Raw genomic sequence first — 56405 nt, 5'->3', positions numbered from 1 at the left:
GGACAGACCAACTCTGCAGTTATTGTGTCTTCTGACAGCCGCTGCTGTGCTCAGGTAATAGACTAAGCCAATAACCGGCTTTGTCAGAACAAATGGCCCCAGCAGAGACCAGCCCCACCACAACAATCTTGTCCCTGGAGTCCACAGTGCACTTGCAGGCTTCCTAAACATCTGAGGTAACTTCCACAGAGTCCAGGCCCATCTCGTGCCAGCAGTGAGTGGTCCTGCCCAGCCAGTATGACCTGTCCAAACGCTGCCAGCAGCTGCTCAGAGGTAGGAGTGAGGGCTTTCTCCCATGTTTCTTACCTGAGAGATTACCAGCCTACTGCTAGGAGCCCTGAGCCGGGGCTGTGCTGGAGAACGGGCTTTGCTGCCTCTGTGTCTCCCGGTTTGGGGTTGTCCTGGGTTGCTCTATGCAAAAGTCTAAATGTGTATTACCAAAAATGCTATTATTGTTGATTTTTGTAGTGCCACCACAGCAGACACACGAGTCTTGGCCTACTCGATGTCCCATCCTCCTGGGTGGATCTGCTTTAGCTGCTCAGTTCTGCAGGGCCTCAGCCCTGGGTGGTCTCTGGTCTGGCAAGAGGGGGGTGAAAGTGCAGGAGACAGACTGAGCTTTCCTCCAGCGTTGCTAGGAGTTGCAGTTTTTCTGCCTGTTTCCCTGGAAGACATCTGGAACTGAGCAAAGCTGCTGTCTGTGACATCTGACCCCACGAAAGGAGAAGGAAAAAGGTGGTTTCACCTCTCATCCAGCTGGAACAGTTCAGCTGGATGATCTTCTTCAATAGACTTTGCCTAAAAGGGGGAAAAATAAGGAAACCCCAAAAGCTCTGAGGTCAGACTGCAGGTCTTGGCTGTGTACCTTGCTCTTATGATTCATTAAGCAGTAGATGCCTCATAGTCCCATCAGTGGAAACGTGGGCGTTTGAAACGGCCATTTGTGGTGTGACGGGGGGCTCTGCGAAGGCCACTGGTGCATAAACGTTGGGTCAGTTGTGTGGAGTGGCAGTTCTGTACCTTGGTCCTCTGGGAATCCAGCCAAGGTGGCAAAAGTCACTGTGGGCTTTTCTGGGGATTTTGCATTTCCCCTGATGGGAGGGACTTGGTTGGGAAGCTGCCGCACCTTAGAGAGGTGTTTCAGAAGGATCTTGATGTTGCAGTGAACCAGCGTCTGCTGTGGTGAGCAGGCATCGGGGCAAGGACGGACTGAGAGTTCTGAAGTAATAAAGTTGCTGGAATAATAAATCAGTGCTGGAAGGAGTTTCCATGCCTTCTGAGCAGACCTAAGTGATGAAAGTCATCAGCAATCCAGTAATTTACCTTCAGCTTGCCCTGCTGTGGAGGAAGTTTGTTGCTGTTCTAACCGAATTTAGCAGCTGAAGTTTACTAAGCGAGTTGTTGAAGGGCTTTTGAAAGAAACCGTCGTTGCATCCCCTGATGAACTGACGAACAAAACCTGTGGGAAGAAGAGCAGCAGCTCTAATGCTCTGGGATCTGCGCATTGCCGTGTCTGCCGCCGGTGCCTGCGGGACGGCTCCCTCGCTGCTGGTGCTCCCTCCCTCCCTCCCTCCCTCCATGGCTGAGCCCCTGTGACAGGAGGTGCACGCTGTCTCTCTGCTCCCCAGGCATGTGCAGGGTGCGGGGCTGCCTCGGGCAAATTTTGCTGTGATGGACACAGGTTGTCATCGTTTAGCAGTCACGCTAATTCGGTTGGTTCCCCCACACCAGGCAGGCTTTACAGCAAAGCTGAAAGAAGTCTTCCTGAGAAAGGTTTAAGACCTTCAGGCTTTGGTAGCTAAACACAAAAGGCTACAAGAAACAAAACAAATAACATCAAATGCAAATACAGTCTAGATGTTCTGCTTTGCACCCTCTGCGTTCAATTGCTGTGCTGTATCCCAGGTGTTGGTGGCATGTCTCTGCGCTGAGGCACTGTTGCTTGCACCGACATATCGTTGTTTCCTTGCTGTAGAGGAGCAGCGCATGGTCTCCTTGGCTGCTGAAGGTGCTGAGCGCGAGGGCTTGGCTCTTGCGCTGATGCTCAGCAGAATGCTCACCCAGATACGTGGCCTTTCCCATACATCGCTGTGGGAGCAGGTTCACGGTCTCTGGGGAAAGTGAGCGTTCAAGAGACAAAGCATTTCTCCAACCTTCCCACTTCCATGGTTTCTGAAGCAGTTTTGAGAGCAATTAAGTAAGTTCCTAATTGTGAAATGCAATTACCAGCACAGAGGACACTAACTGTCTCCCTGTCCTTCGAAAAATTGTTATCCTCTTCTAACTGGTGAGCTGCATGATACAGCAGAGGAAGCACGTGGATAACGGCGTTGAAAATCTGCCAGCCCTGCCCCCTTGCACAAGAGCTGTGCTCGGTGCTGTGCTCGCCGTTGTGCAAGCAGCTGGTGGTGGCGGCAGCTCGGGCAGGTGCTCTGCTTCTCTCTCAAACACGCCGAGCTCGCGGGATCACAGAAAGGTGTGGGGTGGGGACACCTCCTGAGCTTCTGGTCCCCCCCTGTCCACAGCAGCGCTGCCTCCGAGGCTGGGGGAGGCTGCTCAGGGTCTTGTTGAAGTGAGCGCTGTCTCCAGGGGTGGAGATCTCACCCCTTTCCTGGGCCCTGTCCCAGCACCACACTGCTCTCACGGGTGTTTTTCGTATGTCTAGTGGGAATTTTCTGTGCAGCACCACGTGCCGATTGCCTCTCATCGTTTCACTGTGCACTTTGGAAAAGTCTCTGGCTCTGTCTGCTCTCTAACCCTCCCGTGAGACAGCTGAAGCCAACGCGAGGCTCCCTGCGCCTTCTCCCCTCCAGGCTGACCAAGCCCAGCTTTCTCGTATGTCCCGAGCGCTGGGTGGGTTCCCTCCCGTTTGTGACAACCCGCCTTGGGCCAAGGTTCTGCCGAGGAGCTGTGCTCCAGGTGCAGCCTCACCTGTGACTCACTGCAAGGTTTGCCATTTGCAGATTTTCTTTGAAGCACCAAAGGACCGAGACGACGCATCAAAAGGTACGTCTCCACCAGCCAGTAGCCCTGCTCCGGAGCCGGGGACGCCTGCAGAGTCGCTGCGAGAGGCACTGTACGACCACTGCGGTTCCTGGAGTGCCCGGCGCAGGGGAGAGGTCAGCTACAGACATTCATTGAACCTTCCCCGGGGGAACTCCAGCTCGCCGTCTGTGCTGCTAAACCAAGGAGTTTCTGTTACAGACGGAAAACCACAGCTGGCAATGTGCAGTGAGTTAGGAGCGAGCTGAGGAGCAGCGCTGGTGAGCAGCTCCTTTGCACTTCTGTACGCCAGCTTGTCCAAGCACATCCAGCAGCATCCCGCTGCCCGGCCTCATCGGCACAGCTGGAACAGGGCAAGGATTTGTCTGTCAGCTCGGTGTGCGCCCCACTCGGGACCAAGCAACAGTCTCTCTCTCACTCCCCCCACCCTCCGAGAGAACAGGGGGAGATGATGTAAGAAAAAAGGCTGGAGGTTTGAGATAAGGACGGGGAGAAATCCTTAAAGTTACCATTACAGGCAAAACAGACTCGACTTGGGGAAAACTATTCATTTATTTCTAAAACCAAAGCAGGAGAATGAGACAGGGAACAAGATAACCTCCCCCCCACCCCCCCTCCCCAGGCTTAACATTATCTCTACCACCTTCCCCCCCCCGAGCGGCACAGGGGGGAAAAGGGAATGGGGGTCGCGGTCAGTCCATCACACGTTGTTTTACGCCGCTGCTTCATCGTTGGGGGAAGAACTCCTCACATTCCTCCCCTGCTCCTTCGTGGGGTCCCTCCCACAGGCCACAGTCCTTCGTGAAACTGCTCCGGCGTGGGTCATCTCTTCCATGGGGTGTAGCCCCTCCAGAACGGCTGCCCCAGCGGGGCCTCCACGGGCCACAGCCTCCTTCAGGCATCCACCTCCCCTGGTGTGGGGTTCTCCCCGGGCTGCAGGGGGATCTCTGCTCCTCCGTGGGCCTCCATGGGCTGCAGGGGCACAGCCGGCTCCACCACGGTCATCACCACGGGCTGCAGGGGAATCTTGGCCAGGAGCTGCATTACTGCTCCCCCTCCTTCTGCACTGCCCTTGGCGTCTGCAGCCGTTCCTCGCAACAGGCTGGCAGATGTCTCTCAGGATCCTTTCACATCTCCTTCACATCCCATTCCCTCTCCACTTCTTGCAGCTGGGCGGGAGGCCAGAGGGTGAGGGGTGCAAGGCCCACAAGGCTCGTGCCTCCCCCTCTCTGCCCCTGCTCAGCTGCTTCACATCTTCTCCCTTTTTTTTTTCCTGTTTTCCCCTACTTAAATACGTTATCGCAGAGGCGTTATCAGGGAACATTCTGCTACCAGTCGGCTCAGCCCTGGCCAGCAATGGGTCTGCCCTAGGCCCGGCCGAGTCCACTGAACAAAGGGGAAACAACTTCTAGAAGCTTCTCACAGAAGCCACCACCGTAGCCCCCCCTCACTAAATAAAACCAGGACATGCACTCAGGCAGGGAGAGGGGCTTTGGCCGGGGGAAGAGGTGGTTCTTTGCCAGATGAGCTCCCCGTACAACGGCAGTCTGTGCAAGGGCGAGGCCCTGCCTGAGCAGCCCTGTGCTGCACATCAGCAGCTGGAGGCTGGCGAAGCCTCTTCAAACTGTCATCCGCGTGCCTCCTCCTGCTGCTCCTGCCTACACAGGGCAGTGCACAAGGAGCAGCGCTCCTGGACCCTTCCAGACCACAGCAGGGACCCAGGGCAGAGCGGGCTGGGGAGGTGATATGGGGAGTGCTGCGCAGAGCAGACACTCTTCAGAGCTGCTGCCTCCGTAGGTGGACATGAAGATGCCTTTTTTGACCTTTTAGAGGTCCCTGCAAGATGTCCCCAGCAGGAGTCAAGACTCTCAGACCATGGCGAAGTGCTGCCTTACATCTCCCCTCAAAACCTGGGGTAGCTCTGCTTGAGCTGTGAGTCCAGGTGGGCGCACGGGAGCCTCCCTGCGAGGGGGCTGGGGTGGGCGGTGGGCAATGTGCTGCCTTGGCCTCCTGCACCCGTGGGGGATTTCCCCAGCCCTGTGGGTCAGCCCCGCTGGGGTGCCTGCCGTGGATAACGCCCCGCTGCAGATAACGCCCCGCTGCAGATAACACCCCGCTGCAGATAAAAACCACAGGCGCAGGGGGGCTGTGGTGAGGACAGCAGAAGATCGCAGGTGAGAGTCTGGTCGGTCGCTTTTGCTTCCGTGGAGCACTTCCTTCTGTGCCGTGGGTGGGGGACTGAGGGGCTGGGACTGTGTTTGGAGCATCCAGCTGGGATCTGCGCTTCCCAATGCTTGTGGGATGGCTTCCCCCGCCCTGCTCCGCTCAAAGCACAGCCAGAGCACAGCGAGGATGTGGCTGGACCACGCTGCTGCTGTCTCCGGGGGCTCCTCCACAGGGAATGGGTTTAGCTCACCATTTTAGGGTGGACACTGGGCTGCCTTTGCCGTCAGCTCCATGGTGGGTGCTAAGCGATGTGCAGGTGGCACAGCCCCCAGCTCTAGGCTGATTCTGATAGAGCTGATTGCTTTGGAGCAGCCTTGGGAGGTGAGCAGGTCAGCTTTGGGCAAAACCACCCCAAATGTCTGCGTAGAGGCTGCCCTGCCTGATCTCTTCCCCTCCAGCTCTTCCAGCCCCATGCCTCAGCTCTCCCTGCACGCTCCGTGGCACTGCCCGGGCTCCCGGCAAGCTGCAGTGCTGGCGGTGTGTTTTGCCCTCCGCTCCATTTGTGTTGCACTCATACTCCCAAAGCAGTGCGTTCCCACCGGAGCCCACGCTCCCCGGGACAGGAGGCAGCTCCCTTTCCCCGTGCCGTGGCAAGGACCTCCCAGGCAGCACAATGGCTCAGGGAGCATTGCGTTGGGAAGGGGATGCCTCATGAGCTCCCTTGATGCGTGCCATCAGCGGTGCGGGCACTGACCTTTCCCATGCACGGTGAGATCCACGGCTTCTTGGTTTTTCTTCACTTCTCACATTTCTTTGCAGGGATGAAGGCAGAAACCTTCCTTGGGTTGCTGGTGTTCCTCAACCTGCTCCTGGCATCTGTATCTTCTTCTTCCGGTACTGTCCTTTCTCAGGTTTTGCAAATCAGGAGCTTTTCTGAGTAGGCAAAGTAAAGTCTAAATTATTCTTCCTGTAAGCAGCAAAGTCCTGAAGAGGTGTCAGAAGGAGCACAGTCAGTTTGTGTCTACTGTGGCAGCAATCCTGGCTGTTTCATGTTTTTTAGCAGTCAACTTCCTATATGATTTCTTAAAATCACGTTGAAGGAGAGGTCAGTTCTCAGAACCACTCCATCGCCGCGGCACAACCGTCTCCCTGCCACCACACAGCGCAAAGCGGCGAGCGCAGCCTCTCCCCGGAGAGCTGGGCAGCCCTTGCTGCATTAGTGTTATTTTTTTAATGGAGGCTGAAACCTTAACTCCCCTCCCCAGGGGGCTGGTTCCTGCTCTCAGAGTGAGGAATGAGATACTGTCGCTTGATCTCACTTCAGCTGCTGCGGTGCTTGGTGAACTGGAGCTACTAGGGGCTGCGGAGTTTGGGGATGGGGCAGTCACGCGGCTCTTTTCCAGGCCTGAATCACTGCTCCAAAAATTACAGAGACCTCTGCCTTTTAATTTACAATGTAAAATCCTTATGGAAAGCACATGCCTGACTTTTCATTTGTCTCAAATTGTGGTCCAGGCAATAACTTTTATCATGAAGATTGTCAAAGAAGTGAACTCTGGGTTTATCAGGGAAGATATTTTAAAGAATCTGGGCAGAGCTCCGAGGTGTTTGTCCCCATTGTGCTGATTTCTGACGTTTTGCTCTTCCCTAGAACACTCTCACCCAGAAAAGCCCCCCTGGGGCTGTCCCCTCCTGTTCTGTGACCAGCAGCCAGCAATGGGAACGCAATTCATTTTTGGGAGTTTCCCGAGCAGGACAGGGAGCAGTGAGGGTGGCTGGAGGTTGCAGGACAGACTGGGGAAAGCAGTGGGAAATCGGGCTGTGTATCCTTCTGCCTTGAGGTGCAGGGGGGCATATTTGAACTTGGGCCAGTTGGTGCCATGGGGAAGGACCCAAACTCTCCGTAGGTGTATTGCCAACGTGGCTATAACTAACCTGGGAGAAAAAGTGGGGGAGTAAAGACAGTGATGAGATCAAAACAGCCGATGAGAGCTCTTAGTGCTTGTGATGGCAGCCAGCGGTATCCGTGCGGGCTCTCTGAAGGCAGCTGTGTCTGGGGGCGTAGAGATAAGATGAATCACATTAATTGGGGTTGCAAAATAGCTTGAAAGAATTGCAACTGCTCTCCTGTGAAACAGCGGGAGGGATGACACCTACATCTCTCATGGTGGCTATCTGAAGCCTCCACTGATGGGGATCTCCAGGAGATCTCTCTCTCCGGGGAGACCTTAGAGTGGCCTCCCAGTGCCTAAAGGGGGCTGATAGGAAAAATGGGGAGAAACCTTTCAGCAGGGCCTGTTGTGACGGGACGAGGGGTAATGGTTTTAAAATAGAGGGAGGCAGATTCAGATTAGACATCAGGAAAAAATGATATATGCTGAGGGTGGTGGAACAGTGCCCAGGGTGCCCAGAGGGGTGGTGGATGCCCCATCCCTGGAAACATTCCAGGCCAGGTTGGATGGGACTGTGAGCAACCTGATCTGGTTGGAGATGTCCCTGCTCCTTGCAGGGGGGTTGGACTGGGTGGCCTTTGAAGGTCCCTTCCCACCCAAACCACTCTGTGATTCTGTGATTCTATATCCTTTCTATGCCTGGGAGTGACTCCCTCAGCCTCCCCTGAGGAATATGTACTGATGTACTGACATCGCTCTCTGGAGTGAGCAGCAGCCATGCTGTGCCAACATCCCTGGGTGCTGGAGGCACAAAGAGAGCCCCAGGATGCAGCACAGGATGCTCCCGGGTGGGCAGCAGCGTGCTCACCTCTGCCCTTTCCTTTCCCTTGTGCAGATTTTCTGGAGGAGCTGTCGGACGCATCCCTCCTGAGCAGCGCGGCAGAGGCCAAGCAGCTCGTGGACGCAGCCTACAAGCGCACGCGCGACCGGTGAGAGTTGGCTGCTGGCAGAGGTTGCGTGCCCCGCCTGGGCGCTGCTGTGGGCTGCAGCCCTTCCCTGTGGCATCACCAGCCTTTCCTCCTCACTCTGGCAGAGCAGGCGAGGGTGTGAGGCCCTCCGGGAGCACAGTGGGCTGTAATCCAGCATTTTCATTCTGGTTTTACACCAGTCTGTTGGGTTATAACTTTGTCCTCATCCGTGCCTACCGTTCCTCCCAGCTCAGCAGTCCTCAGCTCCATTTCATCCCTGGGGGACATTCCAAGGAGAACCGGAGCCAGCAGAGGCTCCTGCTGATTTCTAGTGGTTCCTTCCTATGGAGTGAGCAAACTGTTGCAGGGTGCAGTGAGGATGTCTTGTGAGATCTGAGAGGAGAGCCCAGCTTTTGCCGTAATGGTTTGGGAGTGTACAGCTTCCTACAAGCCCGTAACCATCCTCTGAAACCCCTCGTTGGCCTAGGGACCCCTTCATCTAAGAGCTCTTCGGGGCTGCAGCAGCAACAGGGTAACTTGGAGACATTTGGGACCTCTGTACAGCGACCGGCACCGGCTGATATTGATGAGCTGGAGAACAGCTGAGTGAGGTTTGGCTGCCTCAAGGTTGTGAAGACAGATTTCTGGCAGGTGAAGGTGGGAAATTTAAGAGGAGCAGCCCTGGTCTCTTCCAGATACCATGCAGGGAGGTTGATGACTCAGTTCAGACCAGTAACAGGCCAGCAGAGCTGGGGTGCCCGGCGCTCAGGTGTGGACCTGCAGGACTCTTGACTTTGTCCCATTTCAGTTCTGCAGATTTTGTCTTATTCTCCCTTGCAGCATAAAGGAGCAGCTGCAGAACGATGCCTTGACCCCAGTAGAGCTTCTGGGATATTTCAAACAGCCGGTGGCAGGGACTCGGGCTGCTGTTCGGGCTGCAGATTACATGGAAACCACCCTGAACCTCCTCAAGGAGAAGCTGCAAAGGGCTGTGAGGGGGGACTTCAATGTCACAGGTAGGGAGCTAAGCTGAGTTATTTTTCTGCACTTTTTTTTTTCCATCTTAAAAATTATTTGGAGGTTTATCAGTTAATGAAAGCACTTTGTGCACTTCCCTGGTTCTTTCTGCAGTATGGCAGTTAACGTGCCAATGGGTCAAAGCTCATAGGACTTTGCTAGATAATATTCTGTTGCTTAAGCAAGGAATGAGCAAACACGGAGAACATGGCTCACAATAGCTCAGCCTGGAGGTAAGAAGTTTTTCTGCCAGACTTCAGCTAGCAGTAGTCAAAAGTCAGGTTGTTCTGCATCGGGAACAGAACAGAAGGAGAACAGAGCAATGTGAAGGAACACAGTGTGTGTCTTGATGGAGCGATGTCCTCCATGAGGTGGCAGTCCTGGCCTCCTGGCAAGAGCAGTTTGCCAAGAGGAGAAGGGAAATTAGGGGCAGTAAGAGAAACAGTTCAGGGAGGGCTCCTGCCACCTAAAGATGAACTCCTGGGGATCCCCAGCATTACAACGAAGCACTGCCAGGCCAAGACATGCATCATGGGATGCTCCAGCATCGCTCCGGCTTGGGGTGAGCAGGAAGAAGGAGGCAGCTGAGTGTGCTCAGCTCCATCTCCATCCAGGAGCGATGTTCCAGCACCGCTCCAGAGACATGCCAGAGCCCCCGGCTGCCACCTCTCATCGCCCTGCCTGGGAGGCAGCGGTGGCTTCTTACACCACCCTGTGACCCAAGCTGTTGGTGGCAGCAGTGGCTGGGAAGCCTCCAAGGGGCTCAGGACGTGGTCTGCTAGCAGCAGCAGCCAAGAAGGCTTTGCTGGTTGAACATGGGCACCCATCTCCCATGCACAAGGAAATTTGCACGGTGGAAGTGCAAAGACAGCGTCCCCTTGTGCTGCCCAGCCACCTGATGATTTCTTCTCCAGGCAGTTCTGAACAGTGGTGACATGCACTGGTGGCTGGTTCCTGAGGCGACGGGGCGGGGGGGCACCAAAAAACTTGTAACACACCACTAGGATGACTGTAGCTGTTAGCGATTTATGGTGGAGATAAAAAGAAAGGGAAGAGGAAGGAAAAAGAATCGCTAATGCTAGAAAATCATTCTGCTGCGGCAGTGCTAAATGTGTAATTGTAAATGTGATGTGACCACACCTTAGCTGGGCTTCACGCTTTCCAAACCAGAAAGCAAATGAAAACCAAACCCAGAACAAAGCAATCTGCAGCTCTAGAGAACACTCTCAGCACATCTGTGGGCAGGAAGATGTTAAACGAGAGCCCCCTGTGCTCTTTCAGGTGATATTGTGATAAGAAACCATTTCAAGGGTAGAAGAAGGAAAACTTTTTTTTTTCCTGACCCCGGGAGGCACTGCAAACACAGCAGGACCAGTACGTTCCCGCGTGTTTATTCTCTGTTGTTACCTGGCAGACGTGCTCACACCGGCTCAGCTGGGGATGATTTTCAAGGTGAGCGGATGTGACCTGCAGGATCAGAACATAAATTGTGAGGCCTCTCTCCGCTACCGAACCATCACTGGCGAGTGCAACAACAGGTGAGGGGGCTGTGTCAGTGGAAGGGTGGGGGGACGGCTCCTCCATCGGTGGAATCAGACTCACATCCCCAGGGATGATCCATGTAGGACGCCTTCTCTGGGGTTTTACACCCCAGTGTTGTTTCCTAGATGTGTGGGGATTTTAATTACAGTCTTGCTTCGAGGGCTCTTGGTGTTGCACATGGACTAGCTCTTTGGCCAAAATGCAGATAGCTCCGTGTTGGGGACAGACCCTCCAGCCCAGAGTCTCTGTCATCAGGCTGCATCCTTCTGCTTTCTCCTGGCTTTGGCTCTGCCCCTTCACAGGGTCTCGAAGTGTTTCCTGCCCCAAAGCCATACAGGGGCATGATCTTGTAGTCTCTGTGCCCCACGTTGTGCCTAAGAGGAAATCTGGGCACACGGGCTGGCAGAGAGCACCTTGTGCACGTCCCGGGCATGGACAAATGGAGGGGCATGACTCTAACATGGGATATAAAAACTATTTCTCGGTGTCTCCAGAGCTTTCCTAGTGTAATGAAAGGGAAGCTGTGCTAAGCAGTGGCGTGTTTTAAAAGGGACAGTATAGGAGCATTCCCCATCCCTCCCCTATTTCCAAGAGCCTGGTAGGCAGAGCATCTCCTGGGAGCACCTCAGGCACGGGGAGGGGTTCAGACAGGGCTGCCTGCCTGGGGATGCTTTAGCCTTCAGGTGTCTCTTCAAGAAGCAGGGGGAGAGCTACCTGCCTCCTTCCATTTTCAGAAAGTGGTGGCTTCATCCAGGAGTGGGATCTGAGCTCTGGGGTAAAGATGGGCCCGTCACACCTGAACCAGACCCTGAAGCCCTGGAGAAGGGGGGCTCAGCTGTGCCCTCTGCTCTGTGTCCTTCTGTTCCTTGGCCCTAGGCAGTGTGACACCCACAGTGTGTGATGGGCAACCAGAGAACACATCTTATACATGCCCTCCAAAATGAAATATGTGATTAGTCTAATTAAGTCTTTAACAGTCTCATCAAACTAGGATAACCATCTCATCCAATTACAGCATAGTAATGCTCACAATCCAAATCACCCCGTTTCTATTAAAGGTCACTGGTAAGACCGTAAAATGAACAGGAATAAGTCTCTTCCCCCTTTTTCTCTGCTGTTTAGCTCTCATCTTTGTTTTCCATGCATGGTCTGAAGTGGAGGGCCCTTCTTCAGGCTGGGTGACACAAGGAGTCACCAGTAACCTCACTTCTTGCCTAGGAGAAGTGAGACTTGGTGTCTATTGTGATTATTGTCGTTATTATTAAACGTGAGGTTACTGCTAGCGCTTGGCAACACCAAACCCACGGGGCTGCAGCAGCTCCCCGACCGTTGTGCTTCACTGAGTGATCCCATACCAAGGTTCTTGTCTCTCTCCACATCCATGAGCTCTTGGCCCTGCCAGGATCCTGACGCCAGTAATAATTTGCTGTTCTTCCGTTCACTCTGACAGGAGAAACCCATCGCTAGGAGCTTCAAACAGAGCCCTGGTCAGATGGTTGCCAGCAGAGTATGAGGATGGATTCTCAGTCCCCCATGGGTGGACGGAAGGAAAGCGTTTCTCTGGGTTCCCCTTTCCACTGGTAACGTTTGTAACAGTCGCCCAAAAATGCAGTATCAGGGCTTAGGGATTGCGAGTGCTTGGATAGGTCACAGGCATCAAAGTGCTGGTGATGATCAGGAGGACTGGGATAAAGAAAGAATTACACAATGTGTTCTTTTAAATTAACTGCATTTAGGCCAAAGTAATTTACTCACATGTTTTGATTTGGTTTGTGGAAGCTGATTGTCTCCTGAAAAGCAATACGCCAGAGGATAAAATGAACAAGTGAATCCCCAGAATAAAAAATATCCAATGAGAAGTTCTGTCTGTGGGTCCGTGAGTGGGGTGATCTGTGAGGGTTCATGTGGCTCTTGTGGCACCCGGAGCGGAAGCACTGTGAGGTGGCTCCTGATCACCTGGGCTTGGTGCAAGAACAGCACTAATGAGGAGCTCTGACACTTTCTGGGTTGAGTGCCTTATGCTCGTGTTTTCGTTGTACTTCCTAACTCTGCTCCACAGCACAGTGTCAGGGCTTGAGCGAGTTTTGACTGCTTTTTCTGTAGTAATAGGTGAAGGAAGAGCTGGTGGAAGGATTTGTGATGGGTGGAGAAGGGATGAGAAGAGACAAGAGATTTGGGAGAGTATCCCACTGGAAGGGATTTACTGGGAAAACCTTCAGAAATTCCTGAAGATTTTTTTTTTCACTCTTCTATTTCAAAGCAGTCTTTTAAAATATTTTGCCTCCCTCTCCCAGACTATTCAGTATAGCTCGTGCTTAGCTGCTTCCATATGTCCATCAAGGGATGCTCTTGGCGTAGAGGCTCAGAAGCCTGGCTAAAGCGTGCTCAACAAAGAGAGCCCTCAGTAATGCCTTCCACCTCAGACGGAGATCTGGGGCTTTCTTCTGTGAAGTAGGAGGAGTTAATGCTTTGTGAATGTTTCCTGCCAACCCCACACACCGATGCACCCATTCGTACACGCGATTTCCTAATGCACGTGTTCCGCCTTCATCCCCCGCAGGTTCGAAAAGTGTCAAACGAGATTGTCCGCTTCCCACCCGAGCAGCTCAGGATGGACCAGCAGAGAGCCCTCATGTTCATGCAGTGGGGCCAGTTCATTGACCACGACCTGGATTTCAGTCCAGACACCCCGGCCAGAGTCACCTTCAGTGGCAAGGTGGACTGTAGGACCAGCTGTGCCAAGGAGCACCCTTGCTTTCCCATCAAGGTACAGCCGGCCACCTTCTTGCAGGGAAGGGGAGGAGAGGGTATCTACACTCCAACCAGGAGATGCTGGTGTTTCTCCCGGTCCTTGGCTGCAGAGGGACACCCTCCTAGAGCAGCCCAAGGAGGCCAGCCTGCTCGTGTGAGGTGGCAGCGCCGGGTCCCAGGACTGTACCCAGGTATCAGGTGCAGTCACAGCCCGTCTTTCCCCCATTTCCAACCATTTACCCACCTCCCTCAAGGATGTGGCTTTGGTTTGGAGGTGTGTGCAACAGCAACGCAGGTGATGCCTGGATTATACTAAAAGCATCAGAGACAGGAGCTGATGGGTGTCAATACCCCCGCAAATCCATGCCCATTTGATGGTTAAATGCTCAGCACGGGGCGAGGAAGTGATGAGCATCTCTCAATAGTGGCTAAGGCATTAGCACAACAGTCACAGCGTGGTCTCCGCTCTGCTAAATGCTCAGTGATGCACGTCCACACTGCAGCCCTGCTCGCAGGGCTTTGAAGATGTCCTGCAGCTCTGGCTCTCCCAGGTCCCCCTATTTCCTTTCAAGGAAAACTGTGAGGGGATGGAGCACTACTGAGTAGTTGCCCAACATGCATTTGAGAATGCAGGCGGGATCACAAGTTCTGGATGACAGCTGTGGATGTGGACACTAGACTTCAACACGAGATAGGAACCCCTGAGCTTTTAAGGTTCAATACGATATGTATCTATTTTGGGGAAAAGGTTTAGGTATCCATAAGACTTTATGGAAATTTAGGCATCTCCAGGCTTTCATGCATATTTGTGACTTGGCCAGGGTCAATCTGACCCTTCATGTCTGAGACTTCTGACTGGTCTCCACACTATCTAGCACGGGGACTGTCTTGAAATGGCTTCTGCCTGGCTCTTCTGTGGCTGTAGTATCACAGTCCCTGCAGCCCTGGAGTGGTGATGAACAGTTCTTCTATCTTTCTGCAGATCCCACCCAACGACCCACGGATTAAAAACACAAGAGACTGCCTTCCCTTCTTCCGCTCAGCTCCTGCTTGCACCAGCGGCAGAGCAATTCGAGACCAGATCAACGCGCTCACCTCCTTTCTTGATGGCAGCATGGTGTACGGCAGTGAGGTGCCTTTGGCCAACAAACTGAGGGATTGGACCAACCAGCTGGGCTTGATGGCTGTTAACCAAAATTTCACTGATAGGGGGAAGGCATTTATGCCCTTTAACAGCATGCAGAAAGACCCCTGTCTGACGGTCAGCAAGGGAGCTAAAATCCCTTGCTTTCTTGCCGGTAAGTTGGGTGCTGGTGCCCCTGAAATGCAGAGTGAACGACTGCACCAGCTCTGGCTCATTTCTTTAATTGCTTAGTTTTCTTATTTAAGTAGAAAATGGAGCATGGCAAAGCACCATGAAAGACGGAGGTAGGCTGTGGGTAGGAGAAAAGGTTTCTGCCCTCTCCAGGCCCTCTGGCTGTGTGCCTGGGGTGACGCTGTCCCGTCTGCACTCAGCAGCCTCGGAGCAGAGCCCAGCAAGCGCGTGGGGCTGACCTGGGGGCACTGCCATGTGGGGCTGCTGGACGGAGCAGAGCGAACACAGCAATAGCAGCCTGGCCTGAAGGCCATGGCTTGTCTGTATGACAGCTTGTCTGTAGATGTCATTTGGTGGTTGTCTCTCGTCCATGGGGACAGGTAGAGGGGTGTTGGTGCTGGGCTGGGTAACCTCCGCAAAACAAAAAAAAAAAGCCCGTGCTGCTGCACGTTGGTGCATCTGCTGCACTGTGAGAGCAGCCCAGATCCCAGCTGGACCGAGAACGCTGCAGACTGAGGTGACATTCGAAGATGTGTTCCTCACCACTGAGGGTAGGGGAGCGCATTGGCAGCATGCTGACTAGGACATCAGCGCAGGCCTTTCGCCCACTGAGACAGCCTTCTGCTTGCGCTTTTGGTATCCCCTTGACCACCTCTTCAACCTAAACTAACTCCATTTGTCCTGCTCACAGCCACCCCTCCAGCCAAAACACTGCACAGCCGCCACGACCTTCCCATCTGCTGCCGTTTGCTGTCTTCTCCTGTCTCCAGCACATGGGGCTGAAATACCTGACCTCCTGAGACCCTGGGCATTGCTCCCTTCTCCCTGGCTCCTGCCAGTGAGGACCAGGATGTTGCCACAAACCTGTGGGACCCCCGAGAGGGCTGTTTCTGATAATTCTTCTGAATTAGGCTCTCACTCCCTGGTCCTTTTTTTTTTTTTTTTTTTTTTTTGGCCAGCAGGACCTTCTGGCTAACTGCTGCTGGCCCTGGCCACGCTGGGCTGCTCAAGGCGCTGCCAGAGAAAGCTTGAGGGCTCACCAGATCTCATCTGCTGTGGAGCTGATTTCTGTTCCCTTGGCCTCCTACATATCTGACCCAAGCTCCTCTGGACAAGATAGAATCACAGAGTGGTTTGGTTTGGAAGGGACCTTTAAAGCCCATCCAGTCCAACCCCCCTGCAAGGAGCAGGGACATCTCCAACCAGATCAGGTTGCTCACAGGCCTGTCCAACCTGCCCTGGAATGTTACCCAGGATGGGGCGTCTACCATCTAACCATCCCCATGGTCCTTGGATACCATCGGGATTTGATGGTAGGACCAGTAGGAGAGCTCCACTTGGTGTCATCCTCCAGCAGCTCAGAAGATCTCTTGGTGTTTTATGTTCCCTTTGGCCTCTCATACCTGTCCATCTGTCCCATCCATTGCTCCGTCTTCACTGCTCCCCCAGTTCTCTCCCCGGTGGGGACCATGCGGGAGCCGTCATCCAACACAGGTGCCCAGCCAGGAGCAGAGTGGGCTGGGTGCTTCCCAGGGTGGGCTCCCAGCCTCCAGGACGCTGTAGCCCAGCGGCTGCCAGAGCAGTTGCTGATCCGTAGCTGGGTACATAGCTATCAATGATTTTATAGTGAACAGCCCAGGCTGGCTCGGAAGCTCCTTTGAAAATTCAGTGTCCTATTTGTGACTTTTCCGGTCCCTGAGAACTGGGGAAATTCTACATGTGCAGTTGCCTAACAGGATCCAGCAGTTTCCTACAGGAGCTCTGTTGGGAGCCCGGGGAGAATACTCTCTGCTCAAGGAAACCTCACAGTGCTGCTTTTGTTTCTTCTTCCAGGCTCTCTTACAGACAGCCTTTGACAGTACATGAAAAGGGCTCTGTGCTGAAGGCAAGAGCAAATCCCTCTATTTACTGTGGGACTAGGGGACTAAATACGACAGATTTACTTTTCTCTGAGTGCCTCTTCATGCTCTCATCACCTGCTTGCTCTTGGATTTCCTGCCCTAGATGTTTGAAGAAGGATTTAATATTTCACAGTGATGCCATTTGTGATTTATTCCTTCAAGTTGTGATTCATTTTGCTCTTACTTTCACTCACCAGAGGGCTTCATTGTGACTGCCATCTTGCTTTGGCTGTGGTTTCAGCTGCTCTGAAGGACACCTTGGCACCTACCGAGCTCCCCTGGCCATCCTGACTCCCCTCTGCCCGTTTTTGTTCCTCTCTTGTGCTGTGACCGTCTCTCTGCTAGGGGAGCCTGGAGAACACCTACTTGCATTTAGCTTCTTAAGTTAATGCTCCTAGTCCTTATTTGAAAAAAACCTTCCCCATGTCTCTGTGATGTCGAGCGCAACCCTGGTGGCATCTTGGCTTTTGCTGCCTCAGCAGAAACCTGGCTTTTCACAGGCGCTCCCCAACCCTCGGGCCCCTGACCCTCACAGGTTTTCCTTCTCCTCCTGTGTGTTTCTTGCCCATCTTCTTCACGATGCAGATATCAAGAGATCTCAGCATTTCTCTCCGCATGGTTCCCAGTGTGGCATTCGCCTCCTTCCAGCGGGAAGCAGCCAAGCGTAGGCAGGCTGCCAGCAGTACACGTCCGCTCACTTGTGATACTCCTAGGTGATTCTCGAGCAAACGAGATGCTGGAGCTGGTGTGCATGCACACGCTCTTTGTGCGGGAGCACAACCGCCTGGCTAGAGGGCTGAAGAGACTCAATCCCCACTGGAATGGAGAGAAGCTCTACCAGGAGGCACGAAAGATCCTGGGTGCCATGATCCAGGTACCAGCCACCATGTCATATGTCCTCACTCTGCTGCCGTGGCTTGCAGTCTCACCAAATTAATGTGATGGGTTTGTTAGTGTGGGTGTCCAAAGGGTGCAATATTTTGGGGGGCAAATGACTAAATTCTTTCCACCAGAAAGAATTTCTTTCCAGAGGGGTCTCACTGAATCTTTGATGTCCCTCTATGGTTAAATTTCCAAATTGCTTGATGGACTTTTAAGTGCTCATTTTTATTTGAGAAACATGGGGACAGAAAAGTCAGAGGAAAGTTTTTCCAAGCAGTGTTTGGTACAGGATAAAAATTATATTGGCGACTTGGATTAAAATCCTTCTGGGTCATGAGCCTCCTCCTCTCAAGAAGCTGCAGGTGCTGGTGGGTACAACCAGCCGTGGCATTCCTCTGTCCTTACCGCTCTGGGGCACAGAGCCCCTTGGGACTGTGCTGCACCACAGACTTGGCCCTGGATGAGATCTTAGGGTCACAGAAATATTTCTGTGCTTGGAAGGGACTTCTCAGGGTCTCTTGTCCAGCCTCCATTTTGGAGCAGGACCACCTTCAAAGCCAGATGTGGCTGGCTTCTGCAAGAGAAGACAACATGGGGTTTCCAAAAGCGATGCTTAGTCATACCTCGTTGGAAGCCTGTCTTTTGAGCTGATTCAATAACACAAAAACAAAAAAAGCAGGAATATCAAATGGTTTAAGTTTTTAAAACTGTCAGTTTAAATATTATAATATTGTTGAATAAATATGCTGGGTAAGCCAATGTGGAGAGACTAACAATTGCACTAAAAGCATTGTGTCCATCATCATGTTTAGATCAACGGTTTAATCTTCTTGCAATCTCCAGACAATTAAGACAGTTTACCTACTGACAAATAATTTTATTTTTAAATTATATCATGCATCTTCCTCAGTATCCTAGAGAGACATGAGACCAGGGTTGGAAACCCCTGCCGTGGGAGGACTGACACAGCTGCCCATGGGTGGTGATGCCATCTGTGCCAACAGTGTTGACTTTGTCATCTGAAGCATGTAGGGAGGGAGGAGGAAATGCAGTTCTACCCGGTGATGGGAATGGCCTCTACCTACAGCGCAAAGAGGGAATATCTGGGAGCACTTGGCAGGCTCTGACCTGCCAAGCTGTTGAGAGAGGCAGGAGCGTGTCTGAGGACACCTGAGTGCCAAGTCCTCGGTACCAATGGCAGAGGGTCCCGGTGCACAGGCAGAGGATGAGTGTGGGTCAGGCACGAGCTTCGTCTCTGCTTCCCAATGTTGCTGGAGCAGTTATGTCCACTTTGCATTTTCATGCAAATCAGTGCATGTTCACGCAAATCTCAGTGCTGCTACAGAGATCCCACCATGCATGGCTGGAGGAACCAGGAGCCCAGGCAGTGGCCTGTAGTGCCCGTGTCTGTGCCTGGATCTGCACTGCCTGTGGCATGGTACAGTGGCCCAGTGAGAAGAGGCTTTGAACCAAGGCCAAGGAGCTGAAGAAACAAAAATGTTCCTCGACAGTGTCAGAAAAGACCCTCACTGGGCTGCTGGAGTTGCTGAGTGAGGGTCTGATCAGGTGAAAGAAGCACAAGACCTGGGGAGTCTCTCTGCTCCACGTCTGTGCTAGCAGAATCTCTTACATAAATCATAGAATCACAGAACAGTTTGGGTTGGAAGTGACCTGTAAAGCCCACCCAGTCCAACCCCCCTGCAAGGAGTAGGGACATCTCCAACCAGATCAGGTTGCTCAGAGCCCCATCCAACCTGGCCTGGAATGTTTCCAGTGATGGGGTATCCACCACCTCTCTGGGCAGCCTGGGTCAGTGCTCCACCACCCTCAGTGTAAAAAAATTTCCTCTTTCTATCCAGTCTAAATCTACCTTCTTCTAGTTTAAAACCATTACCCTCTGTCCCATCAAAGAATTTCAGTGCGACAGCTTCTATAGTTTGAGATGTGAACAATAACTTGCTTCCCAAGAAACTGACAGCCAAGCAATCAATAATTCTCACTTTCCTTGTTTCCCCCTAGATTATAACCTACAGGGACTACCTGCCTCTTCTGTTGGGAACTAGTTTCCGGAGGCTGATTCCTCGCTACCGGGGCTACAATGAGTCTGTGGATCCTCGAATATCCAATGTCTTCACCCTGGCTTTTCGTTTTGCTCATGCTTCAGTTCCCCCAACTGTTGACCGCTTAAATGAAAATTACAAACCCATAGGTCCCAAAATTAAACTCAGAACTGCCTTCTTTGCTGTCTGGAGGATCGTGAAAGAAGGTAAAGCCTTTCTTGCACCTCTGCAGTGTAAGTTTATTTCATTCACCTTTTCTGCCCTCTCTGGACGAGCTCATGCTTCAGCCAAACTTAAAAGCAGATTGCATTAAGTGTATGAAATTGCTTTTTCTACCAGAGTTTTCCCAACAAAGCTGTTCTCTGCAGTCAGATGCGGCCCATCTTATGATGAAGCACGCAGTCTGATTGCTTAATTGCTGTAGTCTCTAAGAATGTTATTAAAAGTATTTTCTTTTTGATGCTTTAAGTGCAGGAAAATTGGTTCTCTTGTAGTAGCAGCTTATGATTAAAAGTAAGCTGCGTTCAGCTCTCCTGAGCCTCTTGCACACCCGCCTGCCACCGCGCACTGCTCACAAGTCCCTGTGTCACCGTTGCAGGTGGCATTGACCCCCTTCTCCTGAGCCTGATGGCTAACCAGGCCAAGCTGAGGACACAGCAGCAGATGTTGGTGGATGAGCTCCGGGATCACATGTTCGAGCAGGTTGAAAGGATTGGCTTTGATTTAGCCTCGCTTAACATGCAGCGTAGCAGAGATCACGGCCTCCCGGGTAAGTTGGCTGCTGGAACAGATCTTCCAGAGGAAAACAAGTGGAAATCAGGCACTGATTGTTATTGAACACTGGGAAACATCTCCAGCACGTGGTTGGCTGAAATTACTCTTTCCCAAAGCATTTCTTAATTTCTGTACAACCATAGGTAAGTGGGTAGGAAGCTGAGCAATGAAGTCAGCGCCCGGCTGGAGCTGGAGGAGGCACACAGCCAGGAGAACATGGGGCATTGCACAGACCAGAGTCAAGTGGTCAGTAACTGGCACATTACTGTTCAAGTGGCAAAACTGGGACAGCAAGATTGCAGAGTGGAGTTAGGGCCAGAAGTCCCCTGTGGCTTCTCTTCAAGTGTCTGTAGTGGTCCAGCCCAGCCACACGACTGGGAGAGCACATCACAATATGCGAGGAAAATCTCATCCTAATTTCTCTGTAGAGACTATATCCCAGAAAAAAAGCGTGGCAGAACCACTCACAGGGCTCTGCAAGATGCAAAAGCAGTGTAACAGCATTGCAAGATGGTCTTGAGAAACAGATGGTCAGTAGGACTTTACAGCGGCTCATGGGTGCATCATTGCCTAATGGTGTTCTTGGACCAATGTAAGTGCCTAGAGCTGCTGTGTCAGTGACGTCCTGGGGATGCAACAGGACTCACTTTGAAACTGTGATGAAAAGCGTGCTGAATTGACAGGTTTTAAGCTCAGACAGAGGCTTTGCAATACATCCAGGTGCATGGTCAGTGTCGTAGTTCAGCCCCCATCAGGACCAGACTACGCAGTCTCTCTCTCGCTCCCCCCACCTTCCGAGAGAACAGGGGGAGATAATATAAGGAAAAACGGCTCGAGGTTTGAGATAAGGACAGGGAGAAATCCTTAAAGTTACCGTCACGGGCAAAACAGACTCGACTTGGGGAAAACTATTCATTTATTACTACAAACAGCAGGATAATGAGACAGGGAACAAGATAACCTCCCTCCACCCCTCCCTCTTCCTGAGCTTAACATTATCTCTACTACCTTCCCCCCCCCGAGTGGCACAGGAGGGGGAAGAGGGAATGGGGATTGCGGTCAGTCCATCACACGTTGTTTCACGCCACTGCTTCATGGTTGGGGGAAGAAGTCCTCGCATTCCTCCCCTGCTCCGTTGTGGGGTCCCACCCGTACGCCACAGTCCTTCCTGAAACTGCTCTGGCGTGGGTCATCTCTTCCTCGGGTGCAGTCCCTCTAGAACAGCTGTCCCAGCGGGCCCTCCACGGGCCACAGCTGCCTTCAGGCATCCACCTCCCCCAGTATGGGGTCCTTCACGGGCTCCAAGTGGATCTCTGCTCCTCCGTGGACCTCCATGGGCTGCAGGGGGACAACCCGCTCCACCATGGTCATCACCACAGGCTGCAGGGGAATCTTGGCCAGGAGCCGCATTACTCCTCCCCCTCCTTCTGAACTGACCTTGGCGTCTGCAGCCGTTCCTCACAACAGGCTGGTAGGTGTCTCTCAGGATCTTTTTTACATCTTATTCACTTCTCATCTCCTTTCCACTTCTTGCAGCCGGGCTGGACTGAGTCGGGCCCAGTCAGCTGCCTGGCGAGAGGCCAGAGGGTGAGGCCTGCAAGGCCCATGAGGCCTGCGCCTCCCCCTCTGCGCCTCTGCCCCCGCTCAGCTTCTTCACATCTTCTCTTCTCTTCTCTTTTTTTTTTTTTCTGTTTTCCCCTTCTTAAATATGTTATCGCAGAGGCGTTATCACGGAACATTCTGCTACCAATCGGCTCAGCCTTGGCCAGCAGCAGGTCCGCCCTAGGCCCGGCCAAGTCCACTGAACAAAGGGGAGCGACTTCTAGCAGTTTCCTACAGAAGCTGCCACCTTAGGCCCCCCCTCACTAACAAAACCACGACAGTCAGGTCACAGGATTGCTCTGCCTTTGCCACAACAGAAAGCTGCAATTTTTCCATCCTTTGTTGAGGAACACTACTGTGCAGAACCTGATCTGAACCACAAATCTTGAATTTATAGCTTTGCTGCTCTGCTGCAGTGGAACTGACAAGTATTTCTGGTGTGAAATTGTGTTTAGAATCATAGAATCATAGCATGGTTTGGGTTGGAAGGGACCTTCAAGGGTCATCCAGTCCAACCCCCCTGCCAGGAGCAAGGACATCTCCAACCAGATCAGGTTGCTCAGAGCCCCGGCCAACCTGGCCTGGAATGTTCCCAGGGATGGGGCATCCACCACCTCTCTGGGCACCCTGGGCCAGTGCTCTGTTTAGCTCCCAGCCTTTGGGTCTCAGCCCACCTCCAAGTGCTACTGTACTCCTTGACGTTAGACAACCTGTTAAGGTGATGATGGTATAGCAAGATCAAAAAAGTTTCCTAATTGTTTTTCTGATAAAGCAAATTCTCAGTCTCCTGGAATTGTTTAGTGGTGGTGTCATCCAGGTGCCATAAGCTGATCTGAATTCTCCCCAGTTTTTAGACATTCCGCTCATAGCAGGGATGTATGCTGCATCGTCATCTTAAAACAGAGGGAGGTAGATTCAGATTAGACATCAGGAAAAAAAAAAATTACACTGAGGATGGTGGAACACTGGCCCATGTTGCTGTTGTACAGAAAGAGGTAGCATCAAAATCTTGTCCAGCTTCGCTTTCAATGAGGGCAACATCCACAAGTTTTGTGAGGACCTCTCTCCTGTGGCTCTGTCTAAAGGTATGGGAGCCTGTACGCTCCCTGAGCATATTTGAAAAGCCCTGGCATCGCTCCTCTGGCTCTCTGCTGCTGCTTCAGCAGGGCGTGGGTCTCCCGGAGTCCCTGGATCACATCACCAGGAGGTTGTTTCAGACACACTGTGGCTCTGGAGCCTTTGCACAGGCACCGGCATTGCCGCTGAGTGGGAGAGCAAAATGGCGCTGGAAAGTGATAGAGGAACTCCCACTGGCAGGGATCGCTTGTGGAGACACGGCCCTTCCGCAAACAGCGCTGAAATGCCAGGCAGGATGAACTGACTCTGGAGGGGTGGGAAGTCAAAGGCATTAACAGAAATAGAGAAAAACTTAGAAAATGGTTTTAAATATATTGGGACCCTATCTGTGCCTCAGCTTTGGGAAAACAGAGGAAAAAAATCTTTCAAGGAGGGGGAAAAACATTATTGATCTATCTGCTCTGATCCCCAACTCCTCACAGGTTACAGCTCCTGGAGACGATTCTGTGGGCTCTCACAGCCTTCTGGATTGAAGGCACTTGCTCAAGTGCTGAGGAATCGTGGTCTAGCCAAGAAGTTCATCCAGCTGTATGGGACACCAAAGAATATTGACATTTGGATTGGGGCACTCGCAGAGCCCTTTGTGAACGGAGGCAGAGTTGGGCCTCTCATGGCTTGTATCATTGGCACCCAGTTCAGGAACATTCGTGATGGGGACAGGTAAGAGAGGAACTGGCTGTACAAACCCCAAAGGACAGAAGGAGGCTGGAGTTTATGTGGATTTCTTTATGCAGATTTGGAAACTGTTCCAGCTGGTTTTGGGTTTGGTTTTTTTTTTTACTCTTCCAAATGTTATTTTCCATTTCTGGTGACGTTCTTACTCCCTGTCTTGATCTATCACGGTTGAGGTCCTAGGCTAAGGTCCCTTCCCAGCCAAGTGTTTTCACCCCCAGCCCATTCACTGCCCATCACTACTCCTGCAAATTGGATTGCCCTCCTCCGTGCTGATGGCTCACACCCAGTGTGAATGTCTGAGCTCATTTCCTCTGTCAGATAAATGGTGTGAAGGAGGCCCGTGTTACTCGGTGTTCAAAGAGTAGCTCACTCCAGCAAAGGGAAACATATAAATACCTTCACAAGAAAACCAGGTATAGCTCTAAAGGTGGGAAAATCAGGATCTAGAGGGATTGAGTTATCGATTAGAAAAAAAAAAAGCTGTTAGGTTTAATCAGCCTAAATGGCTTGCACTGGCAGGAGATGCTCAGCGTTTGTTGATGTGGTGGGTCATGCTTCGGGTAGATTTGAAAACTTGCCTGCAGACCAAGGGATTTTGCTGAAGGACTAACACACTTTCAGGCTTTGCAAGGAGTAAAACTCTTGGTTAAAACCCAGCTCAGCCGAATGCTTCCCTGGCGCTGGCAACATCCCTGGCCCCTTGGAGCAGGAACCATCCCTGACCACACCCTGACCATCCCTGGAGCAGTGGGACTGCTCTTTCTGGGCTGCTGTGCCCTGCAAAAGTCAATCGTATTCCCACCTTCCCATCTCCTGAGTTTGCAATACACAACTTTGCACCACCGCAGTGTCTCATGCGCTTCTCAGAGGTCTGAGGGATGATTTTTCGCTGTTTTTCTTTTCCATCCCAGTTCTGGTTTGGAACCCTGTGGTCTGACATGTGTCAGTGTTTGGGCTTCGCTTGCACCAGGGGATGGGTGGGTTGGGGTTTGCTTGGTAGGCAATTTCATTTGAGCATGTTGTGCTTTTGGCATACCCAAAGTCCTCCTCCTCCTTGAATGTGCTCAGGGGCAACAGGGGCAGAAGGAAGTGGGTTACGTGCCCCGTTTTAGGCTGCGTTTCTGAAGCAAGGCCACTGTACTGGCTAGCAACATCGCTGGCAAATGGGATCCTGACCAGTGTTTCTGGGAACCTTTTCTGCCTAGAAGGACTCACTGTGAGCTCAAAACCTATATGGGGAGCTTAAAGGCAAACAGTCTACTGCACATCTAGAAATCCTGTTCTTATGGCAGGATGTAGGAACCTCTTTTTTAAAAACAGAGAAATTATAGGGCTAGTTTCAGCACGGCAATCATGTGGATGTAACCGCAGTCTGTGTTCAGTATGTGCTGACTTTCCTGTTTGAAAGAGGGTGCTTGTGCTTCATTTCAGGGGACACAAGGCAAGGCTTTGATTCAATTACATCTTTATTATATGTCCATGGCAGAAAAGCAATTTAAGTGATCCAGCTGGTGAGTCAGGGCTCTTGATTTAAATAACAGAAATTTAAATTTGTTCTTGGCAAAAGTAATGTGTTAGTGGTGTTAATGGGAAATAATGTTGCAGGAGTCTTGAATGTGAAGAAGCCAGAAAGGAAAAATCTGTTGTGTTCTTCTTTCTCCCACAGGTTTTGGTGGGAGAACAGAGGGGTTTTCACTCCTCAGCAGCGCTCTTCACTGGCCAAAATCTCCTTGTCACGAATAATATGTGACAACACACACATCCCGAAAGTACCAAGACATATCTTCCAGTCCAACAAATATCCTCATGGCTTTGTGAGCTGCAGCCAGATCCCAGCGCTTGACCTCAGACCCTGGAAGTCAAAGGGGACGGAGGAAGTTACAGAGCAAGGTATGATTGTCAAACAGAGCTCCTGCTGCAAACACGTGAGATAACCAGAGCCCGAGGCTCTAGAACAGGGCTGCCTAGAACAGGTCTGACCACACATGCCAGGTACGTATCTAGCACGCGTATCCAGCTCCATTTTGTCAGGTCCACTGCAAGCAGTTCCTTCAGCTTTCCTGGCGTCAGCATTGCAAGACCAAGCTAAGTGCTCTGGGATTTTTCTGATGAACAGACTTTTCAGTTTAGCTTTTCGCTGTTGTTACCCTTGCTTTTCTGCATGGGAAGTGATGCCTGGGTCGAGGAGGCCGGTCTTTCTGTCTAGATGGTTGGTCGGTCTTTGGCACAGCTCTGAGCAGGCTGCCAGAACACCCTGGTCAGACCAAAAGCAGCTCTGAGCTTAAGTAGAGATTCCCACTTTATGGAAGAGGTTGTGGAGTTTGACTTGTGCTAGAAAAGTTTTTGCCTATATTTACGGTATTTCCCTCAGCTGCCTTCAGGATTTGTAAAGTTCTTGAGGTTTAATGCTTTTCTTCCAAAATGTGCTCTGAAATCCCTGGGAAGTGGATGTAGGCAAGAGTAGCTTTCCCCTGAGAAAGGTGGGCTGTTTCAGTGCCTTACGGCCGTTCCTTTTCCTAATAAAACATCACCTTTCCTTTGCTCTGACGGTCAGGCCCTGCCTTACAATATCCAGGCTCTGAGAAGGAACAAATCTCTGCAGCTCTGCAGCTAACAGCAAGCATTAAGAGTCCAAACAACTCCGTCTGCAGTCAGCTGCCGCTTTCCGTGAGGATGGTTCATTATCTTCTCCGCAGGGCTATGGGATTATCAGCTTGAACGTATGGCAGGGTACAGCCATAAATGCCATGTTCATGGTACCAGAAAAAGTGAGGCTTGCAGGATCTTTTAGTCAAGGAGGGCTCCCCAAAGGTCTTTAGAGCAATCGGGACCAGTGCCAGAGTTATTGGTCCCTCTCTTCCAGCTTAACCTGTGGAAATAAGTCACAGAAGATAACAGGGAACCATGGCACATCCTTTTCTCTTTTTTAACACGTTGCTTTTTATGTCCTGTAGAAGAAGCATCTGGTGACTTTTAATGCTGAACATAGAGGATTCCCCAGAAGTCCAAACTTGGGAAGATACTGAGATGGATTTTTTTTTTTTTTTTTTACTCTATGTGTGCTTTTATTGCCTGAAACATTTGGGCATGATTGCTGTCATTTGCTTTATTTAGTTTGCATGAAGCCTTTTCTAATGAGATGGAGTCCAGCAATAAAAGAACTTCATGAAAAGACATCCCAGATCTGTGCAAATCACTCAGCATCACAAAGCAGAGCAAAATGAGTCAGCCTGAGACTGACTCTGAATGAAACCAACTTCTGGCTTAGGCAGTTTCACATACACTGGGTTTCAGTTATCTTTACTGTCAAAAACATGTTTTGGACCATCCTTTCAAAGTTTTCAACCTACACAGAAAGAGATTGGGGCGTTGGAATGACTGCTTATTCTTCAGAGGAAGAAAAGCTTATATATGGGGAAATGGGTGCCATATTCCCTCCAGAGAACTGTGCCACCTGTGTGGACAGACACACGGTGGACAGCTGACATTTCTGTGTGATCATAACCCCAAGAAGTTCTCTCCAGCCAAACCCTTCCTGTGAGCATCTTATAATCAACTTTTCATATTCCAAACCAGGTGGAGGCATTCATCCCCGAGCCTGTGGCCATCCTGCCCAGGGAAGTGGCGGTCCTGGGGTTTGAGGGCTGCTGGAAGCACACTCAGGAGAAGGCACTGTCTCCCGCCTCTTTCCGTGGAGCAGACTTGGGAGGTACCTCTGCCACGAGAGGGGAAAACCAAGGCAGCTTTGGGAGATGGGAGTTAAAGATGTGTCTGCAGGGGTTGGTGTTTTCTTTGTTTTTTTCTTAGCCTTCCTTTCAAGAAAAGCAAGATTTTACTTTGTAGATCTTGAAAGTGTGAGGGGAACATGCCTGGGGACTCAGAAGCCAGAGGCAAACACCAGACGTGTTGCTTAATATCCTTGCCGTGCCCTGATAATCTCCTGGTTTTTAACACAACCTATATATTTTTCAGTTCAAATATGAGCTGGGAGCTGCAGCTCCTGATTTCTGAATATTGCCTGGTTTTGCCCTGTCAGCCATGTGTTAGAGGATGACGTCTTGCCTTCCTCTGCCCAGGGTCACCACCACCTTTCCCCACACCCGTGAGCCGGGGGCTCATGAATCAGCCCGGTCCCCACGCTCCGTCACTCACCCGGGGCCCCAGCAGCCCCACAGGTCTCCTGCAGGACCCCCAGCCCATGGGTGGGCAGCATGGGGCACTGGCCTGAGACGGCAGTGACTTACCAGCGTAACCCCCTGCGGCAGACCATGTGTGCAGATGCCGTAGCTGTGAGGTTTTATCAAGCGTCTTCCTTAGACCTCATCAGAGAGACACCTGCTCCACCCAGAAGCTTCATTCATGTGGTGCGGTTCACCACATCCACACCAGTCCCCTCCTTCCCTCCTGCTTGTGCCAAAGAGAGATGGAAACTTAACATGATTTTAACATGCTTGGTATTTATTGACTTAATGTGGTCTTGGGAGTGATCATCCCAGCTAGATGATTAATTTTTAACCCTAACGCTTTACGTACCAGCTGCTTTTGTGCTGATGCGTTTATCATTGAAGCACAGCCAAAGAATGTTTTGGACACGTTTGACATATCAGAATTGATGCCAAATGCAGATGAGTGCATGCTATGTATTACTGCCCAGCACACCCAAACACACACATGTTCACTGCAGGAGTTAAATAAAGGCATCTCTAGGCTTCAAGATGCAGCTGCCCTTCTCCAGTGTCTTCAAAGACCGAAATCTCATTGCTAATGAGCAACAGCCTGAACAGTTTATGCTCTTGTGCAAAACAAGGAAATAAGGAAAATTTTGATAAAGTTTACATGAGCTTGTGAATTTCTGAGCAGGTACAAAGGATAAGGAAATGCAAGCACGCCAACCTCCAGATTTGACATCCACTCAGGATGGGAAGTAAAAAATTTATTTTGATTGCACCTTTAGAGAGTCACAAAGCATCCAGCACCTAACCAAGTCTTGCACAGCTCTGAACATTTTTTTAGGACAACAGACAATAAAATGTCACTACCTTTCTGTCTGAAGTGTTACATTACTGAAAGCTTTTACAAATGAATGAAATAAAAATCACTGTACAGCAAGTAAAAGACTAGGCCCAGTCTTAAGCTCCTCTCTGGAAAACCACGTGTCTGGTTCAGTCGGCAGCGGTCGGCTGAGCGGGATCCAGGCAGCAGTTTCCCACGAGCAGCCCAGTGCCACCGTTAGGAGTTTCCAACGCCGGTCTGATGGCCAGGATTAGAAACTGTCAGTGAAGCAGAAAAAGCTACTGAGAGGCAGAACGTCCTTCCAGCACACAGTATTTCTCCATACTTTTTTTTTAACTCCATAGCTTAAAATAGTCACTGGTGAATGGGTGACTGAGAACCCGGTCGTCCCTGAACTCTTGCTCCTCTCAGACACCACAGTGCTTCAGCCTTCCCAAAAGGCACCTCCAGCAACCTCGCATCAGACAGCCCTTTGGATTAGTGGTTTTGGGGCAATTTCTTGGCACTTTAAAAGGTTAAACTTTTAGCAGTTGCTTTGTAACGCCCTGGGATTTCACTGTCTCTGGGTTGTGCAAACAGTTCAGCTTCCTCCCAGCCTGGTGATAAAACAGCCACAGGAAACCACTCAGCAATTTTAGTGACCAAAAGACTAAGTTAATAAAAAGTCAGGAAGACTATTGTTCAGAGAGAAGGTGAGCCTCAGCTGGACTCAGTTCATAAAGAATGGAGTGAAGTCACCATGATTTAGCCTCTATATCAATTGAAAATGTCTGTCTTAAATGGCAGTATTTGCCTCAAATACAGTTTATCAAACTCGAACAGGAACTGCACAGAGATGCTCTGTGGCCTGTGCCTTGCAGAAGGACAGAGCAGGTGAGCCCCAGGAACTGTGACCATCTGTAAATGGGCTGCCAGAAGGAAAACTTCAATCCAGTCCATTCCGCTCAGGTCATACCTGCCTTCTGTAAGTCTTTGTTCTCATTTTCAACTGGAAGAGCCCGTATCAGCAGGAGGACACAGCTAGTGTCCGCAGCTCTTATATGAAGACACTGTTTTACTGTCTCTCAGGATGTGGCACATCATAATCTCTAACTATGTGTCCTAAACTGCGGGTGTGTCAGGCCATACAGTGCCAAAAAACCTCCAGATATACCTTAAAATGCCTTAAAGCTTTAGGGAAGGCAAGGGCAGAGCAGGGGCTTGGAGAAGCCAAGTCAGAATTTGGAGCAGGTTGGCTAATTCTCATTGATTTTTTTTCATGGACACTCTTCCTGTGACATAAGACTCCATTTGTCCTGGAATAAGGCATTTAGAGAAGGGCCACAACAGGCTGGATTTTCAGAGATTTCCCTTCTACTTGAAGAGGAAGAGGCAGGCATTAAGGGACGATGAAGATGGTGGGAGGGACACCAGGCTATCAGCACCTCTGCCTCCAGCGGTGTCTGAGTGGGGCTGAATGGATGGTCAAGGTCTTTTGAGGGGCAGAGTCACTGTGATAACCTCAGTTATTTTTTTCTTTAGGTGTGGAAGAGACTGACTTTGTAGAGCATTTACTATTTTTGTCCGACCTCAAACAACTGCGTACCTTTTGTGCCACTCTCAGGCTCATCTTTCCAGGGTGAGAGGTCGAGCGTGTAGATCTCTTGGCAGTCAACGAAGTTCTCAGGGTAACTGTTAACCTTGAACACATCCCTGGGTATCTCTTTGACACGAGTATTGTCACAGATCACTGCCGACAGTGAGATTTTTCTCAGTGCATGCAACTGCTGCGGAGTGAAAACTCCCAGTCTCTCCCACCAGAATCTGCAATGATATTTTTCATAAGCAGCTTATAGTCTTCTCGGAGGCGGTTGGTACTGGTTACTTGCCAAGATGGGAATCTGAGCAAGGCGAGTCTCTGCTCTGATCCACCTTGGTTGACCAGGCAACAGGCACATCCTTTGGGAACAAGGTGTCTCCAGTGCAGGGAGCCTGCCTCTTCCACCCAGCATCACCAGGCTGCTGGGATGCAGTGACTGATCCTTCCCTTTGGTACCCTGAGAGTAAACGTCGCCTCAGGGAGAGACTGCTACAGATCACCCATGGCCTGGGCCTCAACTGCATGGGTCTGTGGGAATGGGTTGCAAAAAAAGAGCTCTTTGGCATCTGGGCTAAAATCAAAGTAAGCCTTGCTGGGAGCTCTCACTGGTGTGTTGGAGATGGGCTAAATTAGTGTGTTGCATAAAAATGTCAGCATTTTTTTCCCCATTAAAAATTCCAGTACCTGAAGGGGGCTTCTGAGAAAGACGGGCAGAAACCTTTTAGCAGGGCCTGTTGTGACAGGACAAAGGGTAACGGTTTTTAAAAGAGGGAGGTAGATTCAGATTAGATACTAGGAAGAAATGTTTTACACTGAGGGTGGTGGAGCACTGGCCCAGGTTGCCCAGAGAGGTGGTGGATGCCCCAACCCTGGAAACATTCCAGGCCAGGTTGGCCGGGGCTGTGAGCAACCTGATCTGGTTGGAGATGTCCCTGCTCCTTGCAAGGTGGTTGGACTAGGTGGGCTTTGAAGGTCCCTTCCCATCCAAACCATCCTATGATTCTATAATAAATGCCGAAGAGAGGTTTCCTGTCCAAGGTACCTACCTGTCCCCGTCACGCAGGTTCCTGAACTGGGTGCCAATGATGCAAGCCAGGAGGGGTCCAACTCTGCCCTGGGGAACAAAGGGTTCTGCGATTGCCCCAATCCAGAGGTCAATATTGTCTGGTGTCCCATACAACTCTATGAACTTCTTGGCCAGTTTGGCATTGCCTAGAACCTCAGAGAATTCATCTACATTTTGAGGCTGGGAGAGGCCACAGAAGCGCCTCCAGGCATTGTAACCTGCAAAAGCAGGAACAGCAGCTGATCAGGACCCGTGTCTCCTCACCATCTGCCTAGGTTCAGGAGCTAAAAAGACCCCTTGGCCCATGAGCAATGTCTGCTCCTTCTCATGGCATTAAGGGATCTGGAAGACGTTACTGTCTGGACAGTCACAACCAATGCCATGTTTTCAAAAGTCATTTTTGTATGCACACACTAAACTAACAATTTGGATTGTCTGCAGGGACTACAGGTTCATCGCACGCTGTTGGTTAGAGCTACCTAGTGCTGAGGGTGAATGCACCAGTCTTTCCAGTTTTGGAAGGGAAAATTTCCAGAATCAAAGTTCTAGGAAAGAGCAATATTTGGTTGTGCTTAACCCAAGAGCACCCATTTTCCTCCAGCGCCTGGGGACAATCATACCTGTGGGTGCAAGCTCAGAGCTCTGGGTTATCTGAAGACACAAAATAAGCACTGATGGGAAAAGAACAAAGCCCAGAGGGCTTGTCTAGCCCACGTGAAAGCTGAACTTGGTTCCTTGCCTCTGATACCCCACATGTTCTCTTTGCAACACACTATTGTTTCTACTCCTCCTTATTATCCCAACTACCATCTTTGCTTTCCAAGCTTTTTGTCCTCGTCTTAAATCCCTCAGAAAAAAAAAAAATTATAATACAGAGAGCTTTTCTTCCCTGAGCTTGATGTCTATTCATCCTTCCCCCTCAAATCAAGGAACTGTTTCTTTCCATTGGTATGGAAAAAGCTTAGTATATTCATGGAACTCCTATAGACAGCAGAAGAAAAAGAGAATATTGTTCAGAGGATGAGTGGACCTGTGTCTCCTTACCTGGAAGGCCATGGTCTCTTCCCCGTTGCATGTTCATGGCTGCTAGATCCAGACCCATTATCTCTGTCTGTTCAAAAAGGCGGTTCTGGAGCTCCTCAACAAGCAGTTGATTCTGTTTCATCAGTTTTGCACGATCAGCCACCATGCCCCGTATCAGTGGGTCAATGCCACCTGCATTCATTGCAAATCAGGAAGAGAATTTTTGTCACTCTTTTGGTCTCTCTCAGACCAGCGCTGCTGGCTGCCTATGTTCTTACCTTCCATTATAATCCTCCACGTAGCGCAGAAGGTCAAATGAAGAGGGACATGGGAGAATGAACCCAGAGGCTGAAAACTCTCATCCAAACGGGATACAAAAGGCTGTACTGACGTATGACCAAATCGGAAAGCCAGGGAGAACACATTTGAGGCTGTAGGATCCACGGTCTCGTTGTAGCCACTGTATGGAGGGATCCACTTGCTGTTCTCCTCTGCAAGCAGAAGTGGGAGGTAATCTCTGTATGTTATTATCTGGAAAAGCACAAAAGCAGAGGAAGTGGTCAGCAGCTGTTGCAGAAATGCCGTCAAAGTCAAGTGCAGAGCATGAATATGGACTCTCCATCCAGTAGCAGAGTTCATTAAGATCTTTAGGAAAAAAAAAGAGCTGTAGTAATGGCACGAGCTTGGCATAATATATTAAAGTTATTTAATATAGTAAATAATTGACAAATTGGTAAAATAATGGATAAAAAAGCTCTGGATACCCGTGCTGACTCAGATGGACCATCCTTATTCACAATTCAGAAATAACTCCACTAGCTCTACAAAGCACAGGTTTCCTCCTTTTCCTGGAGGAAAAGCCATTCCTAAGCATGTGGATGATAAACAGCGAGCAGTGATCGGTACCTGGTTTATGGCAACTACGATCTTTCGACTCTCTTGGTAAAGCTTTTCTCCATCCCAGTGAGGATTCAACTTCCTCAGCTCTGTAACCAGGCGGTTGTGTTCTCGTACAAAGACAGTGTGCAGTGCAGAAAGTCCCAGGTTTTCAGTTACCCGTTTGTCACCTACAAATGGAAATATTTTAGGAATATTGTAAATTGCTTTTTATTTCAGCAGCTTTCTGTGTTAGGACAGATGAGTAACGACTGATAGTGCCACCGGCAGCAATGCTCACGGTTAAGCTTCCCAGCAGTCATCGTTCATGCCAGATATTTCTTTCTGACATAGACAAGACATTATCTGTCTGAACCATTTCACCAAAACCGTTGGAAAAGAGGCTTTGGGCAATTTAAACTACATTGCATATGGTTCTGAAGCAGCTGTAAATGTGTTGGTTTGTGAAACATCTCGCGTCTGCCTTCCATTCGTACCTCAAGGATACAATCTTCTTTTGTATCAGCACGGAGTGTTTGGTTGTGAAAACTCGTCTCCATTCACCCAAGCTCTGAACACCTCCGAGAGGTCTGTGAATGGGCCTTCAGCAGAAATACCGAGAGAAAACTGGAGAGAATGCAGTGACGACCCTCTGGCAGCAGAAGCCCTGAGAGCTCCTCATTCAGCTGGGAGCTTTTCTTGTGCACGGGGGATGAGAAAATAACGTGCAAGGAGAACACTCTATGTTCTTATGACTGACCTTGCAAGCTTCACATTTACAATATTTTTTAAACATTGTGCCTGTGATGGATCATTTCCCACTTTAAAAATCTCTGTGTTTTCAGTGATCAGCTTTTTTTTTCAATTGCAGACAAACTTCTAGACTTGTCTTCTGATGAAGGTTGGGATAGTTGAAATATTAAAAATTTAGAATGTGGTACCAGGGAGAGTTAACTAAACTGATTAAGAGCATTTAATTAGCATTGATTGAGTTGAAAACTGAATGGTGAATTCTAGGTAGGAAGGGAAAAAAGTCACTGAGTAGTTTTAAACACTGGTAGTTATTCTACTGAAAATTTCTCCTACCTTTGAAAAGACTTTTTAAAGGGAGGATGATTTGTTGTAACTTTTTGGAAATTAAAACAAAATAATTTTTGTGTTTAATTAAACAACTATTGTTCAATTATTATTATTTTTTAATTTTAGGGAGGATCCTGTCTTTCACCTTACACAATCATGGCTTGCAGCACCTCATACAAATACAAAGAGACAGCAGACACCTGCCCATAATGATCCTTTTTGGCTTCACGGGCCGCTGAACACTACTCCACAGATGCACCTTACCTGCTTTAAAACAGGGGATGTTCATGCTCTCATTGGTGAGAATACAAACACTTTTTGTTTTGTTCTCAAAGGGCAAAAATTCCAGCCCCGCATCAGTAAAATTCTGGTTCACAGCCATCAAACCCAGCTGGTTTGTCTGATTTCTAAGGCTCCTTGCCACAGAGTCTTCACTGCCGTACACGGTGCTGGCATCGATGAACGAGCTGACAGCGTTGATCTGCTCACGAGTGAACGTCCTGGGATTGCACACGGAGGCCGACTGGATGAACGGCATGCAAGAGTTTGACCTCAGCATCCGGGGGTCGTCGGGGGGAAACTAAAGCAAACAAACACAAGCGATGCCTCAGAAACTGATGTGGTTTTATTTTTACTGCCTTAAGATAGCATGGGATGGAATGAAATGAAAGTCAGGGTACCTTGATCGGGAAGCAAGGGGACTTGAAGGCACAGTTGGTCTCGCAGTGAAGCTCCAGGCTCACTCCTGCACCGCTGGAAGGGGCTAAGTCAATGTCGTGGTTGACCCACTGGCCCCAGTGCATGAAGACAAGAGAGAGATCTTGATCTTGAGTTATGTTCTCGTTGGCTGTGCGAGCAATTTCATTTGACACTTTTCGAACCTGCAGAGAATCAAAATGAAAATGTGTGTGACTCTCCCTACCATGGTGAAACATCCACCATGAGATCATGCATTTGATGATCTTAGAAAAGCTCATGAGAGTTAATTATGGCATTAAACAGATCCATGCCATATCCCAGCTCTGTGAAAACAGATGTGATGAGTAGTACCCTCTTGACTGCACTGTCCTTCAGCCAAGTCCATGGAAAGCCTTTTACGGCTGAAACTGATGTACGTGCAGACGTCAGAAAGTCAAGAAGATGGTTGAGGAACACCCAAGTCTTATGGTTTGTTTAAGCATCCTGGTGTACCTGAGCACACTGTGGTGCTGTCTGCACCAAACCTTGCGATGCACACTTCTGAAAATGTTATGTTGTCCATGCTTTGCTTAGTGTAGTATTCAAAACCTTTTTGCTCATGTCTGTCTCAAAAAAAAAAAAAAAATCACCCCAAGCCATAGCTCAGTCATAGAAAACAAGCCTCAAATTAGCACCTGAGATGAGAGGAAAGGATCTGTTTATGCTCTAGATGTTGCCACTGTTTCATTTCTGATGGATGGCAACGTCCACTACTGTTTTCTGGACAAGAATAACATTTCTCACCAGCGGGAGTGGAAATCCATTGTACAGCTTCCCTTCACTTACTCCTCTGGGAACAGACACTCCATCCTCGTACACTGCCGGGAGCCAGCGAGCAAACGCGCGGTTCGAGGACCCCAGATAGGAATGCTTTCTGGAGTACCACAAGAAGAAAAGCAAACACTGGTATTACTTTAGAAATGAACAGGCTTGTAGAGACTGATGTGTTGCAGCCCTTTAACCCATGTCTGATTACTCTGGTGATAGAGGTGATAGCCAGAAGACACTGAGAAGTAAACAGAATTGTGGAATTATAGAATCATTAGGGTTGGAAGGGACCTTTAAAGCCCACCCAGTCCAACCCCCCTCCAACCAGATCAGGTTGCTCAGAGCCCCGGCCAACCTGGCCTGACCACCACCTCTCTGGGCAACCTGGGCCAGTGCTCCATCACCCTCAGTGTAAAATAATTTCTTCCTTATGTCCAATCTGAATCTACCTCCCTCTATTTTAAAACCATCACCCCTTGTCTTATCCCAACAGGCCCTGCTAAAGAGTTTTTCCCCGTCTTTCCTGAAAGTCCCCTTCAGGCACTGGAAGGCCACTCTAAGGTCTCCCCAGAGCCTCCTCTTCTCCAGGCTCAACAGCCCCAGCTCTCTCAGCCTGGCCTCACGGCAGACCTGCTCCAGCCCTCCGATCACCTTTGTGGCTTCCTCTGGACCCTCTCCAACAGCTCCACGTCCTTCTGATGCTGGGGGCTCCAGAGCTGGACGCAGTGCTGCAGGTGAGGTCTCACCAGAGCAGAGCAGAGGGGCAGAATCCCCTCCCTCGACCTGCTGCCCACGCTGCTGGGGATGCTACCCAGGATGCGGTTGGCCTTCTGGGCTGCAGACGCACATTGCCTGCTCATGGTGAGCTTCTCGTCCACCAGCACTCCCAAGTCCTTCTCCTCAGGGCTGCTCTCCATCCATTCACCGCCCAGCCTGTATTTGTGCCTGGGATTGCCATGACCCATGTGCAGGACCTTGCCCTTGGCCTGGCTGAACTTCATGAGGATCACATGGGCCCACCTCTCCAGCCTGTCACGGTCCCTCTGGATGGCGTCCCTCCCTTCCAGCGTGTCGACGGCACCACACAACTTGGTGTCATCGGTGAACTTGCTCTATCACACATACATAAATGTGTGATCCTACCTGTTGTTGCATTCTCCAGTAATGGTCCGGTAAATGTCATGCTTTGGGCATTTAATGGAACGAATCTGATAATCACAGCCGGTTTCTTTGGAAATCACCTCCTTCTGTCTTCTGTCTAGTAGGTCTGTAAGAGAAACCATGCAAAACAACATTTGCACTTACTCACTTCTATTTTAGCTTCTCAGGATTCTAGGCTGTTTGAGTCAGCTGAGCCAGAGCTGTGGGTATGTAATACCTGAATTTTAATTTAATTTAGGTTTGGTGCCTGTCATGGTTTTATTAGTGAGGGGGGGGCCTAAGGTGGTAGCTTCTGTAGGAAACTGCTAGAAGTTGCTCCCCTTTGTTCAGTGGACTCGGCCGGGCCTAGGGCGGACCCGCTGCTGGCCAAGGCCGAGCCGATTGGTAGCAGAATGTTCCGTGATAACGCCTCTGTGATAACGTATTTAAGAAGGGGAAAACAGAAAAAAAAAAAAAAAAGAGAAGATGTGAAGAAGCTGAGTGGGGGCAGAGGCGCAGAGGGGGAGGCGCAGGCCTCATGGGCCTTGCAGGCCTCACCCTCTGGCCTCTCGCCAGGCAGCTGACTGGGCCCGACTCAGTCCAGCCCGGCTGCAAGAAGTGGAAAGGAGATGAGAAGTGAATAAGATGTAAAAAAAGATCCTGAGAGACATCTACCAGCCTGTTGTGAGGAACGGCTGCAGACGCCAAGGTCAGTTCAGAAGGAGGGGGAGGAGTAATGCGTCTCCTGGCCAAGATTCCCCTGCAGCCTGTGGTGACGACCACGGTGGAGCAGGTTGTCCCCCTGCAGCCCATGGAGGTCCACGGAGGAGCAGAGATCCACTTGGAGCCCGTGAAGGACCCCATACTGGGGGAGGTGGATGCCTGAAGGCAGCTGTGGCCCGTGGAGGGCCCGCTGGGACAGCTGTTCTAGAGGGACTGCACCCGAGGAAGAGATGACCCACGCCAGAGCAGTTCCACGAAGGACTGTGGCGTAGGGGTGGGACCCCACAACGGAGCAGGGGAGGAATGTGAGGAGTTCTTCCCCCAACCATGAAGCAGCAGCATGAAACAACACGTGATGAACTGACCACAACCCCCATTCCCTCTTCCCCCCTGTGCCGCTCGGGAGGGGAAGGTGGTAGAGATAATGTTAAGCTTGGGAAGAGGGAGGAGTGGGAGGAGGTTATCTTGTTCTCTGTCTCATTATCCTGCTGTTTGTAGTAATAAATGAATAGTTTTCCCCAAGTTGAGTCTGTTTTGCCCGTGACGGTAACTTTAAGGATTTCTCCCTTTCCTTATCTCAAACCTCGAGCCGTTTTTCCTTATATTTTCTCTCCCTGTTCTCTCGGAGGGTGGGGGGAGTGAGAGAGAGACTGCGTAGTCTGGTCCTGATCAGGGCTGAACTACGACAGTGCCTAAACCCTTTTGTGGATCAGCTCTCACATCTAGGCTAGGGAAACTGGGTAGGGATGGAACAACTTTCCAGGGGAACATGGGGAGCATCACCACCAGCAACGTTCTACCCTAGACTGGGAACAAAATTCTGAGGATGCACCTGGGCGGGTGGGCGTGATGACCAGAGCTGGAAGATGGGCTTCTGTTCTCAGCAGTCAGAGCCTCCTGGCACTCTGTGCGTTTTGTCCCAGGTTTATCACACTTATTGTTAGGCTGTTTTTACCATCAAAGATATGAGACAGGCACTGCCAAAGGTGATAATTAAAACATCATGTGGTCCAGTCTGCCTCTGAGCATGCTTAAAGGGGAAGGGGTTAATCACCAGTTTATTTGGATCACGACAGAGCTGCTCTCTGACCCTCCTGCTGTGGTAGATTTTCTGCTGTTAGCTGTTTGTAAGACATTTTGGTCTAAACCACATTACCTGTGACATTGAATCTCCTTTTCCCAGAAAGATGCATCTTTATTTTGAGGAGCTTCAAAGTAGTTTCCAAGTAATCGGCAGCACGGACTGCAGATCTGGTTCTTCCTACTGGGTCCTTTAAGTGCTTCAGGAAATCCATTGGGTTGGCAACCTTTTCATCTAGTTTTCTCTTTAAGCTGAACATAAAAGAGTCCCATAAAGTGCATTCTCTGAAATCAGACCGGCTCTGTCATGCTAGGCTGGGTGTACTTCCACACGACAGCACTGCTGGCTCCTGGGCAGGCTCTGCTCACCTAGGACAAGCTGGCTGCTCATCAGCTTTGCACATCATCTCAGATAGATTTTGGCAAACAAATCATTGTGATCCCCTGTTTCGAGTTTGCATTATGTCCTTGTCAAAATAAATTTTGTTATATCATGTGAAAAGCTAGATCAGTGCAAAAGTGAGTTATTCGGTGACTGGATAAAATTTTACGTTTAATATGGCATGAGATATATTCTGTGACCAGAGAGACAGTTGCTTCTCTTCCTGGTCCCATGCCTTTCTTGCACAATAGAAAACCTTCCACAGGGTAGGAGAGAGACTCCTCCCCAAAGCATCCTGCTTCCCAGAACAACGCATGGAGGGATGCCTGGGTTTTGACATCCACTGAAACTGATTTGTGACAGGGTGCTCATCTGCACAACTGTCCCATGACCGTGGTCCTTCCAGAGAGGGGCAGAACTTCAGCAGCTAGGAGAGGACTCAACATGCATTCAGCATGGCCACTGCGGACTACTGAGAGGTGCCCACGGCAGCACAAGTGAGGAGGCAATCGAAGGGTGGCCATGGCAATGGGACACTGGAATCCAGCCAAACTGAGCAAAAGATTCTCTCCAGGTACAACAGGCAGAGCCCTTGGACAAGGGCATCTCCGTAAGAGATATGCATTGGAAAACAGAAGAAACACACGTGCATTTTCTCCTATTTCCTTACAATGTTGGGGCTGTCATGCAAAAAGGACTCACCTTCTCCGAGCATGTAAATATGCTGTGTCTACCAGCTGCCTGGCTTCACTAATGCTGCTGAGAAGAGATGAGTCTGATAACACTTCTGAGCCCTGTACTAAAAAAAAAAAAAAAAAGAAGAAAAGGCAGAAATTGAGATGTTTTGTAATGCCCACCAGCAGACATACATCCCAGTGCATCGCTGGGCGCTGAGGTGCACGGATTCGCTTCACACGCGGTTCCCGCTGTGCGTTTAGTGCTACCCAGACACCTTTATCTCTGCTCCTCTTGCTCGTCTGCTTCACCCCATTGCTGAGGTCCTGGAAGTCAGAGGACAAGAAGTGACTGTAAAGAGGTAGTTTATTATCTGCTTCACAGAATTGGCTCTGATGGCTTTGGGAGGCTTTTAGGGAGATACTTTTCACCCTTCTTTTTGAAGCCATTCTTCCCTGTAAGAAGGACCATGCACAGAAGAAGCTGAATACATGATCTGAGGCCCAGGTTCCTTGTCATAAAATGATCACGTGCTTCCAAGACCTGTTGACGTAATAGACAATTCCATTTTCTTAGGCATTGACTTCACTGTTACTGGGTTGTTGTGATTTGGCCCTGGTCACCACACAGTTTGGTGGGATGGGGGAGAGAATTGGGAAGAAAAGAAAACTCATGGGTTGAGATGAAGACAGTTTACTAGAATAGCAAAGGAAAATGACAAGAATAGCAAAATATAAGGATATTAAAATATACAAAATGAACAATGCATGATTTCTCACCATTCAATGTCCAAATGACCAATACAGCCCATCCCGAGCAGCAATCATGGAAACGAAACCGAGCAGCAAGCAAAGGAGTGAAAGGGAGCCAGCAAGGGAGAGGGAACGATGCCAGTGAGCAAGAGAGAGGTGTAAGAAGATGCCCCCCCTCGTGGCCAACCCCCGCTTATATACTGAGCATGACGTTCATGGCATGGAACACTCTGTCTGGCCAGTTTGGGTCAGTTATTCTGTCTGCCTCTCTTCCAGCTTCCTGCATCTGCACATTAGCGAGACTTGAAAAGCCGGACAGTGTCCTTGGTCTCATTCACAACTCCTGTCATCAGGGTGTTAATCGACATTCTTCATATACAAAATCCAAAACACACCGGCTACTGAGAGGAAAATTAACTCCATCTCTGCTGAAACCATGATGTGGGTCAATCTACAGGATATTTCATTTTGCATTGCAGCTATACCTAATTAGGAACTCAGACTGAGTTTTGACTCACTCCCTTTCAAGCACAGTAGCAGTAGATGAGAAATAGAAACTTACTATTTAATGAGGAGTCCAGTGCTCCGACGAAGCAGAGAGTGATGACGGATCCTAACAGAGAAATTCTTGGGTTTATGCCTAGAGGGAAATGCAACAGAAATCTTCTGAACGGGCAGGGCTTCACAGAAGCATCGAAAGAGATCGACAGGTTTGGTTTGAATATTTCTTTCAGGATCTAGGCATAAAATACAGCACTCATCTGGTCAGGTCCACAGGTGGGACTCTGGCTTGCAAGGGCTGCAGGAGCTGGCAGGACACAGGGACATCCCTGTGGTGCGGGACGTTTCGTAAACTGGGCTGAGTAATTGCTAAGGAGGAGACAGCGAAGTACGGCCCTGGCCCCAGAGATGGAGACCATTGGGAAGAGGGCAGTGTCCCGCCATCCCTCCTTTGGGGCTGTCCTTCTCAGGTGGCTGGTGTAGAGCAGGTTAGACCCCACATGTCCCTCTCTGCTCCCCTCAGTCTTGTTACTGAGCAAAACAAGCTCCTATGGCTACCACTGGTCCTCCAGCCTTCAGCCCCCCTTGATTATTCCTCTTTATGGTCCCTGAAATGTATTTCTATTCCTTTTTCACATTAACACTAGGAATGTGTATCATTTGGTCTCATCAGTGTTATATACAACAGTATATATCCCCGAAATGAGATCTTTAACCAAAAGTCTGCAATTAGATATATTTTAAGTAATTTAGTCAATATTTTAATGTTTAGAACAGGAAAGACAGACAAAATTTAGATGAACTAATTAACTTCTCATAGTGGGGCGGGTTATCTTACATTTATGGTCTGTGGAAATTCAACCGTCTTCACAAGGACTCAAGGCTTTGTATTGCTTGCAATCTTGCAGGATATTGCTACATGAGACAGGAAAGCTGTATTTTCTCATTTCCAAAAATAATTGTATTTCACATAAGGTGGGAAAGAAGGAAGTATGAAGGACCACCAGCTCCCAACACTCTACCCTGTCTCCTCATCTGCTCAGGCTCACACATGGAATGCACCAGTACCTAAGCTAGCAATATCAACGCAGTCAAGTACAGATATGAAATTAAAATGCGCTGATCCTACCTGCCATCTCTGCAGAGCTGGTAGGACTGGGAAACAAGCCAGTCCCTTATAATACCTGCACCAGGGCAGGGATCAGCTGGGTCTGATCTGGGTGTGGATAAAAAGGGAGAAATTAGGACCAGATTGAGCCAAGAGGAAATATCTGCTGGTTTGCTTTCCTGATCAAGCAGAAAGGTGCACACTTCTCCATTCCTTCTGAGTAAATGTTGACTTACTTTTTGACAAGTCAGTAAAAAAGGACTAAGAATGAAGGCACATGTTTCTTTTCTGCAAGTGAAAGAGATCAGCTATATTTATGATGGTAGAAGGTGACGGTGGAACTCAGCTTCTTTTTCCCTGTCGGTTGACGTGTCTGATCGTTTGGTAAGCCAGAAATGGGTCGTTTTGCCAACACGCATTTGCGGAGCACACCGATACCCGAATATAGCACGTCTGAATGGTGGACCTGCCAAAATTTGTATCCAGGAAAACCAAAGCTGTGTCCCACTTAAAACTGCTTAGTGAAATGGTTTGTATAATTAAACAGCAGCCAGATCAACGGTGATTTGGAAATGCGTCTAAAATAGCTGCTGACCGTTGTGGATGACAAAGACGGGACAAGGAACAAGGCAGGTGCAGAGAGCAAGCTCAGTAAAATCACACGCGTGTTAATTCAGACGATCACAAAAAGTTCTATATGCGCAAATACGAACAGACTGGGAGTGCAAAATGGGATATTCCATCCTGAAACACCCAGAAAGGAACAAAGTGTTGGGTCAGCCAAGTACTTCAATGTGGGTTACGGCAGCTATACAATTGGGAAAAGGGCTGTACTTCAGTCAACAAACGGGAAGGTAGCGGAAGTAATTTAATTCTTTGAACATCAGTCAGGCTGATCACAAAAGACAATGCTGAATTCTTAGTGACAATCAGCTATGTAAATTTCAAAATACTAGGTAGCCAATCCTTCCTACTGTTTAAATATTTTCAGAGTTCTTATTAAGCCAAAATAAATAAAAAGAAAATATGAGAAAGGAAACAGCTAACAAACATGTATCATTTAAAATATGAAAAAAAGGAAAAAAGAAAGAAAGATTTGTGAAGATTAGGTTTTCAGAAGCTGCAAATACAATGCCAATATTTCTCCCCTTAAGAGAAATTCAAAACCAAAGGCAGAAGCTGGCCCCCAGTGTCAGAGGAGCTCTGATCACCCCGGCAGGCGCTCTGCCCTGCCCATCCCGCTTTCTGCCTACAAAATGTCCGTAAGCAGCAGTCCAGGTACCTGAAGGGTGGTTTTGCTATTTCTTTTGTATTTTGACACTGCAATTGCATTTGTGCCTCAGTGACAGTCTGGGAACCCTCAGTTGCCCTTGGGACGGCAGCCTTCAAGGACGTGCACCGTCGTTTGCAGGCGGCCCGATGCTGTTCCCAAGATCGCAGTCACCTGCCATGTGCCAAGTAAGCGCAAGGCTTTCACATGTCCACACGTGTCCTGCGTCACCTCCAGCTGGGATTTATGGTGCTTTGGTGCAATCTTTTGAGCATCAAGAGGAAGCAGGGTACCCTGCCCACCAAGGCCAATGTTCATTCAGCAGGGCGTTCAAGACATGAGGGCAGCCAGGGCGGTAATTATCCACTAATTAGCCTACCAAGCAGCAGATTCCTCCAGCAGATCTCCTCTCTGTCCTGAGGTGACTAAAAGTTGCAGATTTCCCCTCTTCCAGGCTCTTGGTATTACTGATATTACTGTTCGGGCTGCAGGTCTTCACCTTAGACCCCCGTGTAAATCTGGCAGCCTGTAGCTCTGTGACTGCTGACGGTGTTTGCTAAACGTGATTAAGCTATAGCAACAAGATCATTAAACCTAAGCAACGCAGAAAAGAAAGAGCTCATTATCACATTCCTTATTTCCCATCCTAAGGGCAAAAAGCAGCACCCTCCCTGTTCCCGTTCGACACACCGCTGATTTTCCTGCCGGCTGCTTTCAGCGGCTATTTTCACCACACAGACACGGTTATGCTCATAAAACCCAGCCATGAGCCACGATGTCTCAAAGTTAACTGTGATTAAGGACTTAATTTAGGTACAACTTCAAACATACAGAGCTGCTTCTTCACCTGCCAATAGCGTATCTCTCCCGTATTTCAAACTGTGGATTTATTTACGTACTGCCGAGAGCCAGCAGCCCGTACACGCCAAGCCTGTCCTTCTCCAGGGCACAGTGGCATGGAAGAGTCACTACAGTTTAACAAAACTATCTCCAGTGCATCTTCTGCTCCAATAGATGAAGGGCAGAGCTTGGACAGGGATGGAGCGAGCAGGATAAAACAGAAAAAAAGTCAGAAGTGATAGGTTGGCAGCACGGAAATTGTAGGGTGAGTAGAGGAGGAAAAGTTCCCAGCAGCTCAGGGATAACATTTAATAAAACCAGTTTGTTCAGCTTTAAAAATATAAAGGCTGCAGCACTAAAAAGGAACTTTAACTCTTTACGGAGAAGGCCATCTGGCTCTATGCTCAAGGCGCTGAAATGCAGCCCTGGGCAGCAGGGCACCGTCAGAAGAGGGTGCACGGGTGAAAGCCGGTGGTGACAATACTTGGCTCCAGCTTCCTGGAATGGCTCTGGCGACTCAGGGGTGCATCCAGGGTCTGGATACAGGCTCGCTACTGGATGCTGTCTGGTAAATACGTAAGGGGCCAACCCCAGAGCAGCAATGTGGGTTGAAAGCACATTCATTAAAAACTGAGAATCTGTGGGCTAAGGGATTATTTCCTTTTTATGTCATCATACTATAGAGCTCGCCCACCCGGAGCACTTTCCTTCTGCCCACGGCTCGAGCCATTTACCCCATCAGCCAGGAGGGGAACCGGCACACCAGGAGGGTCCCGCTCTGCAGCCTGGGGTGGCAACTGGTGAGGTTTGCTGAAAAAAGCCCTCAGTCCCCCGTCAGGAGCTGATACCCGTCTTGCAGTAGCTGCACACGTCCTTGCGGGCCCCACGCCCATGGCATGGTCAGCGCACTTCTGACTCTTCTCTCAGTGGGACCTTTCCATCCATGGAAAGACCTCAGCTTGCAGGGCCCACACGTGATTCCTGTCCTGAGCAGCAGCCAGCACTCCTCTCCCTTGTGATCAAGTCTCCTTCCCCAGGGACTAGCGCCTTCTTCCCCTTCCCATGGACCAAGCTCGCTCTGTTCTCCATCAATAAAACCTTCAGCTCCTCCTCATGAACCAAACTTCTTCCTCTCCATCTTTTAGTAAAACCCTCTTCAATTCCTTCCGCTTTCCTTTCAGACCATGACCCCATGCTGAGACTGGAGCACAGGAGATGGCTTCCCTGGAGATGAGGTTGGCAGGTCTAGAAGGAGACATCAACCTCTGCTTATGCCAAGCAGGAGGACAGTTTCTCCATTCTTCCAGTTTACTTTATCTTCCTGCTCTGGAACCAGTTCCCATCTTATCCAGGAATTTGGGACACAGCCAAACACCAACACAGAAGTGATTGTCAGGCCCCTAGAAAGCCGCTGGGAGAATACATGGCTTCAAAAGTTCCAGGGATTTATTTTAAACAAAGAGGGAGTGGAAGAAACTTTAGATACTCATTGTCATTTTCATCATGCCATACCAGCTGGGAGGCACTGGAGTCCTTTGCTGCAGTGGACTTTTTTCCCTGGACTACAACTTAATTTCTAGAGAGGTTGAGTACATGAGTAGATGTAAAAAATTAGCACAAATTTTGGGGCTTGATTCAATGTGAAGGGATGTCTGTATGGACAGAGCTTGCCAGGTTCATTAGTGCTCACAATGCACATGCAGTGGTCTCCTCTTGACCATCATATGCCATGGTGTTACAACCAGTGAGATGCCCCAGCACTGTTTTATGGTCAGGACGAAGTGTCAATGGGATGCAGCAGTGTATGGTGACCGCTGTGTGCTGAGTCCAGCAAAGCCAGCACTCGAGCAAGGCAGTCACTATTTTCTGAAACTTGGAAGATCGAAGGGTGAAAACGTGCAAGAAGCAGCAGAGTTTGAATATTTCTTTGAAGAAGAATAAGGTCTGTCTCATGACAGACCTTGTGGTTTTCTACGTTTCGTAATACCGAAAAGTGCCATTTGTTACAAGAGAAGAGCTGTCAACTCCCTGTTGAACTTTTCTGTAAAAACATCCTGTTCTTTCTACTAGGCAATATTGTCTGTATTGTCTGTAAATGTCACAAGAACCATAGATGAACACAGGTATTCACTGCTAATGACACAAGATTAGATATGGAAAAAAGTCAATAAAACAAACCCACTCTGAGAAATACTGTGGGAATTCTGGCCAGCGCAGCAGAAGTCTGAGTCCAGCCAAGCTGCAAGAACAGCTGAGGATACAATGTCCTCCAGACCCTTCTGTCTGGGCTTTGGAGCTCTCCAGAACACGCTTGCCCTCCATAACCCCTTCAGTCCTCTCTTTCGAGCTGTGGCCCCCTCCAAGCTCCTCCGTTTGGGTACCAGGGCTCTCCAGGTCCCTCTGCTCCCTCTCTGGTCCTCTCCAGATCTCTCCATTGGAGTCTGGACCTGCCTGGGCCTTTCCATATGCCCTGTGGACCCCTACAGGCCCCTGCTTTTGGGCTCCAGCAATGTACAAGCCTATGCACTCTGATCTGGATCCTCCATTTGCCATCTGAAGGGCGTTTGAATTCTTACTCTGAAATGAAACATCACCTCCACAGAGCTCTTTGGATACCAAATGTTCAGTACTTCATCCTCAAAAGGAGTAAGGAAAAACAGCTCATTCCAGACTCTAGATCTCATCTTCATTAGCTGTGCCTATCTGGACGTTAGCGGCTTTCCAGCTCTGACGACTCTCCACTCTTATGCCATGCCCTAACCTGAACCCCAGGCACTTCAGGAGATCCAGTATGTCCCAGCTGTAAACTTGAACACGGAGCCTAGAAGAGAGAGAAGGAAACCTGAATAACTGAAAGGGGTGAATTTAGGCTTAACCCTTCTCCTGAGTCTCGCCATAATTGTCTAAAGATGGTATTGTCTCCACTCTCCCATCTCTTTGGCTCTATCATATGTGCTGGCCTCGCTCTACTCATTGTCTCATGTACCCAGTGATGGAGCTGGTTTGAGCACCTGGTTTCCAATGCATTGATGCATCTGAGCAGGTGGCCACCCATGCCTGGACATCCATCCATGCCTATGGAACTGTGCCAAGCCTGACTCAACATCAGGACTGTGCTCCTCCCTGGCCAGTGGAGCAGGGAAGTCAAGCTATGCAGCCAGGCAGAGGCCAGGGAGGGTGACAGTGCAGACAGACCCTCCTTTGGGCTGGGAGCTGAGCACGGGGAAGCAGTTCCTACATGGTGAGGTTTCCATCCACACTACCTCCTGGAGATAAATCCCCATGGGAGAGGGACGGGGTGCCAGTGACACAGTGAAGCACTTGCACGAGTCTTGGGCATAATGCTGAGAACCCAGAGAGGGCTCGGGATGGATCCCCAGAGCTCCAACCCAAACCAGGGATAGGCAAGATGAGGGTGGTGGGACACTGTCCCAGGTTGCCCAGAGAGGCGGTGGATGCCCCATCCCTGGAAACATTCCAGGCCAGGTTGGCCGGGGCTTTGAGCAACCTGATCTGGTTGGAGATGTCCCTGCTCCTTGCAGGGGGGTTGGACTGGGTGGGATTTGAAGGGCCCTTCCAACCTAAACCCTCTGAGGATTCTGTGATTCTATCAAGTGCTTCTAGCACTGTGCTCCAAACAGGACCTTTCTGCTCCAAAGGAGACCAAGGTCACTGCCAGACCTCGCTCAGCAAGGATTTCCTCTCCACAGTCAGCTTTTCTTCCTATCTCCAAATGCATTCTGCCAAAAGCCAAAAGCCAGGCAGCAACCTGGTGAAAACCACGCAAGTCTGCAACACCATCCTGCCAGCGATAGGACAAAACAGCACCTGGTTTGTGTCAGACTGCCTCAGGGAAGGGGCAGATGCACGTGTGTTGGGACGAGAAGGAGATGGAGGAGGCTGGGATGTTCCCAGACTGGGAAAGAAGGCTGGGGATGGTCATCCATCTGCTGGAGAGAAGGAGACAAGATGGAACACAGCTCTCACCACGTCCCGCCGGTGTCGTGACTCCTGCCCAGTTCCCTTCCCCAGCAGTTGAGATGGTGGTTTCTGTATTGGCCTTCACCCTGTGCAGGGCAGGCGACAGCAGTGGCAGCAGCCCCCGAGCTGGGCACGCAGTGTGGCCAGGACGGCAGAACCCAGCTCCAGGTGGGGTTGGGCCCCGTTGTGTCCCCTGGGGCCGCGTGACGGCCACGGGCTCCTGTGCAGCCCCTCTGTGCAAGCTGCTGTGATGGCCGAGCGGTGAAGGCGTTGGACTTGAAATCCAATGGGGATTCCCTGCGCAGGTTCAAATCCTGCTCACAGCGGGAGTTTTTACTGGCAGCCCCTGGCCTCCTGTCCCTGGGACAGACAGACAGACACATAGATATGCCACTCTCGTCCAGGGGCCCTGCATGCTCCCCCTGCCCCTGGTCTCCCGGGGACCCCTTCCCTTTAGGAGAGGGGCAAGACAGTGCTCAGGGGAGCAGCCCTGCACCTCTCATTTTCACAAGAAGAAATCCTGCAATAGCAGTGTCCATCCTGGGTCACCCCACTCCCTACAACCGGCACAGGCCAGTGGCTGCCCTCCTTTTCGTGTATTTTTCCCCAAAATTCATCCCATCTCTGGGTGTGGGAGCTCCTGAACCCTGTGCTGAACCTGAGGGCAGTGCAGTCACCCAGGAAAAGTCTGGGACCTGTGGTGGCTGCAGGGATCCCCTTCCCTGGCTGGGAATCGAACCCAGGCCGCGGCAGTGAGAGTGCCGAATCCTGACCACTAGACCACCAGGGATGAGGTGGTGATGGTGCTGGACCTCTTGGTGGCCACCAGCCAAGCCCTGAAGTGACAGGGACACTGGGGTCCCACAGTCCAGACCAGCAGGGATGGATGCCACAGCCTTTCTGGGGGGGCGGATTTACAGGGATGCCTGCTCGTTTCCGAGGGCTATGGCATTGGGCAGCCCCTCTGTGCAAGAGGACCACATCTCTGCCAGGCCTGGGAAGTGGGTGGTGGCCATGCCGGGGCTCTGATCACTGCTGAAGGCAGGTCTGGGGAAGGTCAATGGTTCAAGAAAAGAATGAGTAGTTTCCTGGGGGTTCCCCAGGGATGCTCATTCCTGCTGGTGATGGAGCACGGACCCCATTTGCACTGCTGTACGTTGCCAGGCTCGTGTGACACACATCACGCTGGGCACAGGTGATCCGGCCTCACGGACACCACAACCCCGGCTCCCGGTGCACGGCCAGGGCTTCCCGTAGTCACCTCGGGAGCAGCAGAACGGCGCAGGCGCAGACTGATGTCAGCAGAGCCGGGGTCTGAGCCCTTCGCTGGGAGAGGGAAGGTGTCCGGAGTCCCCATCCCTACGGGGCTTACGGTAACGTCTGCATCTTGTTTTCCTAGGGGAAAACTGCCAGTTGGGCCCATCTTTTGAGTCTTCATCATGAGCTACAAAACATAGATGCTTTCCAGAGAATCCTTCTAAAGGAGCGGAGATTTCCCCTTCGTTCACCCTGCAGAAGGAAGCGGGCCCTCGTTAGCCGGCGTGCTGGGGGAGCAGGACTCACGGGTGGCAGCAACGCGCTGGCATTGCCTGGGCGTCCTGCAGCAGCGATGCTGACGGTCCCTCCACCCTTTCCTGCATGCCACGTATAGCCACTCTTTCCTTGACCCCATATATTTCACTTAAGAAAATCAGACTTAAAAATACATTTCACTTAAGAAAAAAAAAAAAATGTAAAAAAGAGGCAGAGTCAGGCTGTGGCACAACCAAAACCAGACTTCTCCCCTGTCACCTGCACCCCAGAAAAGAGGCTTCGAGTGAAAGGGCTGCAAGAACATTTCCTGCAGAAGACAGCAGAGGGCCTGGTGCTCCTTGGCTGCTCGGGTGTGGTTGGGAGGGGAAGTAAATGCCTCCCTCCACAAGAAATAAAAGCTCTCTGACTTGCCGGGGTCAGAGAGCACTGGGGAAACCTCCTCGTGCCTCACCTTCCCCATGCAGCTCCCTAAAATGGCCAGCACAGCTCCCCTCTCCATCCAAGGACCCCATCGTGGTCCCTACAGTCCCCCCCTCAGCCCTTCCTTGACGTGGCCTGGGGTCTCAGTGGGACCCCCTGCCCCATGGTGGGGGGTCTCTGCCCAGACTTCACCACGATCCCAGCCGCTGGCCGCTGCCTTTGCCACCGCCTTTCCCTGAGGAGCTGCAGTGCAGTGAGCAGGAAGGGGTGACGGGAGGCGGAGGGCAGCTTTGGAGGGCTAGGTGGTGGAGTGCGGAGGAGGGCGAGGAGAAGAGCAGCGTAACCGTCCTGCAAGAGCTGACCTGGAGCAAGGACGGAGCCACGGTGAATGGTCTGGCTTCTTTCCCACACTGTGGCACCTCTGCCATGATGGTCAGGGATGCAGAATCCACCTTCCCTGCTGCAAAAACCTACACAGGGCCAAAATCCCCAGGCAAGGGGCAAGACTGGGCTGTGCATCTCCTGTGGGATTATGCCAACCCTGGGGCAGGCCAGGCACGAGGGAGAGGGAGCTGTGCTGGGGCACAGCCGCCCTGCACTCTGAAGATACACAGATGTCATGGTTTCGATTGCCTCTAACCAAGCTCTCCGAGCGCGTGAGCTCCGGCAGCCTTGCGGTTGGGTCAGTATCTCTCTGCGGTTTCTTAGATCTCTATCTAGACCCGGCAGATATTTTGTCATACTCGGTAACAGTTCCTTCCTCTGCCAGCAGATCCGGGCACATCAAAGCAGGCTCCTTGCACATCCTGTAGCGGGACACGGCCTCTGGCTGTGCCGGCGGGGAAGGGGATGTGAGCGATTGCCACCCCACCAAAAGCAATGAGGAAGTGATGCAGCTAAAAATTGCAACTGCTATTATAGTGAGGAGACGAGGCTGAGACACGCGGCCCTGCTGTGCACCCCTGAGTGGATCTGGGACACGAGCAATGCATACAGAAGTTAGCCAGAACAATAATTGCGATACTGGAATGTACAGAATACAGGAGTAGCAATAAATAATCCTTCTCCCCGTCTCTGAGAGCGGGATGTCCCTTGGCAAATTCCAGCTGAGGTTTTGTCCCTTGCAAGGCCTGGGACAGGCCTTGTGTGTGTTAGTGTGCTGTCCCTTGTGTGTTAGTGTGCTGCTGTGCTGCCCCAAAATGTCACCACCGCCTCTTCCTGACAGCCGCTCGGTTCAGCTCCAGGTCCTTCCCGTGCTTAGGAAGGCGGGGGTCCTCAGGGTCCCCCAGGCCACCATCAGGTCCTCAGGTCCCCCCAGGCCACAGGGAGGGCTCCCAGGAGGATGATTTGGGAAAGCCAAGGGCTCTTGCTCCCTGCAGCAGAGTCTCCCAAGGTCTCCGAGGGCCCCACGCAGACCCACGCGGCGTGGTGGGAGAGAAGGAGAGTGGGAGCAGAGCAGCACTGCCCTGGGGTCCCCGTTGCACTATCAGGGCTGCAGGAGAGCAAGGGAATCCCAGGGAGAGAGCTCGTGGTGCCTCATGAACGGCAGTTGTTGCTGGGAGCTGGGCATGAAAATACCCAGAGAAACCACAGGCTGTGAGCTGGCGGATTTGTGCCTGTTGCAGAGAAGAGGGAGGTGGAGAAAGGGGAAATGCTCCCTGGGGCATCCCGGGGAGCCCACCGCCTCGTGGCGAGGGCAGTGCAGGGGGCTCTGGGCAGGCCACGTCACGAGCCCTGTGACGGTGAGTGTGCACAAGAGGATGAGGGTGGCATTTGCACGAGAGCTGGTCCCTCTCCACTCCCCGGACAGGGGAATCTCCTGCTCTGCCTTCTGCATCCCAGCTTGTACCACAGCCACGCTGGAGCTGCTGTTTGCCCCGTGTCTCTGGGAGAAGATGGCATTTGCAGAGTCAGACCGTTGAGTTATGCTTCCCAGGCTTCTTCTGGCTGATGCTGGTGTGTGTTAGGAGGGGTTTGGATCTCGTGAGGTCCAAACTGGAAGCAAAGCATTGAGGATTTTGTGACAGCCCAGATGTACAACCAGTCCCCGGGGTGCCAGCCACCCTTGCTGCCCGCACAGGCAGCAGAGCTCAGAGCGTGCCTGCTGCCCGCGCCACCCTCCTGCACCAGCCCTGTGCGTGGCCCAGACCCACCATGGGAGCAAGGACCCCTCGGCTGGACCTGCTCTGTCCCCAGGCCATTTTGAGGGCCTTTGTCCTCAAGGGCTGGCTCCTTGAAAAGGAGACTGAGATGAGGTCCTCTTGGTCCTTTGGGGAGGATGCTGAGATGACTTCAGTGAGTACTGCTGTCACGTTGGCGAATGTAGGTGTGAAGCTGCTCCTCAGGGGTGGTTTCATATCCTGTCTTGGTCAGTATAGCCTTCATGCGGCTGTCAATTTGCTCAGACTGACTTCACACAAAGGATATTCTGCTATTCTTGACCTGCTGCTTCCTTTTTTTCAGCATTTCTGAGGCAAAGGTGCTGTGACATCAGCTCCGTTACGTTTTGGAAACTCCAAGGGTTTGCCTTGAAGTCTGACTGACAGGTCCAGTCACCATCCCTATAAAAGCAAGGACTGAGCCAGCATCTCACACCAGACACAGGAGGAATCTGCTCTGATCCTGCCTCTGCCCTCGCAACTCATCTCTGCCCATCATGAACGTCTCCGCAGTGTGCCTCTCCATCATCCTCGCTGCCACCCTCTTTCCTCAGGCCTCTCCTGCTCCACGTGAGTACAGCATCTCTCTCTGCTCTCTTGGGGTGGATTTTTGCTCTGACTGGCAGTAATTTTGAAGCAAAACTGGAAAAAGTTAGCCACAAATGTTGAAAACCTGTGTGAATAGCTTCTCCTACTTTCTTGGGACTGGTCTTCCCTTCCTAGCATCCTTTTCTCTGATGGAGGTGATGATGAATTTTACTGATAGGTAGCAAGTTTTCAGGTTTCACCACCTCCAATTTTATTGCTGGGCTTTAGGAGTGGTGCCAGGGTGACTGAAGTGATTTTTATCATTGGAAGTGAGTGCAAAACATTTAACAAGACATCCTAGCAAGGACCTTAATTAAACTTTGACGTTCACAGCAATTTCTTGCTGACTTTCTGGGGAAATAGGAAGGGAAGAGGGCTCCACAGCTGATGAAGGGAATGGTTGCCCATGCTCTCAGCTGGGGATTGTGCAGTTTTTCTCCTTGCCATGAGTGACAGACTCATGTCGGTTTTCCTGATCTCTTCCAGTTGGGGCTGACACAACTGTCTGCTGCTTCAGCTACACCTTACGAAAGCCACCCCAGGGTCATGTGAAGGATTATTTCTACACCAGCAGCAAGTGCTCACAGCCAGCAGTTGTGTAAGTACCGGCTCCCGCTCGGGGCTCTGGGGAAAGGCTCTGCCAGCCTTTGGGCTCTTCACTGCACATCCAACAGCCAAGAGCACGGTGGTGTGAGGAACCACGCCTAGAGCGAGGGAAGGGGGCAGCACGTCAGCTCTCACTCCCCTCGGCTGAGAAACCAGTGGTCTCCTTGAACCATCCTGGTGCTGGACATGGGAAGGAGGTCCCTGTGCAACCAGCAGGACCTCCCAGTAGTGATGAGCCCAAAACACCGCACCACCCGCCAGACTTGCACCAGCTCTGCCAGCCGCCCACATGCTGCGTCCAGACTCGCCTCTGCACTGAACATGGCCAGGAATATCTGAGCATGGCGGGGTTCTCCCAGGGGACCTGTAGAGATTTAGACCCTGCCGTCCGGATTTTAGCAGGTTCTGCAGCCCTCAGATGCATGGGGGGTTGTGGGATGGGAGCTGGGAGGGGAGATGATCTCCTTGGGAGCTAGCCCTGATGGCAGGGCAGGTCAGCATCTGCTCAGGAGGAGATCCAAGGCCCTCGTGTCCCTGTCCCCCTCCGGGGCTGTGACACCTCCCTGCTTGACTTGACAGGTTCATCACCAGGAAGAACCGGGAGATCTGTGCTAACCCTGATGCCAAATGGGTGAAGGAATACATCAACGCCCTGGAGCTGCAGTGAGTGCTGGGAGCCAAGAGGTCTCTGCCCTGGAGAAGTCCTGCAAAACCACCCAGCAGAGTCTTGGCACAGACCTAGAAATCCAGCTGCCAAGCACTAGGACCTGCTAAGCCACCTTGGGACCCCTGAAGTTCCTTTTGTCTTGCAAAGATGCCATTTAGCAGTGATAATTTAACCACCCTTACGGGCAGCTGTGATACCAGGGACCTCCTGGCCTTGCAGACCTGTCTCGGTGTAGCCTGCTCTGCGACATGTGGCTGAACTGTCCCCTCCTTGTGCCTCTGCTGCTAGAACGGGAGGGGGATTTTATCCCCAGAGCTATTTGTGGGAAGCGGTTTGTCAGAATCAGGTATGAGTGCTGTCATGTAAACCCAGGCTGACTACCAAGTCAGCTGGCTGAATTCTGCCATGGGACGGTAGATGCTGTCAGAAAGATCTGTCTCCTCGGCGGAGGAAGTGGTACGCTGGTTACTTACAGGATGCTCATTGTGGAACCACATTGTTCAGCCTTGTTCTCAAAACGCTGTCTTTTGCTGGTGCCAAAGAATAAAGATTTTTATCTCTCTGTGTCAGCCCTGGATGAAGTTCTTCTCTTGCCGACAAAAGTGGGGCCAATAGGACCCCATTACAACCGTTTTGGGAGGCACAGAGGAAGAACTTCAGCTTCCCAGCTGGAAGTGCCTCAGCCTCCGTAGCCCTAAAAACCTTCCCTCCTGCATCGCCTTGCTGCTCCCCAGCCCCGCAGCAGCCCCATCGCAGCTCCAGCACCTCCCAGGGCTGCTCCCTCCCAGCCCCTGTGCTGCTGCCCACCCAGCCCTCTCCCCCCGCCTTTGTCCCCCTTTTGCACCAAGTAAAACTGATAACAGCGCTTTATCAGCCCTGGTTTGCATTTATAACCGGCTGATTTTGTTGTGGGTAGAGAAGGAGACGGCCAGCTCTGACCACCCTGACGCTCTGCAGCGGTGCGGACGGGGACCTCTGCTCTGCAGGCTGTCTCCATCAGAGCTTCTGAAGCAAAAGCTCAGACACTGTTGTACTGTCCCTTGCACAACAGCATCCCCACCCCACGTCAAATCTTCATCTCCTGGGATATTTTCCACCAGAAAATGAGCAGCTCATTGCCCCTGGGAGGAATTTCTCAGGCTGCCCTCGTTGCTAGCAACAAACGATCCCCCATCACGAGGGGTAAACAAACCAGAGCGAGACGCAGTGTCTGTAAAACACCCCGAGCCCACTGGTGCCACGGTGGTCTGCAGATGTTCAGGTTGTCTCCTCTTCTCTCCTTGCTCATCACCACCTCCCCACAGGTCTCCTTGTTTACTGAACACCTTTTCCTATTGCCATTCTTTATTCACTACCTCAAAGTCTCTGTTTCTGGCAGGAGCCGAGGCCACTGCTCCCGGGGCTCTCTGCAGCCTGGGACTGTATTCCCACTAGTGACCGCCTGCCTCCATGCAGGGAATGGGTGCAGGAACCTCACAGAGCCCAAGGGCACAAGGGAGGCTCTCAGTGCCCGGGTCGAGTGTCCCCAGAGAGGAGGGGGCTGCCCCAGCCATGACAAGGGGCCTTCGCAGCACTGGTAGACCCCGGTCTGCCAGGAGCTGGCAGAGCATCCTCCCAGCGAAAGCAGGCAGTGCCGGGAGCCTGGAGATGGCTGTGCACCAAAACCTGGTGCCACAACCTGAATCAGCCCTGTCCCTGTGTCCTGGCAGGCCTCCTGCCCACGTGCTGCCCGGGTGCTAAGGGACAGAGGGGACTCCAGGGATGGAGGTGGTCCTAGATGCTCGATGATGGGGCACAAGGTGGCACCAGCTCCAGGCAGAACAGCATAGCTGTCCCTGGGGATGGGGAGGAAGGGTGTAGAGGAGTGGAGGGGGGTGCTGGGGGGTGGGTGTAGGGCACCCTGGGGTGCAGAGGGCAGAGAGAGGGGCAAGGAGATGCAGAGAAGGAAGAGGCAGGGAGCTGGGAGGCTGGGAGCAGAGGAGGGAGAGGGAGGATGCAGCAGACGAAGGAATCCCACCGCTTAGGTCTGGGATGGGAAGAGCCCTGTTGGGTCGGTGGGCTCTACAGGCACAGGGGCTGGGGGCCCACCCTAACAGCAGCCTTGCAGAGTGAGCAAAGCTCTGGCTGGGGTAGATGGGGGGCAACGTGCTGG

The 56405-nt window shown here is 51.0% G+C and overlaps 3 protein-coding genes and 2 non-coding genes across 5 annotated transcripts; 3 read left to right on the top strand and 2 right to left on the bottom strand.

The window, feature by feature from the left end:
• The first annotated feature begins 4295 nt into the window (after positions 1–4295).
• Positions 4296–26734, top strand: LOC104478087 (eosinophil peroxidase-like). Its single transcript, XM_086763349.1, has 13 exons — positions 4296–6063; positions 7957–8050; positions 8870–9045; positions 10461–10584; positions 12039–12168; positions 13149–13355; positions 14322–14637; positions 17269–17429; positions 19457–19703; positions 20096–20266; positions 23433–23670; positions 25352–25575; positions 26640–26734. Exons 1-13 carry the CDS (start codon positions 5931–5933, stop codon positions 26660–26662), a joined length of 2244 nt encoding a protein of 747 aa, XP_086619475.1. The 5' UTR covers positions 4296–5930; the 3' UTR covers positions 26663–26734.
• Positions 26735–28914: 2180 nt separating this feature from the next.
• On the bottom strand, positions 28915–49637 carry LOC104482911 (eosinophil peroxidase). Its single transcript, XM_086763385.1, has 14 exons — positions 49542–49637; positions 41143–41317; positions 39856–39952; positions 38848–39023; positions 36972–37095; positions 35805–35934; positions 35003–35203; positions 34587–34902; positions 33273–33433; positions 32645–32897; positions 32388–32558; positions 31324–31561; positions 30284–30501; positions 28915–28955 (listed from the first exon to the last, which is right to left on the bottom strand). Exons 1-14 carry the CDS (start codon positions 49635–49637, stop codon positions 28915–28917), a joined length of 2397 nt encoding a protein of 798 aa, XP_086619511.1.
• On the top strand, positions 48525–48606 carry TRNAS-UGA (transfer RNA serine (anticodon UGA)). Its single transcript has one exon. It is a non-coding gene; the product is annotated as a tRNA-Ser (tRNA).
• TRNAE-CUC (transfer RNA glutamic acid (anticodon CUC)) lies at positions 48999–49070 on the bottom strand. The gene has a single exon. It is a non-coding gene; the product is annotated as a tRNA-Glu (tRNA).
• Positions 49638–52690: 3053 nt separating the features above from the next.
• LOC104481490 (C-C motif chemokine 5) lies at positions 52691–54817 on the top strand. Its single transcript, XM_010122703.2, has 3 exons — positions 52691–52962; positions 53467–53578; positions 54166–54817. Exons 1-3 carry the CDS (start codon positions 52890–52892, stop codon positions 54251–54253), a joined length of 273 nt encoding a protein of 90 aa, XP_010121005.1. The 5' UTR covers positions 52691–52889; the 3' UTR covers positions 54254–54817.
• The last annotated feature ends 1588 nt before the right edge of the window (positions 54818–56405 follow it).

The sequence above is a fragment of the Chlamydotis macqueenii genome, chromosome 19, assembly GCF_036417535.1.
Source record: "Chlamydotis macqueenii isolate bChlMac1 chromosome 19, bChlMac1.mat, whole genome shotgun sequence".
Lineage (NCBI taxonomy): Eukaryota > Metazoa > Chordata > Aves > Otidiformes > Otididae > Chlamydotis > Chlamydotis macqueenii.
This window is presented reverse-complemented; position numbering and strand designations above follow the sequence as displayed.

Coding starts and splice junctions, on each gene's coding strand:
- LOC104482911 (XM_086763385.1), bottom strand. CDS start 49,637: ATGGGGACTCCGGACACCTTCCCTCTCCCAGCGAAGGGCTCAGACCCC. Junction 32,559..32,644: donor GTGGAGGATTATAATGGAAG/GTAAGAACATAG, acceptor CAATGAATGCAG/GTGGCATTGACCCACTGATA. Junction 31,562..32,387: donor AAGAGACCATGGCCTTCCAG/GTAAGGAGACAC, acceptor CTGCTTTTGCAG/GTTACAATGCCTGGAGGCGC.
- LOC104478087 (XM_086763349.1), top strand. CDS start 5,931: ATGCACGGTGAGATCCACGGCTTCTTGGTTTTTCTTCACTTCTCACAT. Junction 17,430..19,456: donor TCCTGGGTGCCATGATCCAG/GTACCAGCCACC, acceptor GTTTCCCCCTAG/ATTATAACCTACAGGGACTA. Junction 19,704..20,095: donor CTGGAGGATCGTGAAAGAAG/GTAAAGCCTTTC, acceptor TCACCGTTGCAG/GTGGCATTGACCCCCTTCTC.
- LOC104481490 (XM_010122703.2), top strand. CDS start 52,890: ATGAACGTCTCCGCAGTGTGCCTCTCCATCATCCTCGCTGCCACCCTC. Junction 52,963..53,466: donor TCAGGCCTCTCCTGCTCCAC/GTGAGTACAGCA, acceptor GATCTCTTCCAG/TTGGGGCTGACACAACTGTC. Junction 53,579..54,165: donor TGCTCACAGCCAGCAGTTGT/GTAAGTACCGGC, acceptor TTGACTTGACAG/GTTCATCACCAGGAAGAACC.